A 72089-nucleotide genomic window follows, 5' to 3' on the forward strand; every position below is an offset into this window, starting at 1 on the left:
GCATTCCATATAATTGTTCCTTCATCACAGCCTTTGAAGGATATTATGAGGAACAGAGAAGCTACTGGGAGGATTGGAAAATGGGATGTGGAACTTAACGAATTCATCATTGATTATGTGCATAGATCCTCGATTCAGTCCCATGCGTTAGCAGACTTCATCGCTGACTGGTCGCCAGGGGCTCAGGAAGAAGAAGCAAATAAAGATGCCGAAGCTTGGACAGTGTTCTGCGACGGTTCCTGGGGAACCTTCGGAGCAGGTGCGGCTGCTGTTTTAGTTGCACCTTCTAAAGTCAGAACATGTTATGCAGTAAAGCTTTATTTCAGCTGCACAAATAATATTGTCGAATACGAAGCTTTACTTTTGGGGCTTTGGAAGTTAAAGGCAATGGAGATAAGAAGGGCGGTTCTTAAAACCGATTCCCAAGTTATTTCTGGTCATGTTGACAAGAGTTGTAGGGCAAGAGACCCGAAGCTTGAGAAATACCTCGATACAGTTCGAAGGCTTGAGGCTTCCTTCGAAGGGTTTTCTGTCAAGAATATTCCACGAGGAGAAAATGAGCACGCTGATCTGCTAGCCAAGTCAGCGGCACAGGGGCTGCCTCTACCTTCCGAAGTATTCTTTGAGACAATAAGAGCACCTTCGGTGGACCTTCTTGAAAGGGCAGTGCTTAATATATCCCCTGTTCATAGTGAAGATTGGAGGACTGAGATTATATCTTTTCTCCAAGGTAACTGCCTTTCAGATGACGAAGCTTATAATAAGAGAATGGAGGCAAGAACAAGACCATATATAATAATAGAAGGGGAGTTATATAAACATGGAGTTTGTTCCCCACTTCTCAAGTGCTTGTCCAGAACCGAAGGTATAGAACTGATGAAGGAGATACATGCAGGATTGTGTGGATCCCATATTGGGTCCAGACCTCTTCTGGGAAAGGTTTTTCGACAAGGATTCTATTGGCCGAAGGCAGCTTCGGATGCAGCAGATTTGGTTCAAAAGTGCGAAAATCGCCAAAAATGTGCAAGAGATCAGAAGCAACCTTCGTCATTGACCCAGCTGATACAACCAACCTGGCCATTGCAGAGATGGGGCCTGGATTTACTAGGTCCACTTCCACCAGCGCAGGGCAACATGAAATATGTCGTGGTGGCGGTAGAATATTTTTCTAAATGGATCGAAGCGAAGCCTTTGGCGACGATTATTGGAGCGAAGGCAGAAACACCACCCTTCGCTCGAAGTCTCCGCTGTTTAGCCGCTGCCCTGACAGAGACAAAGCAGGCAGGGACACCCTTCGCTTGATCGGCGCCGGACGAAGACCGGCGACGAAGGCATCCCACAGTGCGGCCTCACCCAGCTCAGAGGCCCACGTGCGATCCGGCCCATTGTAACGGGCCCTGCGTGGCCGCCGCGTGTTACGGGCCTAATTTGTAAAGGCATCCCTGTAATTACAGTCTATAGCCCTGCTTTATGGGAATATTCTGGGGATAACCTAGGTAGCTGAGGGCACATGCGTCCTTAACACAAGGCGCTGGGCGTTCAGGTACCTATAAATACCCCCGCACAGTGCCCGTGAGAGGCCTGGTTAACAAAGCTATTTGCCATCTCACGCGTAACCCTTTTGTCACCACTGTTCACCCTTGTTGGCCTCCTTGCGATTGATAGCAAGTTCCAACATTTGGCGCCCACCGTTCGTGCTACGACAAAACCACCCACGATGGCACCCAAGAGAGCTAACCCGAAGGCTGACGAGGCTGCGAAGGCAGCACTGCTCGCCGCAAGAAAGGGCAAGGCCCTCGCCCTCACCCAATCCACCCACCAAGAGCCCACTGAAGACAATGTTCCCCGCACCTGCGAAGACGACACCTTCCGCACCTGCGGACCCGAAGGACAATCGCAGCCGCCCCCAGGCTTCGCCCCACTGGAAGGCGCGGACCTCACCGAGGACGGTGAAGTCCTCGGCGTCTCCGCGGAAGAACAGCTACAGCTGCGCGCCCTGCGCCTCAGGAACCGCAATCTCCAGAGGCAGAAAGAGATACTGGAGGCCAAGCGCCAGCGTGTGTCCGCACTAGCCAAGGTGCGGCAAATGATACGCGACGAGGAGCAGAAGGCCGAAGACCTCGAGCGCGAGATCGCGCTGATGTAGCGCGAAGGCCACCTTGGCCTGCAGCAAGAGCCACCCCTCCAGCAGCGCGCACAACCGGAAGACACGCGCGAAGGCCACCTCGGCCTGCAGCATGGCCCACCCCTGCAACACCGGGCACAGCCGGAGAACCCGCGTTTCCCCCAGCGTGACTACACCTTCCAGCATGGCGCGCCATTCCAAGGGGTCAACTACCTCGACGAGCGAAGTCCCCTGGCGCCACACCTGCAAGTGACGCCTTGGCCAGCTAACTTCCGAGCAGGGACCTATCCCAAGTACAACGGCAGCACCGACCCGGCGCAATACATAATGAGTTATCAGGTCGCCGTTGCATCCGCCAGAGGGGACGACGCCATAATGGCGAAGTCTTTTATCATCGCCCTAGAGGGCCCAACACTCACCTGGTTCACCAGATTGCCTCCACTGTCCATTGATTCATGGAGAAGTCTCAGGGACAAGTTCCTGCTCAACTTCCAAGGGTACCGCCCAGACACCGACGCCTTGGCCGAGCTCTCGCTTTGCAAACAGCTGGAAAAGGAGACTCTGCGGGAGTATTACCGCAAATTCTTAACACTCAAGTCGCAGCTGCCCTCCGTCGATGATCAGATCGCTATCCACTACGCCATCAGTGGCCTTCGGGCCGGCGTCCTCTACAGCCACTGTATCAGAGATCCACCCAAGAACCTGCAGGAGCTATATCAGCTCTTTGAAAAATATGCCAAATCCTAAGAGCTCCACCAGCGCAAGGTTGAGTCACAGCGGAAGCCCAAAGATGCCCCGCAGTCCAGCCGCACGTGGACGAGGACTCCGCAGCCAGACTCCGGTCGAGACGGCCGCAGTCAGCAGCAAGTGCACAACATCGCCAACCAGCAGCCTGCTGCTGACCCCCCTCGTCGCCAGGAATATCCCCCCCAGGGCCGCGGAAATGGAACTCGTGGCAGGGGCCGAGGGCGCGCGCAGCCGCCGCGCCGGTTCTACTGCCTTTTCCACGGCGAAGACTGCGCCCACCAAACCAAAGACTGCCCCGAAACGAAGGCCACCAGAGACAGAATGGCGCGGGCGCAGCCAGCCGACAATCCCAGAATTGTCGCGCATAATTACCAGCCACCCCCTCCACCATATATCCACGCTCCCGCCCCGCACCCACCGCACCACGCTTACCAACACCATCAGGAAGTACAAATCGTACCTCCCCCACCCCCACCACCACACCAGCAACATCAAAACATCCCCCATGCCCCAAAGCAGGAAGACTTCGCCGATCAACCATATCGCGGAGTCATTCACATGATAACAGGGGGGTCCAGCACTGACTTCGACACCAAGCGGCAGAAGCGGGACCACTACCGCAGCATCAACCATGTCACTGTCACTGGCCCAGTCGTGCAGACAAAGTGGTCCCACATACCGCTAACCTTCGACGCACGAGACGTCGACCTGCGCAGCGCCCCCCACATCGACGCTATGGTCATCAATTGCAGCGTGGCAGGCTGGGACTTACACAAAGTCCTAGTCGACAACGGCAGTCAGGCGGACATCATCTTCCTCCACGCCTTTGACCGCATGGGTATCAGCCACAGCCTGCTCAAGCCTTCGGACAACCCGTTGTATGGCTTCGGTGGCAAGGGCACCTTTCCCGTTGGCAAAATAGAGTTGCCCCTCTCCTTCGGTGTAGCACCCAATGCCCGAAGTGAGCAAGTAACCTTCGATATTGTCGACATGGTATATCCATACAACGCCATCATGGGCCGGGGCTCCATCAATAAGTTCGAAGCTGCCATCCACGGACTGTACCTATGTATGAAGATACCAGGTCCGCTAGGCGCTATTACGATCTACGGCAACCAGCAGACGGCGCGCAACATAGAGCGGGACTTCGTGCCTGGTCAGAGGAACGTACACTGTCTCACGACCCAGCGCGAGGTCCCTGCGCCCGCCAGCCCAACCGATAAGCAGCACGACAAGGCACAGTTGCAGAGCCAAGACGGGACCAAGACTGTCCCCCTCGATCAGGCCACGCCCAAGCAGACAGTCACTATCAGCGAAGACCTTACCTCACATGAAGAAGAGAAGCTTCTCTGCTGCCTGGCCAAGAATAAAGATGTCTTCGCCTGGTCCGCCCTCGACCTGGTCGGAGTCAGCCGATCCATAATTGAGCACGGCTTGGGAATTGACCCTTCGGTGCGACCAAAAAAGCAAAGGCTTCGCAAAATGTCCGACGAAAAGACAGAGGCCGCCAAGGCGGAGGTGCACCGCCTCCTAGAGGCTAAATTCATCGAGCCAGTGGCTTACCCCACGTGGCTCTCCAATGTTGTAATGGTGCAGAAAAAAAGCGGGAAATGGCGAATGTGCATAGACTTCACCAGTCTCAATAAGGCCTGCCCAAAGGACAATTTCCCGTTGCCACGGATCGACAAAATAGTCGATAACGCGGCCGGATGCGAGGTCATGTCTCTCCTCGACTGCTTCTCCGACTATCACCAGATATACATGAAGGAGGAAGACAAGGCTAGCACCAGCTTTATAACACCCTTCGGCACTTATTGCTTCATCAGAATGCCGGAGGGTCTCAAGAATGCCGGGTCCACCTTCTCCAGACTCACCAAAACAGTACTCGAAGGGCAGGTTGGCAGAAATATATTTACATATGTGGACGACATCGTCGTCGCCAGCAAGAATAAGGAGGACCATCTCGCCGACCTCGCCGAGACATTCGCGAACATGCGAGATGCACGACTCCGCCTAAACCCGGAAAAGTGCGTCTTCGGTGTTCGCCAGGGCAAGATATTGGGCTACCTGGTGTCACACCGCGGCATCGAGGCCAACCAAACCAAGATCCAGGCCATCGTAGACATGTCGCCTCCGCAGTCCGCCAGGGACGTCCAGCGTCTGACAGGCAGATTGGCCGCTCTCAACAGATTCATCTCTAGGTCCGCCGAGCGAAGTCTCCCCTTCCTCAAAACACTCCGCGGTGCAAAAGACTTCGCCTGGGGACCGGAGCAAGCAGAGGCCTTCGCCTCACTAAAACAGTACCTGTCGGAGCTGGCCATCCTCACAAGCCCCGACTCCTCGCTCCCCCTACTGCTCTATGTCGCGGCTTCGCCGCACGCGGTCAGCGCGGCACTAGTGCAGGAGCAGACAGTTGAGGGTGCGGTCAGACAGTGCCCTGTTTACTATGTCTCCGAGGTACTGACACCGTCCAAGTGCAACATGACAGAGCTGGAGAAGATCGCCTACGCAGTCGTTATGTCCTCGCGCAAACTGCGCCATTACTTTGAAGCATTCAAGGTCCGAGTCACCTCAGACAGAGGACTCGGCGAACTCTTCAGAAACCCGGAGGCATCGGTGAGGATTGCCAAGTGGGCAGCCGAACTATCCGGCTACCACATCAGCTTCGAGCCCAGGACAGCCATCAAGTCACAAGTCCTGGCAGACTTCGTCGTCGACTGGACTGGGCCAATAACACAGCCAGACCCGTCCACAGAGAAGGTTTGGACTATCCATTGCGACGGCGCATGGTGCCATGCGGGGGCAGGCGTCGCTGCAGTCGTCACCTCACCAGCCGGAGTCAAACACAGATATGCAACACGCCTCAGCTTCGCTCTGGAATCCGACAAATGCACAAACAATATAGCAGAGTATGAAGCGGTTATCCTCGGCCTCCGCAAGCTAAGGGCCCTCGGAGTCACCACATGTATCATCAAAACAGACTCCAAGATAGTTGCCGGCCAGGTCGAGAAAGACTTTGCAGCAAAAGATCCCGCGCTCATGCAATACCTCGCGGCCATCCGAAGTCTCGAGAGACAGTTCAAGGGATTCACCTTGCAGCATGTGGATAGGGCCAAGAACGAGGAGGCCGATGCATTGGCCAAGGCTGCCGCCAGGGGCGAGCCCTTGCCCTCCGACGTGTTCTTTCACACCATCGGCACGCCAGCCGTCCGGAGCCCCGAAGGGCTCCAAATAACTAATGATAGCGAGGGCCATCGCATAGTCAACCTAATCATGACCGAAGACTGGCGGGCACCAATAACCCTGTTCCTACAGGGGTACTATCATCCAACCGACGTCAGTGAGGCCAAGCGCCTCAGACATCGAAGCCGGGACTTCGCACTGATTGAGGGCCAACTCTACAAGAAAGGGGTCAGTCAGCCGATGCTTAAGTGCGTCACCGAAACCGAAGGCATGCAGATCCTACGTGAAGTCCACAGTGGCACGTGCGGTTCGCACGCAGGGCCAAGGGCCCTAGCTGCCAAGGTGATCCGCCAAGGGTTTTACTGGCCCGCAATGATCTACGCCGCAAATCGGGTCACAAGGTCCTGCGAAGCCTGCCAGAAGTTTTCTCCTCGGTCAGGCAGCCCCTCGCAGTATACAAAGCTGATTGCCCATACATGGCCTCTCCAGCGCTGGGGCCTGGACATCGTCGGGCCCCTGCCCACCGCTCAGGGGAACCTCAAGTTCGCCTTCGTAGCCGTCGAATACTTCACCAAATGGATCGAAGCGAGGGCTGTTTCTACAATAACATCAAAGACTGCCCAAAAATGCTTCTGGCAAAACATTGTTTGCCGCTTCGGAGTACCGTCCGAGCTAACAGTTGACAACGGCAAGCAGTTTGACAGCCAAGATTTCAAGGATTTTTGTTTCTCCATCGGCACCAAGCTTGCCTTCGCTTCAGTCTATCATCCGCAGTCCAACGGGGTCGTGGAGCGCGCCAATGGGAAAATCTTCACAGCTGTCAAGAAGTTGCTCCTCGATGAAAAAAAGGCAGATGGACCGATTTGTTACCGGAGGCAGTCTGGGCGCTAAACACAACTGAGTGCAGGGCGACTGGGTTCACTCCTTTCCGCCTTCTATACGGATCGGAGGCCATGACCCCGCAAGAAATAAAGCATGGGTCCCCGCGTACAGTTCCGTCAGCCATCCCCGACGTGGACGAGCCAACTTCAAAAGATCTCATTGACGGAGACCGGGTCTTCGCCCTACAGGCCCTAAACAAATACCAAGCCCAGACCAAAGCATGGCGCGACCACGCAGTCATCCCGAGGGAGTTCAGCGAGGGGGACCTCGTACTCGTCCGAACAGCTCGGACGGAGTCCAAGGGCAAGCTGGAGCCCAAGTGGGAGGGCCCCTTTATAGTCAAGACAAAAGCTTCCCCCAGCGCTTACAGGCTCACAACGCCAAATGGCGAGGACCTGGAGCACTCCTGGAACATCGACAACCTTCGCAAATTTTTTGTTTGACTCATTAGGGCTGATTTCGCCCTTGTAATTCGCCAAAAACAATCTTGTACCGGCCCGCACTCTTTTCCTCCCGGGGGGTGAGGTTTTTAACGAGGCGGAGCCATGTAATATATGTGAGAAAAATCCCCCGCAAAAACATGTGTCGAAAAAAGACCGCGACAACGGTCTTCGGCATTCGACCAATTCGAGGTCACCGCGAGGCTAAGCGCTAGCCACCCTCGCGTGCGACAAATCCGCGCAGAAGTCGCCTAAGGGTGCAGCCGGACCAGCACAACAAGTGCGCAAAAACCGAAGTCTATCGCGAAGACTATCCGCGCAGAAGTCGCCTAAGGGTGCAGCCGGACTAGCACAACAAGTGCGCAAAAACCGAAGTCTATCGCGAGGACTATCCGCGCAGAAGTCGCCTAAGGGTGCAGCCGGACTAGCACAACAAGTGCGAAAAAACCGAAGTCTACCGCGAAGACTATCCGCGCAGAAGTCGCCTAAGGGTGCAGCCGGACTAGCACAACAAGTGCGAAAAAACCGAAGTCTACCGCGAAGACTATCCGCGCAGAAGTCGCCTAAGGGTGCGGCCGGACTAGCACAACAAGTGCGAAAAAACCGAAGTCTACCGCGAAGACTATCCGCGCAGAAGTCGCCTAAGGGTGCAGCCGGACTAGCACAACAAGTGCGAAAAAACCAAAGTCTACCGCGAAGACTATCTGCGCAGAAGTCGCCTAAGGGTGCAGCCGGACTAGCACAACAAGTGCGAAAAAAGTGCGAAAAAACCGAAGTTTACCGCGAAGACTATCCGCGCAGAAGCCGCCTAAGGGCGCAGCCGAACTAGTACAACAAAAGCAGAAACGACAGCATCAAACCATCCGCGCTAAGACCGACTATAATCACACCAGCACAGCATAACCAACCATACCAGACAAAGTACACAACGCCCTCGCAGGCACAGGCACGCGAGGGCACACAACTTCATCGTACAAGCCTTTACACATATACAAGCGAGGGCGCCACACTCTACATCGGCTCAACCTTAGGAATAATTCTCATCTCCCTATAATTAAATAACATTATCCTAAGCTCCTCACCCGCAAAAAGACTTCGTAGTTCCCCTTCCCCTGTACTCGCGGCGGCCGACAAAGACAACAGTTCCTGCCGACCAGCCCTACTCACACGAAGCCGAGCCCCTTCCTCCGCGCTAACCCTACGCTTTGCAACCGCCCTTCGTCGTCGGCGCCCGGCGCTAGGACCTGGCACGTCTGGCGCGTCCGCGGCATGTGGCGTAGCCTCCGCTGCAGCCACGTCCAAGGCCGCAAAATAATCCAAGTCCTCCTCCGACGACTCCTCAGTCCACTCAACCGAGCTCCCAGAGTCAGTAAAATCAAAAAACTCAGATGCAGATTCACCATATCCATTACCACCTTCCGCGGTCGAAGCCGCCAAAAATTCAGTAGTAGCGGTTGCGTGCGCAGGCCCAAAATCTTGAACCTGCGCAGCAACCAAAATTCAGCAAAACATCCAAAATTCCCCAACCCTATACACCCACTACGCCACCTGCGAAGGCCCTGACGCTGCGGGAGCCTCCGTCGCTGGCTCCGCCGCCGCTTCTGCCGTTGTTTCCGCCGCCTCCGCCGCGGGATCTTCAGCACTCGGCACAGCAGCTGCGGGGGCATCAGGGGCGCCTTCGGCCACCTTTGGGGGCAGGTCTTCGCCGGCCGCAGCGGATGTGGGGGCAGCCGTCGCGATCGCCGCGGTCTCCGGGGTTGGCTCCAGGGCGACCCCGGACACGGCCTCCGCAGGGGTCGGCTCCGGGTCAGGCAGTGCGCTGTTCAACGCCCCGAGGTCGTCCACCCGCTCGCCACGCAACGCCTAAGACAAAACACGCAAGATTCAGCAAACACACGCACACCCCACATCCAACAAACGCCAAACAAACGAAAATGTTACCTGAGCCATCGCCGTCTCCGCCCGCTCCCTGACCACCTCGCGACCGTGCGGACCCCACATCCGGTCGTAGAGGGCCCCGGCAGAATCCTTCACCACGAGGTCTTCAACCTTATAGACATCTCGATCAAAATATTCATCCGCCTGGTCGAAGACCTCGAAGTGCCGGCACCCTTCGCGGGAGAGCGCATTCATCGCCCCCTCGCAGGTAACCAGGGAGGCGTACGACATAAACCCCCCCACGACAGCGGGGAGTTCCTGCAGCTCCTCCTGCACCCATTGCAGACAACGAAGCCCGGGCTCTCGGTCCGGCACCTCGAAGTCACCGGTCCGCGCACCCAACTCACGATACGTATCCATAAGCTGCGTGCGCGTCCGTTCGGCCTCCGCACGCATCGCGGCCTCAACCCCCTTCGCGCGGCTCTCCAGGGCGGTGAGCCGCTCCTGCAGATGTTCGGCGAGCTCCTTGGCAAGATTGCCCTCCGCCCGCGCCAGTTTGGCCTCCGCCTGCGCAGCCTGCTCCTTGGCGATGGCCTCGTTGGCCTCCCTCCTCTCCGCCGCCAGTTGGCGCCGGAGGTCAGCTTTCTCCCTCTCTAGTACGGCCACCTTGTCCGTCAGTTTACGACACTTGCTGTCGGAGGCTGATTTCTCACGGACAGCGTCAGCATGTTGTGTCCGAAGTCTCTCGACTTCGGCAGACACAGCTGCCGTGAGGGCCCCCGACGCAGTACGGCTGGCGAAGTCAGCCACCCGCAGAGCACATGTAAGGCCGTTGCCCAAAAAAAAGAAAAGAAGGGGGGGAGACTATAGCTCAGCAGACCTGACTCAGCGCCTCCGTCACCTCCTTCAGCCGGCGGGTCGCTGCGCCCGCCTCGTCCCTGACAACTGCGAGGGCCGACACCTCGCCTCCGGAGCCAAGAGCCTCGCCCCTCGCCTTCGGCACTATGGCAGCCGTCGCGATCGCCGCGGCAGGCGCAACTGTAGCAAGCTGGCCCTCGTCCGACCCTGCAACGCATCAACGAATTAAAAAAAAAGCCAGCGACTTACCACCAAGATAGTCCTCCACACAAATGTCGGTGGCGAAGTCGGCGACACGCTTGCCTGCCGACGGCAACGCTCGGGCCGCCTTCGCGGCCTCCGCCACCCTGCTGAGCGGCGGCACAGCCTTCGCCGGTTCGGAGCCTCCGGCGCCCGCCGCTGCCTCTGGCGCCTTGCTAGATGCAGGGACGCCTGACTTCGCCGCCAGCGGCGGCTTGCCTCCGCCGGGGGCCGCAGCCTTCGCCGACCCCCGCTTTTGCCTCTTTGGCCTGGCTTCAACAATCCTGATAGCCGCCTGCCGCTTTTGTGCAGCCCCCTGGCGATCCTTGTCCATCACTACCGACACAACAACAGCAATATTCCGCCCGTAAGGAAAAACTCTCCATTTGCGAACCATGCGAGATGTAAAAACGTCCCCGCTGGCCGCGCGGGGGATAGGAACATTCCTAGGCCAGCAACCCCCGGTAACCTTCAGTATCCGAGCCGAAGACTCCCGGAGCTCGGGCGAAGACATCCTTTCCCCCGGGGCCGCGCACGTCCTCATCAACTCTCTAGCAAAGCCATCGGAAACCCCAAGTCCTCCCATGGCAGTACCTAGTTTCCTCTTCTTAGAGGATGGGGCGGCCGCCGGCGCAGGGTCGTCTTTAGTCTCCACCACCGGTTTCTTCCCTCGGCGGTCCGCATCGTCTTGACCAGGGTAGCCGTCATATGGCAGTTGGTTCAATTCGAAGACCCTATTCAGACGGTCATTCGACCCGCGGATCTCCCAGCTGCGCTGGCCCTCTGTCCTCGGCACATAACGCCCAACAAGCCGCACCGCCTCATCCTCCGCCTCACGCACAAAGGCGGCCGGATCACGGTTTCGCAGATTTAGCGCGAAGGCGGGACTCCGCACCACCTTCCCACCACGGAAAGGCATCTGGCGAGGGCATACTTCGCCCAACGCCCAACCTTGCGCCAAGGGCCATACCCCGTACGCCGCAAACTCTTCAACCAAGTCGCGCCCACTGCTCTGGCCGGCGGCACACCGAAGGGCCCCTTCGTCCACATCATCCTCCGCCACTTCAAAGGGCGGGTACGCCGAGTAAAAATGAGAGCACATCTCGGACACGGGAAGTCCCTCGTGGCCTTCGACGGTACCCTCAGCAACATAAAACCAAAATTCATTCCAGTTGCCCCACTTGTTGCGGGCGCAAGGAACCAACTCTACTACCTGCATCGTGGTCTTGCCGGTCTTCGGCGTGAACGTGCAGGACCCAAACTGAGCAACTTTGTCCCCGATCATCCTCTTCTGCCAGTGTAAACAATAATGCTTCGCAAAAACTTCGACCGATGGCTGTCCGCCGTACGAAGTCGTCGCCCAGACATACTTCGACAGGGCCACCACTGCATTCGGCGTCAGCTGATGAATTTGCACGTTGAACCTGCGCAGGACTTCGCCAACAAACCGGTGTGCAGGCAAGCGGAGACCGGCGGCGAAGAACGCCTCGAAAACAACCAACTCGCCCTCCGGCTCGGGGACTTTCTCCGTCCCCAGGGCACAAGCAACTCCGCCGCCGAAGTAGCCCAACCGCTGCATATCCTCCACGCGGGCCGACGACATTCGCGACACGCCGAAAGCAACAGAATCGCCGGCGCGCAACTCCTCCGCCATCAAACTACTCAGCGTCTCCTCCGACGAGGCGGCGGCCGACGGCGAGGAATCGGCCGGCGGCGTAGCGGCAGCGGAAGAAGAGGAGGACGGCATCGCTACGTACCGTCGGCGGCGGCGGGCAGTCTGCTTCACTCGCGCCAGATCTCCGGCGAACAAGAGCACGGCGGGCAGACGAGCAGCAAGATGGCGGGCGGCTAGGGTTTTCGCGGAGCGCGGAAAGTAAAGTTCAAAAAGCGCCGGGCCCCGCCCCCTTTTATAGGCAGGGCGCGGCTCTTCGGGAAACCCGTAATCCAACAGGGCGCGGCGCTTCGGGAAAACCGCAATCCAACAGTACGCCGTCAATCAACGGTCACATCAAAAACCCCCGCGGAACCACTTCGAGCGAGGGCAGCGTCTCCGCCATCTAGCGACGTCTTCGGCACCAGGTGACTTTGTCGAACTGGTCCCTCGGAGGGCAAATGTTGGAGCGAAGGCAGAAACGCCACCCTTCGCTCGAAGTCTCCGCTGTTTAGCCGCTGCCCTGACAGAGACAAAGCAGGCAGGGACACCCTTCGCTTGATCGGCGCCGGACGAAGACCGGCGACGAAGGCATCCCACAGTGCGGCCTCGCCCAGCTCAGAGGCCCACGTGCGATCCGGCCCATTGTAACGGGCCCTGCGTGGCCGCCGCGTGTTACGGGCCTAATTTGTAAAGGCATCCCTGTAATTACAGTCTGTAACCCTGCTTTATGGGAATATTCTGGGGATAACCTAGGTAGCTGAGGGCACATGCGTCCTTAACACAAGGCGCTGGGCGTTCAGGTACCTATAAATACCCCCGCACAGTGCCCGTGAGAGGCCTGGTTAACAAAGCTATTTGCCATCTCATGCGTAACCCTTTTGTCACCACTGTTCACCCTTGTTGGCCTCCTTGCGATTGATAGCAAGTTCCAACAACGATAACTTCGGCTACATTCCAGAAATTTTTCTGGCAAAATATTGTTTGTCGCTTCGGCGTGCCGAAGGCTATAACTATGGACAATGGAACACAATTTGATGCTAAAAAGTTCAAGGATTTCTGTGACCAAATTGGCACAAAGATTCATTTTGCATCAGTAAGGCACCCAGAGTCAAATGGGTTGGTCGAAAGAGCAAATGGCATTATAATGACAGGAATAATGAAGCTAATCTTTAATCAGCCCAGAGGAAAGTGGCCAGATGAGTTGATTAAAGTGGTGTGGAGCCACAATACAACTATATCAAGATCAACATGTTTTACGCCATTCAAGCTATTATTTGGTGACGAAGCTATAACCCCAGAAGAAGCTAAAATAGGGTCAATAAGAACAACAGCTTCGACTGAAGACGAAGCTAATTATCATGTGGCTAAAGACACTATAGAAGGGGTCAGACTTCAGGCTGTGGAAAATATTAATAAATATGAAGCCGAAACAATAAAATGGCGCGACAGAAAAGTTCGGCTGAAAAATATCAAGCCAGGTCATCTGGTGCTTCGGAGAGTGGCTAATCCGGACACAGTAGGTAAACTACAGCTAAAGTGGGAAGGACCATTTCTGGTTGTATCTTCGTCAAAGCCCGGTTCCTACAGACTGAAAGATATGGATGGCAATGACATTCCTAGGTCTTGGAATGCGGATGAGCTTCGGCGGTATTATGTATAGAGTCATGCAATCTTTTTCTATTTTTCTATGGCACCCTTTTCCTTTCCAAAGGGGGAGAAAGGTTTTTAATGGGGCCATAGTTTGTAATCTTTTCCTTTCTTATTTAGCTCCACGAGAGCAAAATCCCCCAAAATATGTAAATGTAAAATCTGAGCATTCACCATCGAGTGCAGAGAAAAAGAGGACACAAGGAGAAGCTCAAAAGTTGTTCCTAAGGGGATGCAGAGCATAACGACACTACAAAAAAGTCGTTCCTAAGGGAGCGCAGTGTAAGTTTTCTGCTCAAAAGTCGTTCCTTAGGGAATGCAGAGCCAAATACCGCCGAAATATAAGGCGAAGCGCGAAAAGTCAACGCGAATACCGCCAAAATAGAATGCGAAGAAGTTCAAAAGACATTCCTTAGGGGATGCAGAACTTACACCGAAAAATAAACGGTGCAGCCGAAAAATAAACGACAAAAGAGATTTTAGTCATTCCTTAGGGAATGAAGGTTGTAGATGAAGCTTTGAATGTGTGTGTTTGGGCATTCATTTTCACAATACATTACATCATAAAGTGCATACATAAATTTTCATTTAGACATACATAGGTTCATCATCATCATCATATCATACAGATAGACAGTTGCTTCGGCTCAAAGAATGTAGCTTCAGAAGCAGAATCATGCTTCATTGTGTACGAAAAGAAGGGAAGGTGTTTTTCGCCTTCGGCTCAAAAAGTACAAGTTTCGTTCACATAGAAGCATTTCACACATTGATGGAAAGGTAAAAATATATTACAAAGGTATGGACAAAATTTACAGAGTAGAATTTAATTCTTAAATTACAATATTCTTTATAAAGGTTGATACAAGTATTCTTAGAGTTTCTTCTACAGCTAGCTATTCAAGCTTCATCTATTGAGCTTCGGATCGTCCACTAAGCTTCGGCTTCGGGCCCTTCGGCTTCGTCATCCTGTACATATTAATGTTATAAGAAAAATTCAAGTTTAAAGGAAAAGGTAAGCACAAGGTATGATTTTGTTACCGGCTTAAGATGACTTCGAGCTTCATCACCAGCTAAGCTTCGTCCACCCTTCGTCCATACCAGCTTTATAAATCTGTTTCCTATGCTCCGGGCAAGACTGGGATTATCAATCAGATCTGCTGGTGACAAGCTAAAATTTGGCCTATTGACAATTTTTCCATGTGTGCAGCCAGACTTCAGGAAGGCAACAGCTGTGCCCCTAGAAGCTACTAGGGCACAAAAATCGCCATGCCCAGCTATAATTTCATCAAGGGCATCAATTTCACCCTCGATGTGTTCGAAGGTTCTTGGCAGGTCTTCAATCGAAGGACTAAATTTTTCATAGCCGGCTCCAACCGAATTGAAGACCTATTTCAGCCGTTGCACACATCGATTGCTGAACTCCAGACATTTATTTTGAAGCTCTTTCAATGATTTTTGTAAATTTGAACTTCTTTCGACCTCAGCTTCAAATTTTGCATCGAATTTTTGTCTTTTTTGTTCGAAGCTCTCTGATTTTGAGAGAAGCTCCGTATTCAACTTTACAATTTTAGCTTTGGCCTCTACTAGTAAACCATATGCTGTCTGAAGTTCAAAATTCTTCTTTTCAAGGGCAGTTGCTTGATCTTTTATTTTGTTTTCTAAACCCTCAATTATGACTTCATGCTTTTTATCTTCAAGATCTTGTTGCATCTTCAAAGCCTTACTCAGTAGCATACTCTGTGCTTAAGCAACCTTCGTTAGAAAACACCTTCGTTGATAAAAACAATAAAAAGTCGAAGAAAAGTTTTTACCTTGAAATTAGAATAGAATAAACTACCGACAATATGTTGTCGTCGGTAGCGGTTTATATCAGTTTCAAGCTTCGGGAAACCAATACTCTTCGACAGTGTACCGATAACCTTCGCCCCGGTTCGGTCTCAGAGACAGCCTAAACTTTCATCGCTAACACCACCGGAGAGTAATGCCCCTGGCTGATATTCGTAGGATATGGCATAATCTCTTAACTCTTCTTTTTCAGCCTTTGATAATTCTTGTCCAATTAAATTTTGAAAGTTGAAATTTTCTTCTTCCGAAGTATCTTCGGCTATCTCTTTCTCTTTCTCAGGCACTATGGTCGTAGCTTCTTCGGTGGCTGTAGCAGCTTCTTCTGTGGCCATATCAAGAAGTATCTTATCAATATTAGAAAGTGTGCTTTCTATATTTGCATCTTCGACCGGTTCAGCTTCGGCAGTTGCAGCTTCGGTAGCTGTTGCGCTCTGAATAGCTGGTGCCTTCGAGGCCAAAGCTGGTGGTGGTGTCCCTTCAATAACTTCTTTCACAGTGATAATTCTTCGTTTTTTCGGCCCAGCGCCTTCTTCGCTATCGAAGGCTCCTTCTTCTTCTGAAAAAGCTTCGTCAGATGTGGCCCCAGTGGACTTAGCTTGATAGGCAAAGATTCAGTCATTACCTTTAAAATCTCCTCCACGTCGGTAGCAGAAGGTGTTGCAGGAGTTTCTTCTTCTATATCAGTTGCCTTCTGCTTCGAAGCCACAACTTTTCTCTTCTTCGAAGCAACTGCCTTCGGCTCAGGGCTCAGCTTCTTCTTCTTCAGTTTTTCTTCATCTTCTTTTACCATTCTACCGGCCTGTCTGCCCACAACACTGACAACTCCTTTTCTTTTCTACCCTTCGGCGCCTTTGTTCAAGTGCTCATAATCAGGATATTCAAAATGTAAAGCATCCATTACCCGATTTAATCTTCGCTTCGGTCGGGAGCCGAAGGCTGCAGACATCAACTTATCTTCTTTTTTCATATAGTTCCCTAAAATCTCATTACACATAACTTCGATCGCCTCCAACTATTCTTCGTAGGGTTCCTTGAATTGTTTTTTGAACTTAAAGTGATAGGGCAGCTGAACAAGTTCACCCTCTTTCTTCTCTTTTTCAAGCTTCGGCATACCCCACTTCCTCAGTGTTGGGAATACTCTGTTGGCTAAGTATTCCTGGACCAGATCCCTAGTTCCAATGTGTTCAGACACAATTCTAAATTCATATACAACATCTTGGCATGGATCCCCGGTGTCATGTTGCATTGAGGCCTAGTCAGCCCGAAGATTAGCTTCAGTGGGCTCTAAACTAGCTTCTCCTTTTTCTCATCAATTTTAACATAAAACCATTCAGACTTCCAACCGATCGGCCACTTAGTACGATAGCAGACCACCGGTGTCTTCATATCCTTCCGATAAGCAAAATTGTAGTAGCCAAAGTTTTCATGTAATCCGTCTTCTCTAGCCTTCGTCTGATAGTGAAGTTCATGGACTCGGCAGAATGCTTCGGCGAGCGGCTCTACCGCTTGGCTTCGGAGAGCCCAGATGTACACGCTGAGCCTAACAATGGCGTTAGGCGTCAGCTGATGAAAGTAAATCCCTAATTTTTCCAAGACTTCCGCAATCATTCCATGTAGAGGAAACCTCAACCCTGCTTTGAAGAAGCTCTTAAAAACTACAACTTCATCACTTTCTGGTTTCGGGGTAGTTTCTTCCCCGCCAAAACGAATCAACCCCTTCTCGGCTTCCCTAAAATAGCCTAGCTTCATCATCATAGTCATATCAGCTTCAGACATAGTCGATTTCCCAAAATCCAAATGGCTGGGCTTCGATGGCATAATAATGCTATAATCAATCTCTCCTTCACCAGCATCACCCTCTTCAATATCTGTCTGCTCGGCTTCAGTAGCGGGTGCTTCTTTGTCAGAAGCACCTCCAGTCACAACCAATCCCGACCGCCTCATAATTTCAGAGATCGGAGCAGTTTCAGCAGCTTCGGCTTCCTCTCCGTCGCGAGTAACCCTAGCTGTTGAGCGTACCCTGGCCATCTGATGATTCAATTTCTTGTGTTTTGACAAAGTTGAAAATTTTTAGCTTTGCCGAAGCTCCCTCTTGTTATGAAGCTAGAGCAAAATGAATAGCTTCGAATGAGGACGCAGTGAGCAAGCTTCAAATGTGGTCAAATTTTTTGGCATCACAATGATGCAATAGCAGTAAATGCTGTGGTAACTTCACACCTACCCGCCTGTTTATATAGTGCTGCAGGTGGGAATGTGAATCGTCAAGCCGCTCCCACCCGCTGAACAGTCACCCGCACTCACTGAACGGTGGACCGTAGTGCTCAAGAAGCCGAATCGCGAGACCGCGCGTACCCATTGCAGGGTGGGACCATCCTTCACTCGGAATATTTTAATCGTTTCTCGGCAACGAGCTCAGGGAAGGTGTTTTTCGGACCTTCGGCATTCCGAAGCCTGAGAGTGTTTTTCACGGGTCGAGCTCGTCACGAAAAACGACCTGTCACCGTGAAGGGGCTACTGTTGGGGGTCTGCTTCGTCGCCGAAGGTCCCATAAGAAGAAACACCTTTGGAAGACTGGCACGAAGCCGAAGTATCAATTAGAAGGCTTCAGAGTACATCTCCATCTGCACCGACTTAAAGATGAGATGACCAACCGGCCCATGATAACTTGTATTATGATTGTAAACCTTTGTAAAGGGCATGAATGTAATTCCCCACGGGCTGCGTCCTGTGCTTATAAATAGATGAATAGTACCCCCATACTGTTCACGTTATCTTGTAATCGCTCGCACGCAACACTTGGATTTTTGCCTTCTGTTAAGCCGAAGGTATAAATGTAATTAAATATCGTATTTAAATATTCAAGTTTGAATGATGAAATATATGAATGATATTATGTGCTTGTTCGTATTATCTTTCATGTTTCATATACTTCATCTTTTGTTATCATATAACCGTGATCATGAAGGTATGTCCTTCATGACTTTCGTCCGAAGATCGTTATATCCTGAGTGGAATAATGCTTCGAAGGACGAAGGACATTAACATTTAATACTCCGTGTTGCCTTGTTCTTGACTCTTAGAATTTGAGAACAAGTCCCCAACAATTGGGTTACGCATGCATCATGTTTAAAAATTATACTAATAAATCTTCCCCTCTTATGGAGATATGTCGCGTACGAGGAAAACCACGCTCAAGTCCACTGAACCTATTAGTGTGCCTCGTCATCAGTTGGCTTCCAGACATGAAGGGAGCAGCAGCGGCAGCAACGATCCAATCGAAGACTTGGAAGCTAAAGTGGAACAGCTTCAGATGGAGCTACGTCACCGAAACAGGGTGTGGGAACAGGATGGTCAGCGTATTAATGAATTGGCAGCTGACGTCAGACGCTTGCAAGACGAGCTTTCTGAACGGGATCTGGCGATTGATTGGGCCGTCAACTCACGTTCGGTTGCTTGGGACCGTGAAGCCAAAGCTCGTGCTCGTGTGGCAGAGCTTAGTGCGGCCCTCAACAACTTGTAGGTGTACTGCAATACTTTACATGAGGAAGTACATGTACTTTATGCGCGACTGCACCTGGATGTGCCTGCCGACCCTGTTGCAATGGGAGCCGGACCATCAGGGACAACAAGTGAAGAACCTGATGGGGAGTTGGACCTTTTTAGGCCTCCTCTTCCATGAACCTGGCTGACGATCGGTCTCCCACTGCAGGAAATGAAGAAACCAAGGACAACAAAGACTAAACTAGTATAGTTTAGAAACTATACCTATGTAAAATAAGTAATAAAGTCATGTTGTACACTTGAGTCTGTATCATTACATTTTGGTAATGTAAAATGATGGTGTGTATCGGCATGTTATATTTTTTCCCAAATGTTTCTTTGCCTCAGATGCCATCACGGACTCGTGCGCATGACGGTGCGGGGACTTCCCGTGATCGGGAAGATACTCCTAATCCGCCACCTATACCACCAATGCTGGCTGAGGCTATCGCTACCTTGGTTAATGCTACTGCAGATAATACATGTTTCTTACGTGAGATGGCGGGTAATCAATTCTAGCGGCATGGCGGAAGAGCTCCTCCACAGGGACCGCGTGAAACCTCGTACCTGGAATTCTCTGAGACGCGTCCTCCACTCTTTGTTAAAGCCGAAGACCCTCTTGAAGCTGATGAGTGGATAAGGGTTATCGAGCAGAAGTTCGGATTAATCTATTGCACAGAAATACATAAGCCATTGTTCGTCGCCCTACAACTGAGAGGCCCTGCCAGTACCTGGTTGGGAAATTTTGTGGCAGTTCAACCAGCCGGACATCAGGTCACTTGGGATGAATTTAAGCTAGCCTTCCGTGAACACTATATTCCAGAGGGAGTGCTTCACATCACTACAGGAAACGCCTAAATTTTTGTGGGCCAAAAACCCACGAAAATAAGCCTAAACCGACGAAAATAGCCGCCGAAAATAAGATCGACGAAAATAGAGGCCGACGAACATACAGCCTTACCCACGAAACTAGGCCGAATTTTCGTCGGTCACGATGGCCGACGAAAATAACCTTCTATTTTCGTGGGCCGACCGACGAAAATATATCGGCCTACGAAAATTTAGGAGTTTCCTGTAGTGCATGAAACAAGAGGAGTTCATTCGACTAAAACAAGGGGGGGGATACTGTGATGCAGCATCTCAACAAGTTTAATCATTTATACCAATATGCTATTGACCAAGTAAACACTGACCTGAAGAAGAAGAATTGCTTCATGAGAGGACTCAACGACCGGCTCCAACAGAAAATGGCCACCTGCCTGGATCTTACTTATAGCAGGGCTGTCAGCACGTCACTGGCAGTAGAAGCCAAGAATACAGGCCAAGGAAAATCAAAGGGATTTGGAGGTGACAGGTCCAATCAGGAACCTGAGAAGCAAACCAGGTTGGTAATCCGACCTTTCAATCAGAATCGTTCTTCACCTCGTCCACCCTCCTATCCGTTCAAACAGCCTGTTTTCGTTCGTCCTACCACTGCCCCCACTTCTACAAATCAGCCGAGTGCCCCTGGTGCTCGTTTCCCCGCCCTCCCTAGTTCCTCCACTGGCTGCTTCAACTATGGAAAGTCTGGTCATTCACTACTACAGATCCTATTATATGAGATGGTTAATTTTCACTTATTAAGACGTTTCTCAAGTGTCCAAATTTGATGGAGTCACAAAAGATGTCCCACATTTAAGATGGTTACAAACCGTCTTAAAAAGATATTACATAAGACATTGTTAGTTTATAACCATCCAAAAAAGGTATTTGTTTAAGTCATTTTGTCCAATAACCTGTCTTAAATTATACTGTTGGGGACCTTCGGCATCCGAAGGTCCTCAAAAACAGGATTTAACAGTATTTCTGGAAGTATAATGTGTGAGCAGGTACCTTCGAACTCAAGTCGGTATCACGGCAGGAGAAGACCAAGATAATACGAAGGTCTTGATACAACGCCGAAGATATCAGCATGAGAGCTTCGGCGTGGTTGCGGAAAATGAAACCGACTTAAAGATGAAAAGGCTATTCAGACCTCGATAGATTACTATAGAATTATTATCAAATGTAAAGGGCATGAATGTAATTTTGTATGGGCTGTGTCCCGTGCCTATAAATAGGTGAACAATACCCCCGTACTGTTCACGCTGACTTGGCATTCGCTTTTTGCGTCACGCTTGTATTGTCATCTCCTTCCGATTGAAGGTACACTTGTAATTCAACGATGTTTTCGTTTATGCTTGATAATAATATATGATTGTTCATGTTGTCTTTTACATTCTTTACATTTCATCCTTCGTCATTGTTCGATGAATTTATGAAGGTATGTCCTTCATAACCTTCGTCCGCAAGCCATTACATCCTAAGGGAAATAATGCTTCGGAGGACGAAGGACTTTAACGATTAATATTTTCTATGTTGCCTTGTTCTTAACTCATAGCATTTGAGAACAAGTCCCCAACATTGGCGCCCACCTCCGGTGAACTCACTTCCATTTCTGAAGCTTTTCAACACCTTCGGCAAGCATCACCTTCGTCATGGCGCCGAAGAAGGCTTCAGCGACTGGGGCTGCAGCTCTGCAACCACTGGACCACAATCAGGAGACAGTCTCTCTGCGGGAGGCCCGAAGCCAGAAAAGGAAGGCTGTCAGCCCGACACCGCTAGAGGACGAGATAGATCAAGAAATCAGAGATATGGAGATGCTTCATCAGCAAGTACAGAGGAAGAAAGAAAAGATGGCCAGGCTAGCTGAACTGCAGAGGCAGATAGACGAAGCCTCTGAAGAAGTTCGTCATCTTGCTCAGGATGAGCAACACCGAAGGCCTCAGCATCAAGACCTTCATCACGAGGGTTTTCCCAACGAAGATGACTGGTATGACAATTTCCATCATGGGAATTTTGTTTTTGATGATGCTTCTCCTCTGTCCGCTGAGCTGCAGGCTACACCTTGGCCCCCGTCCTACAAGCCGCCTCAGCTCCCCGTATTCGATGGCCACTCAGACCCGAAACAGTTTTTGATGAGCTACGAAGCAACAGTGTCTTCGTATGGTGGCAATGCTTCAGTCATGGCCAAATCTTTCGTTATGGCTGTCAGAAGTGTTGCTCAAACCTGGTATTCCTCCCTTCGACCAGGAACGATCACTTCATGGCAGAAGCTGAAGGATTTGTTGTTAACCAGCTTTCAAGGATTTCAGACGAAGCCGGTCACTGCTCAGGCCCTGTTCCAGTGCACCCAGGATCACGAAGAATACCTTCAGGCGTATGTCCGAAGGTTCTTGCGTTTGAGGGCACAGGCACCAACGGTGCCCAATGAAATTGTCATCGAGGCCATGATCAAGGGGCTTCGGCCAGGTCCGTCAGCTCAGTACTTCGCCAGGAAGCCTCCTCAAACTTTGGAGAAGCTTCTCCAGAAAATGGATGAATACATTCGGGCCGATAATGATTTTCGCCAAAGAAGGGAGGAGGCTTTCAGGTTTTCTGAAATGACCAGGGGCTTCGGAGGGAGGTTTTACCCGAGGCACGTGAGATCAATTCACAATTCTACACAAAATGATGACAGAGGAAGCCAACAGCAAAGGCCACAATGCTCCTCACAGGCTTCTGGACAACAGCAAAGCTCCTTCCGACCACCAGCTCCAAGAGGCAGAGGCGCCAGGGGCTTCGGAGGAAGATTTGGCGATCAACCGAGAAGAATCTTTTGCTTATTCTGCGGTGAGAACAAAGGCCATACTACCAGGATGTGCCATGTTACTATTCAGAAGCAAAAGGAAATAGCTGAAGCAGCAGCACAACAAGCTCAGCCGAAGCAGGTCATGCATACAGCTTCGTATCATTCGCCCTACATTCCAGAATATGTGGGCAATCATCCTGCAGTTTCTGTTGCTTCGGCGAGTCAGCCCCAAGCTTCTTGGCAACAGCCTCCGCCTCCACCTCCGTTGCAACAAGGCCAGCAACCAGAAGGGAGCCAGTATGCTCCACACCAGAGGGACTTCAGAGAGCAGTCCGAAGCTCGTACAGTCAATAGCACTGTGCCAGAGTCTAAGCACATCTATTGACAGATATCCTACTTTAATAGCAATCTTTTTCATTCAGTTTTATTTTCTGTAATAAAGGACATTGTTTAGATTTCATGAAATTAGTTTCGTTGAATACTACAAGGAAAATATATTTTCTTCACAGGCTTATGGTAACAAAGAGGACCTTCGAACTATCGAAAATTCTTCGAAGCAACAAAAAGTCGTTCTAACGAACGCAGAGTAAGTTTGCCGAAGTCACAAAAAGTCGTTCCAAAGGGAATGCAGAGCATACAGCGAAAAGTCAACGCTGATACCGCCTAAGTAAAAGGCGAAGCGCGAAAAGTCAACGCGAATACTGCTGAAAGTAAAAGGCGAAGAAGCTCCTAAGGGAGGCTTACAGCGAAAAATAAACGCTGATTCCGCTGAAGTAAAAGGCGAAGAAGCTCCTAAGGGAGGCTTATAAAAGATTGTGTTTTATTGCAGGGATGCGTATGTATCTTCGGAATAAACATCATCTCACATGACATAACATCATCGCATCATTTCGCATAGCATAAGCATCATACATCATTTTGCACATGGCACAAGAGGTGGACACATTATCAATCCACAGAAGAACGCTTTGAAAAAAGGGAGAAACCATAGTCACAAAAAGATACATCATTGATCTTCGGAAGTGTAGCTTCGGAAAATGTTTTCACGAAGCCTGGATATTATTCATCAGAATATTGGATATTGTTGTGACAAAGAAAAATTCTTCTTCACGAAGCATGAAAAGAAGGGAAGGTGTTTTTTCGTCAAAGACTCAAAAGCGGTACGTGTAAAGTTTCATGCATCGTAAAGAATTGACTAACAAAAATAGGTATATTACATTTGGAGTTACAAAATGTTACAGTATATTACATTTCAGAAGTTTTCACAAAAATACTTAATCCTCTCTCAAAACGACTTCTGCAGCCTCGTTCAGGAGCCGATTGACGACTTCGTCCATAATATCTTCAGCCATCTTTTTAATTTCGTCGTCTCCTTTCGGCTGGGGGCCCGAAGACGCTTTAGCAGGATCTGAAGTAAGACAGGATACGGCTACATTGCTATTACAAATCGCAAACAAATCTTAAAGCCTAAAGATTACAGCACAATAAAAACTATTACTTAATACCTAATTGACCTTCGGCCTCTGCGCTCTTTTTAGCAGCCTCAGCTACTTCTCTAGCATCGTGAATGCCCTTTTCACTTCTTCGAATAATTTCTCCGGCCATTTCTCGGCCACCATTATCCCATATATCGGTAAAAAACTTTCCACCAATTATGCTAGCTTCGGCCGAAGGATCTCTTGTATCTTCAAAGGACAAAGCAGCTTCGGACTGTGCTAAAATTTTTACATGTTCGCAGCCCTTCTTCTCTAAGATGGTGGCAATCCCTCTGGCGCCAGAGAAGGCACATATATCTCCTCGGCTATTTAAAATTTCTTCGAAGGCTTCAGCTTCGTGGTCAATCCATTCGATGACACCTTCGGGATTGCCTCTCGAAAAGTTTTCCTCACTTGAGAATGCGCCTACCTTGGCGAAGCTAGCCTTTAATTTCTTAACACAATCTATAGATTTGTTGTAGCATCTCTTTTTGGACGAACGAAGCTCTTCAACAATCACTTCTAGGTGATCTGCCCATTGATCGCTGAGTTCACGCTTTGTTTCTTCAAGTATGCGTTCTTCCTTGGCTCTGGCCAGTTGTTTCCGAAGGTCTTCAATTTCGCGTTTCTGAACTTCAGCTTGACTTTTAAAAGCAGCTTCGTCTTCCTTTATTTTATTTATCAATGAGTATAATATTTTATCTTTTTCGAGACCTTCGTTCCTCAGTTCAATTACTTCGGAACGAAGGTTGCTCAGGGCTATAGTACACCCTTTGTCTTCAGCATCTTTCTGTGCCCTGAGGGCATTGCTAAGTATCAGGCCCTGCAAAAAGAAATATGTGTGCGTCAATAGGTTTTAACAAACGAAAAATTTTGGACTCAACAAAAAATACAAAAATTTCATTTGTCGCACCTTTAAGCTATTGTAAGCCAGGCTGTCGGCCAGATCGTTCTTCGACAGCACCGAGAGCCCGTCTTCTAAGGTTGGGAATCCGAAGCTCTTGCTCATCTCCCGGCAGACAGAAATCTCCTTGCTGTCGGGAAGACAATACAAGAAGTCTTCTTCTCCACTGCCATTGAATATTAACGCCCCCCTTGGATATTTCAGTTTTTGGGCGTAGTGCTGGGCCTCTTGCTCTTCTTTTTCTGATAGTTTTTTCCCCGAAGCATGACGAATAATATAATCACGAATTTTGGGGGATGCTTCGGGGGCAATAACACCGGTTTCTTCAACAAAGGTTGGCTTTGTTATTTTTTCTGCCTCACTTTCTAAGGGTTTTATCTTTGCGGGCTCTGAGGGCCCAGCTTCGGTTGCAGTCTCTTGACCTGGAGCTTTAGAATCAGAAATTTCAGTTGTTGTTTCAGGAGTGACAGCAGCCTTCTTCGGAGGTGTGCTTGAAGATTTGATCGTTTCCAGTACATCTAGCACATTAGCCATTCTCTTTCTTTTCGGAGTTACGGCTGGCACTTTTTCATTTTTCGCTGTCCCAATGTTTGCTGCAGGACTCAGAACTTCTGATGTTTTGGAGCCCTCAGTTGCTTCCTTTACCTCTTCCATTTTTTCTGTGGACGGCGCTTCGGCCTTCTCTTTCGTTTCTGATAACAAAATCTTTGATTGCTCCAATTTTGTCTTTGTTGGCACTTCGGCCGTTTCTGCGACTTCTGGCAGTAAAGTTGGCTCGGTTGGTTTTTCAGCTACGGATGCCGAAGAAGTTTCTCCGGTAAACTCAGGCACCGAAGCTGGTTCAATATAGCGCGGTCGATGTGTAAGGACTTTTATCTTCTTCCTTTTCGGTTCTGGCTCGCTAGGAGCAGCTGCAGCTTCTTCTTTTGCAGAGGTTGTGTTCTTTCTCTTCTGCCTTCGAATGTGATAGCAATAGTCAGGGTAGACAAACCCGATGGCATCAAATACCCGATTCAGCCTCTTCTTTTTTCGGCCTCCGAAGGCTGCTGACATTGCGGTGTCTTCGGCCTTCGAGTAGGTCCCAAGCAGCTCATCACTTAAATTTTCAATGCTTTTTAACCAGTCATCATCTGGCTCAACGAATTTATCTCCAAACTTGAAGGTATACTTCAACCTGATAAGTCCACCTTCGTCGGCCTCTTTTATGATTTCTTGTGGCATTTCCCATTTTTCCGCAAGCGGCCATACCCTGAAGGCGATATGCTCTTGTACTAAATCCCTCGTTCCAATAAAAGAACAGATAACGCCGAAGGCTCTCTGGCATTCTTCGGCAGCTTCACTCATTTCAACCTTCGGCCTCCGAAGGCCGAAGCTTTGCCAAATAGGGCGCATGATTATACCTTTGATGTCTTCTCGCGCTGTCAGATCATTCTTCACATAAAACCATTCTGTCATCCAGTCGCCGGGCCATCTCTTCCGAAAAGTCGGCACGGGACAGCTTGACCCGGACCGAGAAACGAAATTGTAGCAGCCAAAATTATTATGATACTGTTCCTTACCCCAAGGTTTTGTTTCGTATGATAATTCGTGTATATTGCAGAAACTTTTTGCATCAGGCTTCAGACCTTGGCTTCTCACGGCCCACACGAAGATATTTAGCCTTATAATTGCCTCGGGGGTAAGTTGATGGAGATAAACTTCGAATATTTTCAGTACCTCCACAACGAAGCTGCTCAGGGGAAATCGCAGTCCAGCTTTCAAAAAGCTTCGGTACACTACAACTTCGTTCCCTTCAGGGTGTGGGCAAGTTTTTTCACCTTCATCGGCCCTCACAATGGACAAATCCCGGAAATACCTTCCTCTCATGTTGACAAGATGATTCTCTTTGATAGTTGATTTACCATAAACTGAATGGCTCGGTTGCCAGGGGCGATCTTCGGAGTCCTCGCCACCACTGTCCACATCATAGCTGTCACTGTCACCAGTATCTTCGGACAAACCTTCCAAAATTTCTTTGGTAATCTTTTCTGTATTAGTCTTTGACATCGCTATAAGAAACCCCAAGTTTTTCTCTTCGTCAAGGCTCAGCTTCATCTCAGCAACAGTCTTCTTATCTTCAGACATCTTCGGAGACGCTAAAAACTATTTTCAAAGCCGAAGCTTCAAAACCAAAAGCCTAGCAAATCGCAATGCACAAGAGCTAAAAATTGAGTAAGCAGGAGTAGTTGGCCAGAAAGCGTGTCAAATGAGTTTGCGGTATGCCCGTATTTATACGCCAAGAGCGTTGAAAATTCAAAGACCCCGCTTGTCAGTGGTTGTTGCTATTCTAGCAAAGGGAAGGTGTTTTTTCGGACCTTCGGCGTAAAGCCTTCGATCATGTCGCAATCTAAATTCGTTATTTCAAACAAATTAATATTGCGAGGGGCTACTGTTGGGGACCTTCGGCATCCGAAGGTCCTCAAAAACAGGATTTAACAGTATTTCTGGAAGTATAATGTGTGAGCAGGTACCTTCGAACTCAAGTCGGTATCACGGCAGGAGAAGACCAGGATAATACGAAGGTCTTGATACAACGCCGAAGATATCAGCATGAGAGCTTCGGCGTGGTTGCGGAAAATGAAACCGACTTAAAGATGAAAAGGCTATTCAGACCTCGATAGATTACTATAGAATTATTATCAAATGTAAAGGGCATGAATGTAATTTTGTATAGGCTGTGTCCCGTGCCTATAAATAGGTGAACAGTACCCCCGTACTGTTCACGCTGACTTGGCATTCGCTTTTTGCGTCACGCTTGTATTGTCATCTCCTTCCGATTGAAGGTACACTTGTAATTCAACGATGTTTTCGTTTATGCTTGATAATAATATATGATTGTTCATGTTGTCTTTTACATTCTTTACATTTCATCCTTCGTCATTGTTCGATGAATTTATGAAGGTATGTCCTTCATAACCTTCGTCCGCAAGCCATTACATCCTAAGGAAAATAATGCTTCGGAGGATGAAGGACTTTAACGATTAATATTTTCTATGTTGCCTTGTTCTTAACTCATAGCATTTGAGAACAAGTCCCCAACAGTTTATTTAAGACACTTTTTTCAAAATAACCGTCGAGTATATGAACATTTTAAGTCACAAGTTATTTAGTAAACTGTCTAAAATGTTCTATATTAATAAACGCTTGCAATATAAAAACCGTCTTATTTTGGTGACTGATATTGGACGTTTTGGAAATCGTCTTATTTAGAAGACCGATATTGGACATTTTTAGAACCGTCTGAATAAGATTTAAACAAATTGACTTAAATAACAATATATTCTTCAATTTATGTTCATTTGAGATACCGCATTATAATAATTTGAAAGAGAAATACACACACATATATTTAATAATAATATAATTAATATAATATAGATGAGTACCAATAAATATTTCATACATAAGTGTACTCTAAATCCAAACCAAAACATTGAGATAATCATGTAATTAGCCAAACAATCTGTGCAAGTGCAGAATACAATGTACAGCAGATTGATTTGCATCATGTCAAAACCAGATTGTCCAAGGGATCGATACATCGGTTGCCGCTGTCGCACCCCTCCTGTCGATGTTCCATGACTCCATTCTTGCTGGCCACTTTGTGCTCACACATCATCTTGTGCTCCTTCGACACTACTGTTGGCTGTTAATATACAATAACCATGAAATAAATCCACAAGACATAATACTCAGTTTTAAAGAAGTAGAAAAAATTACTGACCATAGTACATATTTGGAAATAACAGTGTCAGATCTTCATGGTTAATTGCAAAATGTGGCCTATCAAGTTTATTTGTAAAGATCTCAGTGGATGTTGAACCCACAAAAACAAGGCACAAGATTATAACTGGTGAACAACAATGTTCCTATCATCGCATCAGTGTTTACTGTATACATTCACGAAAATTATTGACTGCGCAGTCCCAGTGATCAAATGCTCATGTCAGTACAAGCACAACAGACTGAGATCAACATTTAAGGATCTGACCTTGCACATTGGGGCAAGCAGCACGGCACAGTCCCAGTAGAGAGGATCCTTCCTGTGGAGCTGAAGCTCCCATGGAGAAGCCGTAGAGGAACCTCTTCTTCAGCCTGTTCTCCTATTTCTCTGTGGAAATGCAGTGGTCATGGTTAACAGCTAAAAAATGGAGAGATCCCATGCTGCGGGAATGATTGGAGCTCTGCACGTGGGGCAAGTGTGTTGGTGTTCTAGCCACGACCTTAGACAATGCACATGGAACAGATGCCCATCGAGCAGTTTCTTTGCTGTAGCCATTTCCTCACGACAAATAATACATGTAGCATTACTCCTGAATACAATAAAATTTAATGACAATTTTTATAGTTGAGTCAACGGAATCACCAAAAGATAAAATATAAAACTTACACATCGAGCTCTTCTGATGTAGCATCTGGAAAGCGTTCATTCATGTTGGAAGTGATCTTTCTGTAGCGCACATAATCTGTAATGCGAATTCTGAAGTTGCGGAAAGTCACATATAGCTCATGAACCAAGTAAAATGTATACACTGCCTTTTTCTCCCATTGACCTTCCATTAGCATGTCACTAACATAGAATATATACTTCACGAATGTTGATACTGTGGATGTTGCTAGTATCATATACCTGAAACATGGTTTATACTTGTTAGCTATTATTGAGCAACTTGATTCTTATGGTACATCAATAAATAATTGCCGGGTATTTAGAAATAAGAACTATAGGGTTATTACCTAGCCTGTAATGCATACCCCTTGCCTTGGAAGCAAGAAGCAAACAAATTATAGTATAGCTGGAGTTTCATGCTAAATGGAACAAATACTTTGCAATCACTTAACGTATTGCTCAAACCTAAACAGACATAGCTGCACAAGCTTGTAGACTAACATCTCATGCATAATATAGCAACAAGAGCACATAGATGAACTGATTAGCAAGCTTAAGACCATTGAGGTAGTGAAAATAAGATATATACATGGCTTAGCAAAACATATATATGTCGAGCAAATAAAAAAATAACTGCAAAGCTGGCATTATTCATGTAGTATATGGAAGTGCAAAGGACGACACACAAAATGGAAAGAGATTACATTACTGAAGAATTAAGACATCCGTGAAAGGCATGGTCCTGTACAACTAAAAAAAGACACTTGCTTGATATATAGACCTAATATGTAGTACTTCGTTTTGCAAATATTTGCCCATTATCTTGGGAGATGCCATATCAAAGAGACTACAATTTAATTAATTTCTAGTTCTCTATCCATACTCTAATAACATTGTGAAAGAGAACAAAATATTACAGCGTGCCACATTGATACAGTGATAAAATGAAAACAGAGAGTGCAGATTTTCCATGCACCGAAAAAGGCATTTAAGCAAAATTAAGAAAATAAAATTGAGCTTACTCAAAGGAGAAGAAGATGGCAACGGACGCCTCCTGCTGCGTACGTCGGTAGTCGGATCATCTTCGCCACTGGGGGCCGCCGCCCGCCCGCGGAAACGTTCCCGAACACACCACTAGGTTACCTAGAAACGAACGATCGAAATTATCATGCGCAATATATACGGAAAATAAGATCTCAGAAATCAGCTAGCTAATCCAAAGTTCCAAACGAGGGTGCGGAGCCAGTAAAGTACATGGGCCATAATGTTTACAAAAAAATCAAAATTAGTAGGCATTAAACACGCATACACTAGTAACTACTAGATTTCAAATCCGGATGCAGGTAACCAAATAGCATAAGTTAGGGTTTGGTAGCTCCGTTTAGATCCGAACAGCACGAAGGTAAGATAAGGGGTGGGAATACGACATACCTGGTAGTTGCTCGTCGCCAGCGAAGGACCCGACGGACCCTGGCACCTAGCGCGTAGGGGAAGGCGACGGTCGCCGTCGTCGCCACGAGAGAAAGAGGGGGTGAATGCCAAGAAACAGAAACAGCAGGGGCGGAAGCGAAACGCACGCGGTCCGGGGTTGTTTTTCCTGGGCCTGGAGATTGGATTAGGCCTGGGAACTACTTGTGTATGTCTAGGCCCATTGGTCCGAAACAGATATATTTGTGCTTTGCTTAAACAGATTGAACTTGCCGTACCGAGATGGAGAATTTGGGATCAAATTCTGACCTTTGTCTTCTGTTCATATTGAAAGTATATTTTTCATTAGACATAAATTTCTTTTGCGAAACGACTCGAGATGATCGTACATTGAATCTAAATAAATTAGGAAACAGAATGAAACATTTTCTATTGGTCATCGAATTATAATTGTTTTATACATGCTGGGGCGAGCTAATCCAGACCTCAATCTCTCAAATTCAGCTACAACTAACTACACGCTATGGGGTTGTTTGGCACTGCTCTAGGTTTAGCTTTAATGTGAAGTTGTGGTATATAATATAAATTTAGATGGTTTAAAAATATTTTTAATCTAAATAAGAAACAAAATGACTTATCTAAAACCTAACTTCCTAGAGGAGGCCGTAGGAAGTTAGCTGGGCAGCTAACTTCCTAGAGCCAGCCATAGGAAGTTAGCTTTTCGTTTGACTGATCAATAGCTGAAATCTAACTTACTAGAGGAGGTCGTAGGAAGTTAGCTGGGCAGCTAACTTCCTAGAGCCAGCCGTAAGAAGTTAGTTTTTCGTTTGACTCGGTCAACAGCTGAAACCTAACTTCCTAGAGCCAGCCGTAGGAAGTTAGCTTTTCGTTTGACTGATCAACAGCTGAAACCTAACTTCCTAGAGGAGGCCGTAGAGCTAACTTCCTAGAGCCAGCCATAGGAAGTTAGCTTTTCGTTTGACTGGTCAACAGCTGAAACCTAACTTCCTAGAGGAGGCCTTAGGAAGTTATCTAACTTCCTACGGTTTTTTAACTTCCGACAGCTTTTATAAAATACCGTAGGAAGTTATGTTTATTTCCTAGAGCTACGAGTTGCCTCTCGGAAGTTATTTATTTCCTACGGTTTGTTATAAAAGTTGTAGGAAGTTAAAAAACCGTAGGAAGTGTATGATTTTGGTGTAGTGAAGGTGATTTCACTATTTGCTACATTTTTCATATACGTCTTGTCAGACTATCATGTGAAGACGGTTCCATATTTATAAGTGTCTAGTATACTCACTAATATCTATGACGGTTCTTATAGTCTAGACGACTCTAATAGTATTCTTATTTGAGATGGTTTCATACATAGAAGTGTCTCAAATACTCATTGCCATCTAAGACAATTGTTAAAGTAGGGATGACTCAAATACTATCCTTATTTGAGACAGTTAATAATAAAAACATGTCTTAAATCAATATAAGACATTTTTTACGACGTAATTGTCTCAAAAAACTTTTCCAATTAAGACGGATTTCCAAAAAATTGTCTTATCTTACTCAACATCGTATGATATAAGACACTTCTATAAAATGTACTTATATGAGTCTTTAATGGTGTGTCTTAAATAGTCATATATGTAGTAGTGATTTTATCAAAGACTGTCCATATCCGAAGCAGAATAAGTTCAACAATCAACAGAACTCTGGGAGCTCTAATCAAGGCAAAGGGAACATGGCTAATAATTCAGCGGGCAAAAATGTCAAGATGACTGGACGAATTTATTATACTCAAGTGGCCACTACACCGGAAGGAGAGATGGTAATGATGGGTACGTTCCTTGTGGACAATCACCCAGCAGTTATTCTCTTTGATTCTGGTGCTTCACATACATTCTTAAGCAAGAAATTCGTGGAAAAGCATTGCATTCCTAGCACTGAATCAAGGGAAGGGTTTATTATCCATTCGCCGAGGACAAATATTTACTAAGGAAGTAGCCTTCTATGTGCCAGTAACATTGGCTGAACGGGAATTTCCCACCAACATGATTGTTTTAAAAGGCCAAAACATAGATGTAATGCTGGGCATGAATTGGTTAGCCCAACATAAAGCTATCCTCAGCACTGACTTAAGGACTATCAAGTTGAGCCATGGCCATGAAGAGGTTCTCTTGTCCATCCCTGTAGCTATTCCAGTCAAACCATTTGGACGGGTCTATGAAGCTGTCATCCCAGAAATCCAGGATATTCTGGTAGTATGTGAATTTCTAGATGTCTTTCCTCAAGATTTGCCTGGATTGCCTCCAGAAAGGGATGTAGAGTTTGTGATCAAAATGAAGCCCGGTACAGTTCCTATTTCTAGAAGGTCGTACCGAATGCCACCAAATGAATTAGCAGTGCTCAAGACTCAATTGCAAGACTTGCTTGAGAAGGGATTCATTCGGCCCAGTTCATCACCTTGGGGATGTCCCACAATTTTTGTCAAGAATAAGGATCAAACACTTCGAATGTGCGTTGACTACAGACCCCTTAATGAGGTCTCTATCAAGAACAAGTACCCTCTTCCCCATATCGATATCTTATTCGATCAACTTACTGGAGCGCGGGTATTCTCCAAGATTGACCTCAGATCGGGTTATCATCAGATCCGTATTCAACCCTAAGATATACCTAAGACCACATTTATTATGTGGTATGGATTATTCGAATATTTGGTTATGTCCTTCGGATTGACAAATGCTCCTGCCCACTTCACATATCTAATGAACTCGGTGTTTATGCCCGAGTTGGATAAATTTTGGTGGTCTTCATTGATGATATCTTGATCTATTCCAAGAATGAAGAGGAGCATGCTAAACATTTACGGATCGTGTTAACGCGCTTAAGGGAACACCAATTATATGCTAAATTCAGCAAATGCACGTTTTGGTTGAAGGAAATCCAATTTTTGGGACATGTATTGTCTACAAATGGGATTGCGGTTGATCCCAGCAAGGTCAAGGATATTCTAGAGTGGAAACCACCAACCACTGTACATTAAGTTCGAAGTTTCCTTGGGCTGGCTGGCTATTACCGCAGATTTATTCCGGATTTCTCCAAGATTGTGAAACCAATCACAAGTCTATTGAAGAATGATACAAAATTTAACTGGTCCTCAAGATGCAACGAAGCCTTCGAGCAGCTAAAGGTACTGTTGACTACTGCTCCGGTATTGGCTCAACCGGACATTGAAAAGCCTTTTGATGTGTACTGTGACGCGTCGAGCAGTGGTCTCGGATGTGTCTTAATGCAGGAGGGCCGGGTTATAGCATATGCTTCAAGACAGTTGCGCCGGCATGAAGAGCATTATCCAACTCATGACTTGGAACTAGCTATTGTGGTTCATGCCCTTAAAATATGGCGTCATTATCTGCTGGGAAATAGCTGCCATATATATACAGATCATAAAAGTTTGAAGTATATTTTTACCCAGTCAGAACTAAACATGAGGCAGAGAAGATGGCTTGAGCTGATTAAGGATTATGAATTAGAAATCCACTATCACCCAGGAAAGGCCAACGTGGTGGCAGATGCACTAAGTCGCAAGGCTTTTTGCCATTGTCTTACAGTAAGGACTCCAGGCACCACATTGTGTCAAGAAATGGAGAAATTAAACCTAGGAATGATACAACATGGAACTTTGACCCAATTGAAGCTTGAGTCAGTTCTTCTGCAAAAGATTATTGATGCCCAAAGAGGTGACAAGGGTATGAAACATATTCATGAGAAAATAGAAGCCGGCAAAGCAAATTGTTTCAGAAGGGATGACCAAGGCATAGTATGGTTTAATAATCGCATAGTTGTGCCTAAGGATGCGGGAGTCCGCTAGCAAATTTTGGATGAAGCTCATCTTAGTCGATACTCCATTCATCTCGGAAGCACTAAGATGTATCAAGATTTAAAGCAACACTATTGGTGGACAAAAATGAAGATTGAAATTGCACGCTATGTGGTGAGATGTGACACCTGTGGACGTGTCAAAGCCATACATATGAAGACTGCTAGTCCACTGCAATCTTTTCCCATCCTGACTTGGAAGTGGGAGGACATTAGCATGGACTTCGTCTTGGGATTACCCAGGACTGCTAAAGGTTTTGACTCTATCTGGGTTATAATTGATCGACTTACCAAGATCGACCACTTTCTTCCCGTTAAAGTAAAGTATCCAGTGATCGCATATGCGGAACTTTACATTGCTCGTATTCTCAGTCTGCATGGGGTCCCAAAAACAATTGTGTCGGACCGCGGACCACAATTTGTATCCAAATTCTGGGAAGAACTCCACAAATCTCTGGGTACTAAGTTGCTCCACAGTTTGGCATATCATCCTCAAACAAGTGGACAAACTAAGAGAATAAATCAAATACTTGAAGACATGTTGCGGGCATGTGTTCTGGAATTCCCACAAAAATGGGATGAATGTTTACCATTGGCAGAGTTTTCATATAACAATAGTTATCAAGAAAGTATTAAGATGGCACCATTTGAAGCATTGTATGGACGACGGTGTAGTAACCCCTTGAATTGGTCTGAACCAGGAGAAAGGTGGTTTTTCAGGCTTGACATGGTGAAAGAGATGGAAGAAAAGGTTCAACGAATCATACATAACTTGAAAAAGGCACAAGCTCGACAAAAGAGTTATGCAGACAAACGACGTCAACCCTTGTACTTTCAAGTCAAAGATTATGTGTACCTAAAAGTATCACCAATGAAGGGTATAACCCATTTTGGTGTAAAAGGAAAGCTTGCACCCCCGATACATTGGTCCGTTTCCTATTCTTGAAAGATGTGGACCAGTGGCGTACCGACTCCAACTACCCAAAACATTGTCTGTAGTGCACAATGTGTTCCATGTATCCAAATTGAAGAAGTGTCTTCGGGTTCCTGATCGAACCATTGATGTGGTGGATATTACTTTGGAACCAGACTTAACATATTCAAAACATCCTATTCGAGTCCTGGATCAAAAGGACAGGGTCACCCAAAGAACTCTTAAATTCTATAAGATACAACGGAACCAACATACTAAAGATGAAGCTACCTGGGAGACTCAAGACTTCTTGGAAAAAGAATTTTCCTAGTTTTTTAGCTTCATGTAATTTGTGAGATATGTACATTTGTTGTAAAGATGAAATAGACCCCATACCACCCCCTACTTTGTACGAGAAACAAGGAAATAAAGATGTGACGTGTTTCCTTTTCCATTACTTGTCCTAGGACCTTAAATCTCGGGACGAGATTCTTTTATGGGGGGAAGGATGTAACACCTCTGTTGTTACTACCACTAAAACTTGAGCATAACATCATGAGCATTGGCATATCATGTGTTTGTTACACCTAGAGTGCATTCACTAAGTAAAAATTTCAAACAAGTTGTAATGATATGACTTGATGTGTGATTAACCCTAGGGTAGAGTGCTTAACCCTAAATAAGGGCTTATGTATATAAGTGAAGCCTAAATAAGTTAAAACCTCAAAATACATGAGAAATGATCATAAGGTATCACATTTGATGGACTTTGGTGGCACCAAAACCCTAATGTGCCCAAAACCCTAAAAACAAACCCGAGAAACGCTAATTAAAACCCTAGGGGGGTAGTTGTAAATTTTGTGCACTTTTGGACCAAAGTGCAAATGTCAAAGTACTAGAACATTACAAATCAAGTACTTTTCACTTTTGAGGATTTACAAGTCAAATGATGAAGTTTGGACTTATTTGGAAAAAGGTACCCCATGAACTCGATGAGCCTAAGTCTGAATTCAGTTGAATGGGGTCAACTTTGGAGCTCTATATCTCAAAATTCTTAAGGATTTTGCTCTAGATAATATAGCAAACTTGTAAAGCTATGTTAGGGGTAAAAGTTTTGTTCAACAACTAAGCACTAGTGTTGTACAGAAATGGGATATAAATAGGTTTAAAGTCGGGCTGTCAGTCACCACTGAAACCTGAAATGGATCTGACAGTCAGTTTTGATGAACTTTAGACCTGATTCAAGCTTGATTGAGAAAGTGAATGATCAAGGTTGCTATAGCAAAACTGAATATGGATTATAGATCAATAACTTTCTTACAGGGAGATTACTAAGTTGTTACATAGAAAATGGAGAACAGGGCTCCACAGATCATGATGTCAGAACCACTGAAGATGTTGGCCATGGTACAGTGCGCAAAAGATCTTTAGATTCATCCCCCTCGTCACCGGTGACCCTGCGCTCGGATTCGCTCTAGTCGTCGTGATTCGTGCTAGGCACGCAGTGGATATCAACGGGGAAGTAAAAAGATCTCGCGGAAGATCTCGCGGGGGAGTGGATTTGGTCGCGGGGTGAAGCTTATCAACTTCGCCTGTCGCCGTGCAACATGGCCGGACCACCGTTATCGCCGTGGTACTCCAACGACCTTACTTATGCCACGTCGTAGCCCTTTACCACATGGTAGTAACTGTGGCACGCCTAGACTCACCACTTTAGAACCGTTGCACCGGCGAGCGCCACGACTGAGCCACCAGTGACCTTCTTTCTATCCGGCCGCCAGCACGCCATTCCAAAATTGGGAGCCACCGCTCTTGAACACTATAAATCAAGCACACCGCTAGCTCCGTTAGGTAATCACGAAGCCAGAGCACCCACCATAGCTCTCTAATTCCTCTTTCTCCCCAAATCGGTTTTCCGCACCCGTGAACACCTCGCCGTGGCCAGACGTCTACAGGTTAGCTCGTGCTCTTCTGTGGGATGTTCTAGCCTCCCTCATGTCCCCTGTTGCTCACATAACCATCCAATTGAATTAGACCGCCTTGAATCAACTAGAACACGTTAAGTTATCTCCGGTTTCCATCGCCACCGTGGACAGAACGATTGTGAGATGGAATCTTGCAATTGATTGAGGGGTTATGGTCGTTATAAGTAAAATTGGGTGTTAGCCGCACCGAAGCCACGGTCATTGCGTTCTCCGGCCAGTACAGGCTCGCCGGAGAGACACTCGTCGCCGTCCACCATCGTGGACTTAGCATTGCGAAGAAACAGAAAGGGAGGGGTCTCGGTGTAAATGTCAATGACACGAGTAAATAGCGCAAGACTCTTAACCAGTTATTCAAACCATCAGGGGCCTCTGTGCAATTCGCCACGCGGGCGCGCGTGGGCGCGTTTTGCCTGGGCATGGGCCGTATCGGGCTGAATTGAGCCCATTACTATTCATACTTTCTCTTTTTCTTTTTCTACCAGACTTAGGAAATCCATAGAAAATTATAGAAAATGATAAAAATATCAAACCAATTTTGTTGGACTCCTAAATTTCTCTAGTATTTAATAAAAATAGTTCCAAGATTTTTAGTCCAAACTAGGAATTATGTAGTATTTAAGAAGGTCAAAACCTAGTCTCTTGGAATTTTAGAAATTATTTAATAACTCCAAAAATCACCAAACTTTTTGGATAAGCCTAATATGATATTTAGATCCCATGAGTGAAGTTTGATTTGCTTTGGACATTGTTTGATTCCTAAACCCCAAAACCCTAGCTCTGTAGGGTAAAAGTGTCTAACCCTACTAGGGTATCGACCTAGAAGACCATAGTTTCCCTCGTGCACCGTGAAGGAAAGTTGTATTCAAGATACAATTTGGTGTATCTTTTCTATTATTGCATTTTCATAAGCTTTACATGGGCATTCATGGTTATATATATGGTTATGTATAGAGAACGAGGAAGAAGTGTCTGTTGAAGAAGAGGAGACTACTCCATCAACAGAAAATCCACCTGCCAGGAACTGTTTTTATTTTGACATCTGTGGAACAGAACCCGACTCTCCTACAACACAAGGCATGCCCCGGTGCATTTGCCACCTCCTTGCTGTTTTAAATCTTTATCACCTTTATGATGCATTAGGTGATAGGAGTTGTGTGCTAAACCAATTGCTGCATTTCCTTCCTTGAAAGCTGATTACCAATCCTTGATTACCTGTTTTATTAAAAAGGTTTTTCTGATGCTTAGTCCTGCTTAGAAAAACAAATGTTTTGTTTTAAACAAAAGATGATGCTTCAAGTGGATTGGGATGTTTTCAAAAATAAAACTTGATGGTGGATCCATCATGGTCGTGATAGGTTCAACATCGGACAAGATGTACCTCTGCCAGGTACCAAACTTTGGGTTTTTAAATGATAAAGCTGAGAACAGGCGGGTGACTTGCACGAGAAGAGAGTCTCGGTGTAGTGTCTCAGTCTGAGTCGATTAAGGACCGTCTCGATGTCGGCTTGATGATTGAGGACCTTTTAACTGGTCACATGCCTCATCATGGGTAAGCTTTGCCTCGGGCAGACTAATACCAGAAAGGCCAACACGCAATGGGAGTGGAGAGATGGTGAGAGTAGCGTGTACCCTCCGTGGCAAGAGGCTGGACGGTGGTGTATCTGTGCTCTCGGTTGGCGTGAACCCGGTCTGGTCTTAAGAAACCCGGTGGCGAGTTGACATATGCAAGGGTTAAGTGCTACGTATGTCGTGTGATTGGAGATCCCCAGCTGGGTATTAATCGATTCGGATCGCCGTTACTTCTCGAACATGAAGACTTGGTCACTGCCCTACACGAAGCATTCCAGTGAACAAAAAGGGTTAATAAAAGACAGCTAGTGCAGGTCAAGTGCTTGAACTAGGGTAGAAAGGACTCTAGTTACAGGTAATGACTTAAGCTGATAATAAAATTGGATTTTTAAGGATCCACTTTTAGTAAGCATTTCTGCAAACAGAGTCTTGATTCTTGAATAGCCTTACCTTACTCCCTCAAGCCAGCATATCCTTGAGAGTCTTTTCTTTTGATGGGTAAGACTAGCGAAAGTACACTCCGTAGTTAGGGTTTTCGAACTCATGTTGTTGTAGGTGAGGAAACAACAGACTTTTGCTGTTTTTGCTCTAAGGTGGTGCCCAAAGAAGAACCTCAACAGTGAAGCCGCGGGAGGATGATGGCCTCCCATTTGGAAAACAATATACTTTTGTGCGGGAGGGGTTTTTGCCTCCCAAGTTTGTAATAATACTAATACTCTATGCACTCTTATAACCTGGTGATATAATAATAACACTCTTTCTATATTTTAATGAATGTAAACTAAGTTATTGTAATTCACTTTCGCTTATTCGTTCTACCGATATGTTGTAATATCTGTGTGACGGGTGAAACGCTCTTGGGCGAGGAAATAAGGATTCAGATACCGAACTTGTCGAGTAATTACGTACATCTACAGGGTTGTCTAAGGTCCGTTGGACAAGGACAACTGCAGGTGGGCCTAATAACTTGGGAGGTTCCGTCACACAAAGTATTTGTGGCATCAGGCAAACACAATTCGACAATCAAGGAAGCAATAACTCATCATGGATGGGTGAGAAGTATCAACCTGTAGGCCATCTCGTCAATCGACCACTTGAGCTAGTTCGTCGAGCTTTAGGCAATCGTTCAATCTCTATGCATCGTTCAAAATAAAGAGGATGAGATAACATGGGTCCTCACTCATGCAGGTTCCTACTCAACGTCAACAGCATACAAAGCACAATTCATAGGACATACTAACATTAACTTCAAGACACTTATCTGGGAACCCTAGGCACCTTTGAAGTGCAAGCTCTTTGCCTGGCTAATCATTCGAAATCGGGTCTGGACATCGGATAGATTGCAAATTCATGGGTGGCCGCACAACCCTTGTTGTCCCCTGTGTAGGTGCATGCCTGAGACCGCGCACTACCTCATTGCTGAATGTCGAGTTTCGAGAAGCATCTAGGGGCCATTGCAAGTTGGCTATCTCTTGAGCAGCTGCAGCTGACATCCTGGTCTACCTCAGAGATAGTCAAAGATTGGTGGTTCACAATTGGCAACCTACCAGGGACACCTAGAAAGGGAGTACGCTCCATGCTCCTTCTCACGGTTTGGGAAATTTGGAAAGAAAGAAACTCTCATATTTTCCAGCGAAGGGAGAGAAGCGTGTCAGCGCTTCTATCGACAATAAAAGAGGAGGCGGCGCTTTGGGGAACCGCTGGCGTCGCTAAACTGAGGGAGATTATACCGACCTCGTAAACCAGTATGCTTGGGATCCAAAGTTGTAAATCTATATTCTAGTTTTGTTTCCCCTTTTTGGGAAGCACCCTTGGAACCTTTGTTCATGATCTTCTATTTTAATAGTAATGTGCACTATCTTGTACCGTTCGTTCAAAAATAGATCTATTGACAAATAATATCCATGATGTTAGAATAAAACACATCTAAACTGACTCAACAACATTAACGTATAGAAGAAGAATCGACAACAGATCTAACCACAACACCGTCATTGCAATAAAATGAAAATGTAGATTTACTTACAGTGATTTCCATTAGTGTTGGTGAGGAATCCGAGCGGTAGTGAGCGAAACACTTCCCAGAAACCTGATTCGCTGGCACCCATGCATGTCGTCAAACTGTAGGTGTTGGTTCGGAGACACCGCTCTCCCTTGATCTCATGCACGACAGAAAAAGGGATGGTAGGGCAGAGAAGTGGCCGTGCAAAGAGTTGAAAAGGCAAGGATGAGATGTGTGCACATAACTCCCTCGTGGATGTGTGTCACATATATATAGAGGGGTCACCCCAACCTCTCGGATTAGATCTGCTAAATTCCAGTAACCACCCCCTAGAATCTCTATACGTGCAACCGTATGGAGTTCATGCAGGCACATCCATTACTCTCGGTTGACGTGGTAGTCTAATTGTGGTACTTGATAACCAAATAAACAAAAGGCAAAAAATGAACTGCCCTTTAGAGCACGTCATGACGCGATCGCGCATTGTCGCAAGTCGCAAGTCCCGCGATAAATAACGCGAAAAAACTCAAAACATGAGCGAGCGAGCACACGTGGTAGCCTCCATAGCCCTTTTATTTGTCTCTTGTGAATAGTAGTGAACACTCTCACTTATAAATTGGTTATCTCATACCTAGATAAGCAATATGGGACTAAAGCCCTCATGCCATCCCTCACACCACCTTGGCTTCCTTATTTGAATTGGGCCACCCTCAGGTGGACCAAATTCCAACAATCCTCACCAAAGCCAAGGTCTCCAATAGACTCAATTTCTGCGCTTTCATATATCAGATTTATAGTACAGACCCGTTATGGGTTGTGCTACACCTTCCATTACAGGATTCACTTCCTTACGACTTTGTAATGGACAAAGCCTTGAATTGCTAGTCTAGTGTAAGTAGGTTTCACTTATAGGCATCACTGATACTAGATCACCTAAAGCCATGCCTCTGATTGGAGCGTTACAGTCATGCTCTCGTGTCTTTTAGTGTTCTTTTGAGATTACCCACATCTCATAGACCACGACCTCACAGTCAAACTCACATAGGTGTAAAGTGTACCCTGTAGGATAGTACTTTGCCTTTTATAGGCCTCATAATACATTAAGAAAAAAGTTAACCTCCCTTGAAGTACCAAGAGTATGCATCTTCTATCGAGAAACAAGTAAAATGATGTACTCCCTTGTTATACAAAATATTTTGTTCTTCCCAATTACTAATCCATGGGATCTACGATCAAATAGATATGGTTGCCACAATATGATAACATCACATGGTATTTAATCCCATTTCCCTTGATGCCTCATCAATCACAGCACGTGTTAATCCCTTTGTAGAAGGCTCCACCAAGTTTCGACCAGTATTAATGTACTCTACGACAATCTCTCCAGTATTTCTCAAACGTCTTACTGATTTGATTCGTCATTTCACATGTCTTGAGAACTTTGTATTTTTCTTTGCATTGCCTACAATGGTGATCACACTTTGATTATCACAATGCAAAAGAATGGCTGGTACCGGTTTATCAACCATTGGCAAGTCCATCAAGAGCTCTTTTAGCCACTCTGCCTCAATAGTGGCTGACTCAAGTGCTACAAGTTTCACCTCCATATTAAACTTTGTTAAGATAGTCTGCTTACGAGACCTCCAAGAAATTGCAGCCCCACTAATTGTGAAATATATATCCACTTGTGGTCTTGATCTCAGCTGCATCCGAGATCCAGTTGGAATTACTGAAAGGGAAATGTGCCCTTGGGCCATTTCTATAAGTATTTTGGTGATTAGATGACCAACACATATTGAGTGAGTTCTTATGTGCCAAATGAGTGAGAAGTGTGAAATCAAGAACAAGGTATGTTTCTAGACTTAGTGAATTGTTTTTTAATACTAACATGGTTATCTAAGTGCTAGAGACAGTGCCAAGAAAAGAAGATTTGAATTGGAGAAGAGTTGGCAAAGTACAGCCAACACCAGCTCGGGCCTGGCACACCGGACAGTGTCCGGTGCCCTAGGCTGGTCACCGATGAACTCGTTGCTCTCAGGAAAAGAGGAAGGCGATGTGGCTATAATTCACTGGACTGTCCGGTGAGTCAACTGCGCCAGCAGCCAACGGTCATCCACGCGATCAACGCGCGACACGTGGTCCGTGCCAACGGTTAGTTCGGCACACCGGACTGTCCGGTGTGCCAACCTATCCCGAGGACCAACAGTAGGCTGCGCCCGGTATGGAAGGAGATCGCACACCAGACGGCTACAGTGGATGTCCGGTGCACCACTCGACAGAAAGCAAGAATTACCTACCAAATTGATGTTCAACGGCTCCTAGCTGCCTTGGGGCTATAAAAGGGACCCCTAGGCACATGGAGCAGAACACCAAGCTTATAAGAAACTTCCTAAGACACCTAGACTCTGCATTCACGCAATCAGATCATCGTTCTTGAGATTTGAGCACTATTCGAGTTGTAAACTCCTTGTGGTGTGTCAGTGTGCTCACTTCCTCACTTGTGTGCGTGGGTGTGCTCTGGATTTGAGTCTTGCGTGTGTTGCTCTCCCATCCTTACTCATGTGCTTTCTTTGTGATCAGTATTGTAAGGGCGAGAGGCTCCAACTTGTGGAGATTCTTCGCAAACGGGAAGGATACTTAAAATATAAAACACCGTGGTATTCAAGTCGATCATTGGATCCCTTGAAAGGGGTTGAGTGCAACCCTCGTCCATTGGGACGCAACAACGTGGAAGTAGGCAAGTGTTACTTGGCCAAACCACGGGATAAAAATCGTGTGTCTATTGTGTTGCTTTTATGTGATTGTTTTGTTCACAAGAACTCGCTTCATAGGTACTTGGTCACACTAACGCTTTAATAATCAAGTTTGTGGCTATTTAGTGTTTGATATTACATGATCACCTATTCACCCCTTCTAGGTGCTCTCAATTGGTATTGGAGCCATACTCTTCATTTAAGGGACTAACCGCCCGAAGAGATGGATCCTAAGGGTAAGGGGATGGTGGTCAATGACAAGGAGAAGGAGTCCCTCTTCAATGAGCCAAGAGACGACAAGCCCACTGACTCAGGCTCGAATCACAAGAAGAGGGACGGGAAGAAGAAGAGGCGTATCAAGAAGATCATCTACTACGAGAGTGATGCCTCATCTTCTTCACCAAGGGACGACGACTCCTCGTCCAAGAAAAAGATGGTTAATCGAAACTACTCCTTTGATTATTCTCGTATGCCATACAATTCAAATGCGCATTTACTATCAATTCCCCTTGGAAAACCTCCACACTTTGATGGAGAGGACTATTCATTTTGAAGCCACAAAATGTGTAGTCATCTATTTTCTCTCCATCCTAGTATTTGGGAAATTGTAGAGAGTGGGATGCACTTTGATAGTACTGATAACCTTGTGGTCATAAATGAACAAATTCATAAAAATGCCTAAGCCACTACTGTTTTGCTAGCATCTCTTTGCAGGGATGAATACAATAAGGTGAGCGGCTTGGACAATGCCAAACAAATATGGGACACCCTCAAGATATCTCATGAGGGAAATGATGCCACCATGATTACCAAAATGGAACTGGTTGAAGGAGAACTGGTGTTGGGGACTTGTTCTCAAATGCTAAGAATTAAGAACAAGGCAACATAAAAAGTGTTAAGTGTTAAAGTCCTTCGTCCTTCGAAGCATTATGTCCCTTCGGGAAATAATGAGTTTCGGACGAAGGTCATAAGAGACATACCTTCGTAAACATAACAAGTAATGACGAAGGATTCATATAAAGCATGAAATATAATATAAGCATCATCATAGAATCATTTCTATTTTATTAACATGGAAAAATAGAAATGATTTCAAATTACAAATGTACCTTCGGTCCTGAGAGAAGATAAAAAGTACAAGCGTGACGCAAAAGCAAATGCCAAGTCAGCGTGAACAGTACGGGAGTACTGTTCATCTATTTATAGACGCGGGACGCAGCCCACGTAAAATTACATTTATGTCCATTACATTTGTCAATGACTTATGGAAACCTGACAAGGTCCACGTAGTCTTTTCATCTTTAAGTCGGTTCCCCTCTCTGCTATCGCGACGAAGCTTCCCTGCGCACAGCTTCGGCTGTGCACCATCCTTCGTGGAGCTTGGTAATCAGCCCGTCCTTCGTCTGGTTCAGGCTTCGTCCTGACCGCACTTCATGTTCGTAATTCTGAGTCCGAAGGTACCTGTTCACATAATCCACTTGGAAAACATTGTCAAATCATGTTTTTGAGGACCTTCGGAGGACGAAGGCCCCCAACAGTAGCCCCTCGCAATATTAATTTGTTTGAAATAATAAATTCAGATTGCGATATGAACGAAGGCTTTATGCCGAAGGTCCGAAAAAACACCTTCCCTTTGCTAGAATAGCAACATTCAATGACAAGTGGGGTCTTTCAACTTTCAACGCATCAAGCGTATAAATACGGCCATACCGCAAACTTATTTTGCACGCTTTCTGGCCAACCACTCTTGCTCACTCATTTTTTAGCTCTTGTGCACTGTGATCTGCTAAGCTTTTAGCTTTGAAGCTTCGGCTTTGAAAACAGTTTTTTAGTGTTTCCGAAGATGTCTGAAGCTGCTAAGAAGGCTGCTGCTGAAATGAAGCTGAGTCTTGATGAAGAGAAGAACTTAGGGTTTCTTATAGCAATGTCGAAGACCAACACAGAAAAGATCACCAGGGAAATTCTGGAAGGGCTGTCTGAAGATACTGGTGACAGTGAAAGTTATGATGTGGACAGCGGTGGCGAAGACTCCGAAGATCGCCCCTGGCGACCAAGCCATTCAGTTTATGGTAAATCAACTATCAAAGAGAATCATCTTGTTAATATGAGAGGAAGGTATTTCCGGGATCTGTCCATTGTGAGGGCGGACGAAGGGGAAAAGACTTGTCCACACCCTGCAGAAAATGAAGTTGTGGTGTACCGAAGCTTTTTGAAAGCCGGATTGCGATTCCCCTTGAGCAGCTTCGTCGTGGAGGTGTTGAAAATCTTCGAAGTCTATCTTCATCAACTTACTCCAGAGGCTATTATAAGGCTAAATATCTTCGTGTGGGCCACGAGAAGCCAAGGTCTGAAGCCTGACGCAAGAAGCTTCTGTAATGTTCATGAATTATTATATGAAACAAAACCTTGGGGCAAAGAACAGTACCATAACAACTTTGGCTGCTACAGCTTCGTCTCTCGGTCCGGGGCAAGCTGTCCCGTACCAACCTTTCGGAAGAGATGGCCCGGGGATTGGATGACAGAATGGTTTTATGTGAAGAATGACTTATCAGCACGAGAAGACATCAAAGGTATAATTATGCGTCCTATTTGGCAAAGCTTCGGCCTTCGGAGGCCGAAGGTTGAAATGAACGAAGCCGCCGAAGAGTGCCAAAGAGCCTTCGGCGTTGTCTGCTCTTTTATAGGAACAAGGGACTTAGTACAAGAGCATATTGCCTTCAGGGTGTGGCCGCTTGCGGAGAAATGGGAAATGCCACAAGAAATCGTTAAAAAGGCCGACGAAGGTGGACTCGTCAGGTTTAAGTACACTTTTAAATTTGAAGATAAATTTATTGAGCCAGACGATGAGTGGTTGAAAAGCATTGACAATTTAAGTGATGAGCTGCTTGGGACATACTCGAAGGCCGAAGATACTGCAATGTCAGCAGCCTTCGGAGGCCGAAAAAAGAAAAGGCTGAATCGGGTATTTGATGCCATCGGGTTTGTCTACCCTGACTATTGCTACCCCATTCGAAGGCAGAAGAGAAAAAATACAACCTCTGCAAAAGAAGAAACTGCAGCTGCTCCTAGCGAGCCAGAACCGAAAAGGAAGAAGATAAAGGTTCTTACTTATCGACCGCGTTATATTGAACCAGCTTCGGTGCCTGAGTTTACCGGAGAGACTTCTTCGGCCACCGAAGCTGAAAAACCAGCCGAGCCAACTTTGCTGCCAGAAGTCACAGAAACAGCCGAAATACCAACGAAGACAAAATTGGAGCAATCAAAAATTTTGTTATCAGAAACGAAAGAGAAGGCCGAAGCGCCATTCACAGAAAAAATGGAAGAGGTAAAGGAAGCAACCGAGGACTCCAAAACATCAGAAGTTTTGAGTCCTGTGGCAAACATTGAAACAGTAAGTAATCAAAAAGTGCCAGCAGTGACTCCGAAAAGAAGGAGAATGGCTAATGTGCTAGATGTGCTGGAAACGATCAAATCTTCAAGCACCCCTTCGAAGAAGGCTGCCGTCACTCCTGAAACAACAGTCGAAGCTTCGGGTTCTAAAGCTCCAGAGCAAGATACTGAAGCCGAAGCTGGGCCCTCAGAGCCCTCAAAGGCAAAGACCTTGGAAAGTGAGGCAGAAAAAATAACAAAGCCAACTTTTGCTGAAGGAACTGGTGTTGTTACCCCCGAAGCATCCAAAATTCGTGATTATATTTTTCGTCATGCTTCGGGGAAAAAATTAACAGAAAAAGAAGAACAAGAGGCCCAACACTATGCCCAAAAGTTGAAATATCCAAAGGGGGCGTTGATATTTAATGGCAGTGGAGAAGAAGATTTCTTGTATTGCCTCCCCGACAGCAAGGAAATTTCTGTCTGTCGGGAGATGAGCAGAAGCTTCGGATTTCCAACTTTAGAAGACGGACTTTCGGTGCTGTCAAAGAACGATCTGGCTGACAGCCTAGCTTACAACAGTTTAAAGGTGCGACAAATGGAATTCTTATATTTTTGTTGAATTCAAAATTTTTCGTTTGTTTAAAACTATTAACACAGACATATTCCTGTCTGCAGGGCCTGATACTCAGCAATGCCCTCAGAGCACAGAAAGATGCTGAGGACGAAGGATGTACTATAGCCCTGAGCAACCTTCGTTCCGAAGTAATTGAACTGAGGAACGAAGGTCTCGAAAAAGACAAAATATTGCATTCCTTAATAAGTAAAATAAAAGAAGACGAAGCTATTTTCAAAGGTCAGGCCGAAGCTCAGAAGTGTGAAATTGAAAACCTTCGTAAACAATTAGCCAGAGCTAAAGAGGAATGCATACTTGAAGAAACAAGGCGAGAACTCAGCGACCAATGGGCAAATCATTTAGAAGAAACTGTTAAAGAGCTTCGGTCAGCCAAGAAGAAATGCTTCGACAAATCTATAGAGTGTGTCAAGAAAATAAAAACTAGCTTCGCCAGCGTTGGCGCATTTTCGCAAGAAGAAAACTTTATAAGAGGTAACCCCGAAGGTCCCCTGGAATGGATCAATCATGAGGCGGAGGCCTTCGAGGAAATCCTGAGTAGCCGCGGTGACATCTGCGCTTTTTCTGGTGCCAGAGGGATTGCCACTATTTTGGAGGGGAAAGGATGTGAACATGTAAAGATTTTATCGCAGTCCGAAGCCACCTTGTCCACTGAAGATATAAAAGATCCTTCAGCCGAAGCTAGCGCGGTTGGGGGAAAATTTTTCACCGACATCTGGGACAACGGTGGTAGAGAAATGGCCCAAGAAATCATTCAGAAAAGCGAGAAAGGGATTCATGAGGCTAGAAAAGTAGCCGAGGCTGCTGAGAAAAACGCAGAGCCCGAAGGGCAAATAGGTACTAGCGAATAGTTTTCATTGCATTATAACTTTTAATTTTATAGTCCGTTCGCGATCTGTAATAATGATGTAATAGTATCCCGTCCTCACTCAGATCCTACTAAAGCATCTTCGGGCCCTCAGCCTAAAGATGACGACGAAATTAAAAAGATGGCCGAAGCTATCATGGATCAGGTTGTCGATCGACTGCTGAACGAAGCTGCAGAGATAGTACTTAGGGAAGACTAAGTGCTATTGCAAAAAACATTTGATATATGATTTGTGTAATATTCTGTAATCCTGTATGTAATATACTTGTTTTATGATTCAATTCTTTACGATGCATGAAACTTTAAACACGTACCATTTTTGAGTCTTCGACGAAAAAACACCTTCCCTTCTTTTCATGCTTCGTGAAGAAGAATTTATCATTTATCACGACAATATCCATAGTGTTCTGATAAGAAATATCCAAGCTTCGTAAAAATAATCTCCGAAGTTATACCTCGAAAATCAATATTGTTTCTCCCTGTAACTTGGCATGATTTGCCCTTTTTCAAAGCATTTTCCGAAGATCGATAACATGCCCCCTTCTTGTGCCACATGCAGCATGATGTATGATGATTATGCTATGCAAAATGATGTGATGATGTTATGTTATGCAAAATGATATTTTGTGCCGAAGATACGCACATTCCTGCAATGGGGCACAATCTTTTGTATCAATACTGACTTTTTCATTATAAGCCTCCCTTAGGAGCTTCTTCGCCTTTTACTTCAGCGGAATCAGCGTTTATTTTTCGCTGTAAGTTCTGCATCCCCTTAGGAACGTCTTTGGAACTTCTTCGCCTTTTACTTAGGCGGTATAAGCTCTGCATTCCCTTAGGAACGTCTTTGGAGCTTCTTCGCCTTTTACTTAGGCGGTATCAGCGTTGACTTTTCGCTGTATGCTCTGCATTCCTTTTGGAACGACTTTGGAGCAGAAAACTTACATTGCGCTCCCTTCGGAACGACTTTTTGTGACTTCGTCAGACTTACTCTGCGTTCCTTAGAACGACTTTTTGTTGCTTCGAAGGATTTTCGATAGTCCGAAGGTCCTTTTTATTATCACAAACCTGTGAAGAAAACATATTTTTCTTGTAGGAATCAACGAAACTAATTACATGAAACCTAAACAATGTCCTTTATTACAAAAAATAAAACTGAATGAAAAAGATTGCTATTAAGGTAGGATATTTGTCAATAGATGTGTTTTGACTCTGGCACGGTGCTGTTGACCGTGCGAGCTTCGGACTGTTCTCTGAAGTCCCTTTGATGTGGAGCATATTGGCTCCCTTCTGGCTGCTGGCCTTGTTGCAACGGAGGTGGAGGCGGGGGCTGTTGCCAGGAAGCTGAAGGCTGACTTGCCGAAGCAGCAGAGAGTGCAGGATGGTTGCCCACATATTCTGGGATGTAGGGCGAATGATACGAAGCAGTGTGCATGACCTGCTTCGGCTGAGCCTGTTGCGCGGCAGCTTCGGCTATCTCTTTTTGCTTCTGAATGGTAACATGACACATCCTGGTAGTATGACCTTTGTTTTCACCACAGAATAAGCAAAATATTCTTCTGGGTTGATCCCCGAATCTTCCGCTGAAGCCCCTGGCGCCTCTGCCTCTTGGAGCTGGTGGTCGGAAGGAGCTTTGCTGTTGCCCCGAAGCCTGTGAGGAGCACTGCGGTCTGTTCTGCTGACTCCCCTTATCATCATTCTGAGTGGAGTTGTGGATGGACCTGACATGCCTCGGATAGGATCTTCCTCCGAAGCCCCTGGTCATTTCGGAAAATCTGAAGGCCTCCTCCCTTCTTTGGCGAAAGTCATTGTCAGCACGAATGTACTCGTCCATCTTTTGGAGCAGCTTCTCCAGGGTCTGAGGAGGCTTCCTAGCAAAGTATTGAGCAGCAGGTCCAGGACGAAGCCCCTTGATCATGGCTTCGGTGACAATTTCATTGGGCACCGTTGGTGCCTGCGCCCTCAAACGCAAGAACCTTCTGACATACGCCTGAAGGTATTCTTCATGATCCTGAGTGCACTGGAACAAGGCTTGAGCAGTGACCGGCTTCGTCTGAAATCCTTGAAAGCTGGTCAATAACATATCCTTCAGCTTCTGCCATGAAGTGATCGTTCCTGGCCGAAGGGAGGAATACCAGGTCTGAGCAACACTCCTGACGGCCATAACGAAAGACTTTGCCATTACTGCAGCATTGCCACCATACGAAGACACTGTTGCTTCGTAACTCATCAAGAACTGCTTCGGGTCCGAATGGCCATCGAACATGGGAAGCTGGGGTGGCTTATAGGACGAAGGCCAAGGTGTAGCCTGCAGCTCAGCGGACAGAGGAGAAGCATCGTCGAAAACAAAATTTCCATGATGAAAATTATCATACCAGTCATCTTCATTGAAGAAGCCCTCCTGATGAAGGTCTTTTTGTTGAGGCCTTCGGTTCTGCTCATCGTGGGTAAGATGACGGACTTCTTCGGAAGCTTCGTCTATCTGCCTCTGCAGCTCAACTAGCCTGGCCATCTTCTCCTTCTTCCTCTGCACCTGTTGATGTAGCATCTCCATGTCCCTGATCTCTTGGTCTAGTTCATCCTCCTGAATCGTCGGGCTGACAGCCTTCCTCTTCTGGTTTCGGGCCTCCCGGAGAGAGACGGTCTCCTGGTTGGGGTCCAGCGGTTGCAGTGCTGCAGCCCCAGTCGCTGAAGCTTTCTTCGGTGCCATAGCGAGGGTCTATAGCTTCCGAAGGTGTTCAAAAAACTCGAAGTGGAAGTGAGTTCACCGGAGGTGGGCGCCAATGTTGGGGACTTGTTCTCAAATGCTAAGAATTAAGAACAAGGCAACATAAAAAGTGTTAAGTGTTAAAGTCCTTCGTCCTTCGAAGCATTATGTCCCTTCGGGAAATAATGAGTTTCGGACGAAGGTCATAAGAGACATACCTTCGTAAACATAACAAGTAATGACGAAGGATTCATATAAAGCATGAAATATAATATAAGCATCATCATAGAATCATTTCTATTTTATTAACATGGAAAAATAGAAATGATTTCAAATTACAAATGTACCTTCGGTCCTGAGAGAAGATAAAAAGTACAAGCGTGACGCAAAAGCAAATGCCAAGTCAGCGTGAACAGTACGGGAGTACTGTTCATCTATTTATAGACGCGGGACGCAGCCCACGTAAAATTACATTTATGTCCATTACATTTGTCAATGACTTATGGAAACCTGACAAGGTCCACGTAGTCTTTTCATCTTTAAGTCGGTTCCCCTCTCTGCTATCGCGACGAAGCTTCCCTGCGCACAGCTTCGGCTGTGCACCATCCTTCGTGGAGCTTGGTAATCAGCCCGTCCTTCGTCTGGTTCAGGCTTCGTCCTGACCGCACTTCATGTTCGTAATTCTGAGTCCGAAGGTACCTGTTCACATAATCCACTTGGAAAACATTGTCAAATCATGTTTTTGAGGACCTTCGGAGGACGAAGGCCCCCAACAACTGGGAAGGTTCGCGATGACCAGGGGAGAGGAGCCAACACAAACCTACAACAGGCTCAAGACCCTGGTCAACAAAATCCGAAGCTATGGAAGCACAAGATGGACGGATCATGACGTCGTCCGACTCATGCTCAAGTCATTTACCGTTATTGACCCCCATCTTGTCAACCTTATTCGTGAAAACCCCAGGTACACCAAGATGACGCCCGAGGAGATCCTTGGAAAATTTGTGAGCGGGCGCATGATGGTGAAGGAGGCACGATACGTGGACGATGCGCTAAATGGTCCACTTCCTGTCTATGAGCCGCAGCTCGTTGCTCTCAAAGCAACGAGCAGCAGGGAGGCACTACCGAGCAAGGTAGCACAAGTGGAGCCTGCCGGGCTCAACGAGGACGAAATGGCGCTCATCATCAAGCGCTTCAAAACCGCCTTGAAAGGACGCAAGGAATACCCCAACAAGAATAAAACAAATGGAAAGCGCTCCTGCTTCAAATGTGGTAAGACTGGTCATTTCATAGCACAATGCCCCGATAATGATAATGGCCAGGGACAAGAAAAGCACGGGAAGAGGGAAAAGAAGAAGAACAACAGGAAGGCGAAGGGCGAGGCGCACCTTGGAAAGGAATGGGATTCTGACTGCTCTTCATCCGACTCTGACGATGAAGGATTGGTTGCCTCGGCCTTCAACAAGTCTTCGCTCTTCCCCAACGAACGCCATACTTGCCTTATGGCCAAGGAGAAGAAGGTATGTATTTGAGAAACCCCCAAGTACTCTTCTTCTAGCAATGAGGAATCTTTCGATTATGAAGTAGATTACTCTGATTTGTTTAAGGGGTTAGATAGAGCCAAAGTAGAGAAAAATAATGAATTAATCGATGCTCTTAATGAGAAGGATAGACTTCTAGAAAAGCAAGAGGACATTTTGTATGAGGAACATGATAAATTTGTTAGTGTTCAAAAATCTATTGCTTTAGAAATTAAAAAGAAATGAAATGCTATCCTCTGAGCTATCTGCTTGTCATGAATCTGTCTCTAGTCTCAAGGATTTAAATGATGAATTAAATGCTAAACTAGAGGAAGCAAATGCAACTAGATCATATGTAGAACATGTAGTTATTTGCAATAGATGTAAGGACCTTGATGTTAATACCTGTGATGAACATCTTGCTTCTATTGCTAAATTAAACAATGAGGTGGCAAGTCTTAATGCTCAACTTAAGACTTGCAAAGTTGATTATGATAAACTAAAATTTGCTAGGGATGCCTGCACTGTTGGTAGACACCCCTCAATTAAGGATGGGCTTGGTTTTCGAAAGGAAACAAAAAACTTAACAAATCAAAGGACTCCCGTTCTCAACAAGGAGAAAGGGAAGGCCCTATGACTAGTAGTCCCCAAAAGAATCATGCTTATATTTATGATAGGAAATTTACTAGGGATGCTCATGTTAAGAAAGTTTCTCATTATAATAGGAGTTATGATCATGCAGCTTATAATGATTCACATGCTATGTTTGCATCTAGTTCTGCTTTTGGTCACGGTAGAAGTAGGCCTAGGAGAAATTATGCTACTTCTCATGCTTCTAGAAAAGTTTGCAATGGACCTACTACTGTTTATCATGCTTGCGATACTTCCTTTGTACTTTCATGTAAAAATGCAAAAGTAGTAGCTAGAAAATTGGGATCCAAATGCAAGGGAGACAAGACTTGTATTTGGGTTCCAAAAGTTATTGTGACTAACCTTGTAGGACCCAACAAGAGTTGGGTACCTAAAACCCAAGCTTAAAATGCCTTGCAGGTTTATGCATCGAGGGGCTCAAGCTGGATTATCGACAGTGGATGCATGAACCACATGACGATGGAGAAAAAAAATGTTCACCTCCTACGTCAAAAACAAGGATTCCTAGGATTCGATCATCTTTAGAGATGGGAACCAAGGCAAGGTCAAAGGATTGGGAAAGATAGCCATCACATCCGAGCATTCTATCTTCAATGTGTTTTTGGTTGAATCGCTCGGGTATAATTTGTTATCTGTGAGCTAACTATGTAACATGGGTTATAATTGTTTATTCACAAATGCAGATGTATCTGTTTTTAGAAGAAGTGATGGTTCACTAGCTTTTAAGGGTGTACTAGATGGCAAGCTCTATTTAGTTGATTTTTCGAAAGATAATACCGATCTAGATGCATGCTTAATAGCTAAGACTAATATGGGTTGGCTTTGGCATCGCCGTCCAACACATGTTGGGATGAAGAACCTTCATAAGCTTCTAAAGGGAGATCATGTGTTAGGACTAACCGATGTCTGTTTTGAGAAAGACAGACCTTGTGTAGCATGTCAGGCAGGGAAACAGGTGGGAAGCACTCATCACAGCAAGAATGTGATGATGACATCAAGACCTCTGGAGCTTCTTCACATAGATCTTTTCGGACCTGTTGCCTACCTCAACATCGGGGGAAGTAAGTATGGTCTTGTAATTGTTGATGATTTTTCCCGCTTCACTTGGGCGTTCTTTTTACAGGATAAGTCAGAAACCCAAGGGACCCTAAAGCGTTTCTTAAGGAGAGCTCAAAATGAGTTTGAGCTTAAGGTGAAGAAGATAAGAAGCGACAATGGGTCCGAATTCAAGAACCTACAAATTGTAGAGTTTCTTGAGGAGGAAGGCATCAAGCATGAGTTCTCCGCTCTCTACACACCACAACAAAACGGTGTGGTAGAGAGGAAGAACAGGACACTAATCGACATGGCGAGAACGATGCTTGGAGAGTTTAAGACGCCTGAGCGGTTTTGGTTGGAAGCTGTGAACACAGCTTGCCACGCCATAAATCGGCTCCATCTGCATCGCCTCCTCAAGAAGACCTCCTACGAACTTCTTACCGGTAACAAACCCAATGTCTCTTACTTTCGTGTATTTGGGAGCAAATGCTACATTCTGGTGAAGAAAGGTAGACATTCTAAATTTGCTCTCAAGGCTGTAGAAGGGTTTTTGCTAGGATATGACTCAAATACAAAGGCATATAGAGTCTTCAACAAATCATTGGGATTAGTTGAAGTCTCTAGCGACGTTGTATTTGATGAGACTAATGGCTCTCCAAGAGAGCAAGTTGATCTTGATGACATAGATGAAGTTCCGACGGCCGCAATGCGCACGATGGCGATAGGAGATGTGCGACCACTGGAAGTGCAGGAACAAGATCAACCCTCCTCCTCGACACTGGTGCATTCCCCAACTCAAGACGATGTACATGTACCTCAAGAAGAGGTGCATGATCAAGGGGGAGCACAGGAAGAACAAGTTATGGAGGAAGAAGCATCACGAATCCCTCCAACTCAAGTCCGAGCGTCGATCCAAAGACATCACCCAGTTGATCAAATTCTGGGTGACATCAGTAAGGGAGTAACCACTCGCTCACGATTAGCTACTTTTTGTGAGCGTTACTCGTTTGTCTCTTCTATTGATCCTTTCAGGGTAGAAGAAGCCTTGCAGGATTCGGACTGGGTGTTGGCCATGCAGGAAGAGCTCAACAACTTCAAAAGGAATGAAGTCTGGAGCCTGGTGCCACGTCCAAAGCAAAACATTGTGGGAACCAAGTGGGTGTTCCACAACAAGCAAGACGAGCACGGGGTGGTGACAAGAAACAAGGCTCGACTTGTGGCAAAAGGTTATGCCCAAGTCACAGTTTGGACTTCGAGGAGACTTTTGCTCCTTTGGCTAGGCTAGAATCAATTCAAATTTTATTAGCCCATGCCGCTCACCATTCCTTTAGTCTGTTTCAAATGGACGTGAAGAGCGCTTTTCCTCAATGGGCCAATCAAGGAGGAGGTATACGTGGAACAACCCCTTGGCTTTGAGGATGATAGGTATCCCGACCATGTATATAAGCTCTCTAAGGCGCTCTATGGACTTAAGCAAGCCCCAAGAGCATGGTATGAATGCCTTAGAGATTTCCTTATTTCTAATGCTTTCAAGGTTGGGAAAGCCGATCCCACTCTTTTCACAAAGACATGCAATGGTGATCTTTTTGTTTGCCAAATTTATGTCGATGACATAATATTTGGTTCTACTAATCAAAAGTCTTGTGAGGAGTTTAGAAGGGTGATGATGCAAAAGTTCGAGATGTCGATGATGGGCGAGTTGACCTACTTCCTTGGATTCCAAGTGAAGCAACTCAAGGACGACACTTTCATCTCCCAAATGAAGTACACTCAAGATCTTCTAAAGAGGTTTGGGATGAAGGACGCCAAGCCCGCAAAGACACCGATGGGAACTGACGGGCATCTTGACCTCAACAAAGGAGGTAAGTCCGTTGATCAAAAGGCATACCTGTCAATGATAGGTTCATTACTTTATCTTTGTGCTAGTAGACCGGACATTATGCTTAGTGTATGCATGTGTGCTAGATTTCAATCCGACCCCAAGGAATGTCACCTTGTGGTCGTTAAGCGAATTCTTAGTTAGGTATTTAGTTTCTATGCCTTGCTTTGGGATCTGGTATCCAAAGGTGTCTACCTTTGACTTAATTGGATACTCAGACTCCGATTATGCTAGGTGCAAGTTTGATAGGATGAGCACATCACGGATGTGCCAATTTCTAGGAAGGTCCCTGGTGTCCTAGAGTTCCAAGAAACAAACATCTATTGCCCTAGCCACTGCTGAGGCCGAGTATGTTACCGCAGGACAGTGTTGCGCGCAACTACTTTGGATGAGGCAAACCCTCCAGGACTTTGGCTACAATCTGAGCAAAGTCCCACTCCTATGTGACAATGAGAGTGCAATCCACTTGGCGGATAATCCTGTTGAACACAGCCGCACTAAGCACATAGACATCCGACATCACTTCCTGAGAGATCACCAGCAAAAGGGAGATATCGATGTGTATCACATTAGCACCGAGAACCAGCTAGCCAATATCTTCACCAAGCCTTTAGATGAGAAAAGGTTTTGCAGGTTGCGTAGTGAGCTAAATGTCTTAGATTCATGTAACTTGGATTGATCTACAACATACATGTAGTATATGCCTTTGATCATATTACTTTGAGCATTTACATTATTTGTTGTCTATTTATAATGCTCAAGTTGTACAAATCATCCCCGGACCTCATAAGTCCATATGCAAATGATGCACCTATTTAGGGGGAGATGTGCTACAACTTGACCCCTTTTGAGACTAACTTGTTTGGTTGAGTACACTTGATGTAGTCTCGAAGGTACATTGAAAGGGAAAGTGAACTTGGACGAGTAAAGGACTTCCACTTTGGACAACGAAAAGACTTCCACTGCACTCCGGTATTAGTGTATTTAATTCCAAGTTCATACTTGAGCTCTCATTGCCTTTTTGCTCTTTTTTGACATTTTGGTGAGGCAATGGGGTTAAAGGGCCAAGAATGATCCTGTTTTGGTGCTTAATGCCAAAGGGGAAGAAATTAGGGCCAAAGCAAAATGGATCAACCAACCACATGTGAATTTTGAAAATAGAGGAGTTAGAATTTGGTTTTTGTCAAAATACTCTTATTGCAAAATTTGGTCTCTTATGGGGGAGAATTTTGATTATGAAAAAGGGGGAGTTTTTGTCACTTGATCAATTTTACTCTGGGAATATCTCTCGATTTGCCCAAACAAGGGTGTTTGACTTAGAGATAGGAAAAAGAATTTGATTTGCAAAAACAAACCAAGTGGTGGCAAAGAGTGATCCAAATATGCCAAATCTTAAGTAAAAAGGGAATTGGTCTTCATTTGCATTGATGTTGCACTTCTTTTGTTACTTTTTGATGTGTTGGCATAAATCACCAAAAAGGGGGAGATTGAAAGGGAAATGTACCCTTGGGCCATTTCTATAAGTATTTTGGTGATTAGATGTCCAACACATATTGAGTGAGTTCTTATGTGCCAAATGAGTGAGAAGTGTGAAATCAAGAACAAGGTATGTTTCTAGACTTAGTGAATTGTTTTTGAATACTAACATGGTTATCTAAGTGCTAGAAACAGTGCCAAGAAAAGAAGATTTGAATTGGAGAAGAGTTGGCAAAGTACACCCAACACCAGCTCGGGCGTGGCACACCGAACTGTCCGGTGCCCTAGGCTGGTCACCGATGAACTCGTCGCTCTCAGGAAAAGAGGAAGGCGGCGTGGCTATAATTCACCGGACCGTCCAGTGATACACCAGACTATCCGGTGAGTCAACTGCGCCAGCAGCCAACGGTCGTCCGTGCGATCAATGCGCGACACGTGGTCCGCGCCAACGGTCGGTTGGGCACACCGGACTGTCCGGTGCGCCAACCGGTCCCGAGGACCAACGGTCGGCTGTACCCGGTATGGAAGGAGATCGCGCACCGGACTGCTACAGTGGCTGTCCGTTGCACCACTCGACAGAAGGCAAGAATTGCCTACCAAATTGATGTTCAACGGCTCCTAGCTGCCTTGGGGCTATAAAAGGGACCCCTAGGCACATGGAGCAGAACACCAAGCTTGCAAGAAACATCATAAGACACCTAGACTCTACATTCACGCAATTGGGTCATCGTTCTTGAGATTTGAGCACTATTCGAGTTGTAAACTCCTTGCGCTGTGTCATTGTGCTCACTTCCTCACTTGTGTGCGTGGGTGTGCTCTGGATTTGAGTCTTGCGTGTGTTGCTCTCCCATCCTTACTCCTGTGCTTTCTTTGTGATCAGTATTGTAAGGGCGAGAGGCTCCAACTTGTGGAGATTCCTCGCAAACGGGAATGATACTTAAAAGATAAAAGACCATGGTATTCAAGTCGATCATTGGATCACTTGAAAGGGGTTGAGTGCAACCCTGGTCCATTGGGACGCCACAACGTGGAAGTAGGCAAGTGTTACTTGGCCGAACCACGGGATAAAAATCGCGTGTCTCTTGTGTTGCTTTTCTGTGATTGTTTTGTTCACAAGAACTCGCTTCATAGCTACTTGGTCACACTAACGCTTTAATAATCAAGTTTGTGTTTATTTAGTGTTTGATATTACAGGATCACCTATTCACCCCCCTCTAGGTGCTCTCAATTACTATACCCTTCAAGTACAATAGGGTACCCAGTATAGTGAAGTCCATGAGTAGAAGTACATCTCAAATATCTCATTACATGTTCTAGTGTGCACTAGTGATCGCTTCTTGAATTAGAAATGAATATGCTCAATTTGCTCACAGCAAACGAGATATCAGGTTTGATTGCACCAACAAGGTACATGAGTGAACCAATAATTTGTGAGTATCTCAACTGATAAATTCCTTGTCCTCTGTTCTTGCGAAGCTTTAGACTAGGATCAAAAGGTGTTGGAGAAGCTTTGGAATCAGAAAACCCAAAGCGATTTAGAATGTTCTCCACATAATGAGATTTTTCATTATAATCCTATTCTCACCCTTAACCATTTTTATGTTTAATATAACATCTGCCTCTCCCAAATCCTTCATATCAAAATTTTGAGATAAAAATGATTTCACATCAATACTAGTCCCAAAAATCAGACTATCATCCACATACAAGCACAATATTACTCCGTTACCACCAACAAACTGTTAGTACACACAAGTGCCAGCTTTGTTTACCACAAAGCTTGCTGATGTCAAAGTTTTATCAAACTTCCCATGCCATTGCTTTTGCACCCTTTGGCCCCCTACTTAAGGCCATTCAAGGATTTTCTTAACCTACACACCATGTTCTCCTGTCCAGGTGTCACAAATCCCCCTGTCTGCTTCATATAGATATCCTCATCAAGCTCACCATTAAGGAAAACTGTCTTTACATCCATTTGATGGATAAATAAATCATGACTAACAACAAGTGCAATTAGCACATGACTTGTGTGGCAGAACGACCCGAATTATTCCAGCTTAAGTGCCTAAGTCACGCCTCAGGGGCCGTAACACACTTAAATCGGAATAACCCGTCAGTCCCTCAGATCTAGTCTGATAGAGCCACTTAACCAGGATCAAATTCCACAATCCCACTCGAAGGTGAGTCACAGAAGAAATACAATAAAACAGGAAACCTCAAATTAAGTACTGAGTTATTACATAAATCGGAGTTTTTGAGTAGCAAATAAAGTTCACAAAATAAAGTGCAGCGGATAATCGATGTCGTCGGTAATGAGGAAATGGGCAAGGCCTAGCCACTACTCCTCATGCTCCTCTCCTGCCGGAGCAACATCCCACTCGACCGTCCAACCCGGTGGCAGGGTGGTAGGCCAAGTCACACCATCAACCATTTCCTGAATGGTACCTGCAAAATGGTGCCACAAGCAAGGCTGAGTATACTAATACTCAACTAGAGTTAACCGGTTTGAGGAGTCTACTCCTCTACCTCTAGACTATGCAGCTGTTTGGCTGAGGGGTTTGGTTTGCCAAAAGCACTAGCTGTTTCTAAAAGCAAATTTTAGCTTTTCAAAGTCTATCATCATTAACTTAGCTAGATTTGCTCCTTCTAAGCATACATGGTAACAATCAATTAGTTCAATCAACAAGTTATCTCATGTAACCACATTTCACTTCTTACTCGATGCAGTACAAGGAATCAAGCAGTCTCATTAGCTGCGAGAAGCAGACGATTCAAATCGAGTTTTATCCTTGCAAGGTAAACCTAAACACACGACATGTCCGGGCACTCCGTCCCCACACACGTCAACCGTCCCCATCGATCCCCCGTTCGCGTCCAGGCCTCACCGCCTTGGCATACAATGCTCCACTGACCCCGGCTGCCGCCGTGCAGTGACCGCACTTGTATCCACCATAGCTAGCATGGGAGACCCAGTCTCAGGTCGCATGAGGGATAAAGTCCGCGCCCGGCTTCACTCAGGTACTAGGTTTACCGGTTACCATTTTTCCCGGCATGTGCTTAGTAGGTTCAAAAGCTTGACTCAGGTATCCACACATTAATCCTTAATTCATTTTTCCCGTCTCATGGACAAGGCATCCTCCCTGGATCCAAGTCCATAGACCAACATAAATCCCGTTATCAAGATGAATACAATCAATTCCTGACCTCGCGCGAGTGCTAGAAAGTCACTCGACTTCTACCGAGATCCTGATTAGCAAGCAGCTACTCGACCTAGCATACTAGTATTTATCTCAAAAAGGAATCCTAAGTTCATGCAACTAGAGGTTTCAGGCAACTCCTACACTTAAGTGCACATTGAAATCCTACAAGCATTAAGTGTAGTAAAGTAGCATATAATAACATGGTTATGCATAAAACTGGGGCTTGCCTTCAATTGCTGGGGCTGCGGGGAGATCCTCGATAGCAGCCTCTGAAGCCTGCTCCTGGTCCTCCTCTCGGACAGGTCCTTGCTCGGGGATGAGCACGTACTCTCCGTCGGCAAGATTACAATCTAATGAATGCAATGCGTAAGATATATGCATGATATGATATGTGCTTTTAGAAATTACAACTTTAAAGGTGTATGATCTTTTGAGTTTAAACAAGTTAACTTTACTTATGTAAAACCCTTTAGTGGTATACTTGGTAAATTGGGTTAAACTTAGCTAAGGTAAGTGGTAGGTTTATTTTTTGGGGTTCCACTGAATTCCTTTTAAGTCTTAGGGATAAATGATAAGTACTCAAGTTAGACTTATTGAGGTGGGGTTTATTTCTTCTTTCCTTTTTCTTTTATTCTTTTAATGTTTTGGAGTAGGTTTGAACTACAAGTTGCTTTTATAAAATTCCAAACATTCTGCAAAAATTACAGTGGCTTGTTACTGGTGTGTGTTGCTCTGTCTCAAAATTTGGGGATCAGAAGGTGAATAGTTTTCGCTGGACAAAATTATCAAACTCTAGGGCAGAAGGGGTGCTTTGAACTACAACTACTATTTAACAGTGGGTAATTCTCTAAACCTTATTTTTGCTGGCTTTTAGGTGTTACAACATGACTTGATACAAATTTCTAGCCATTACTACCTTTTAATTATTTTTCTGTGGTTTTCTCAAGTTTCTAGCCAAATGGGTGCTTTCTACTACCACTATATTTGAAAAATATCAAACAACAGAGTTCTTATTTTTCATAGTTAGTATTTTGTGCAAGAGCAATCATTTTGAAGTTTGGCTTCTTTTTGCTTAAGGGAAGGGGTGGTTTGCATTATTTGAATTAAGTGGCCTTCCTCCTAAATCATTTGTAATAGGTATGGGTTTGCTTCTTTTTCATGAGTTTGCATTTTTCTTTGGTAGTTTATCTCATCATGGACTTAGCTAATTTTTGGTTGCCCATTATCACATTAATAGGGGTTGTTCATGATTTATTTGGAAAATGCCTTATTATCACTTTGTATTTATTTTCCTTACTTAACAAGTTGGGCTGAGGTGCTCTGTATTTTTGTAGTGGGGCTCTGGTGGTTATAAGTCCACTAGATTTTTATTAATCATTTTGGTTATAGTTTTGTAACTCTAATAATTGATTTTCAGTCCATATAAGGCTAAACAAATCATTTTAATTTAAAACTGGTCCAAATTAATGGTCTCTGTATTTTTCCTAGGTTCTCTGTTACATAAGTAAACTAGGAAAAATAATCTTAATCACTGTCCAATAATTTCTAATGCCTTTCTGATTTTCTCTAAGTTTTGGGTAAAATAGCTTTAAATGGAAAACTACACCATATTTTCCAATGCTGGGGTTCCTACTATTTTTAAACAGTGTCTAAATGAGGTTTAAACATCTACAAATTTTCTTAAGCTCAGCACAAAAGAAAAACTAATTTTCCTTAATTAAACAAGGTTTAGTGGGTTTCTGTTTTTAATTTTAAACTTTAAAATTTAGAACAGAAAGCATAGGGTTTACTCTTTTTAAATGATAGATCATAAAATTCAGGAGCTAGCAAAATTGGTTTGACAACTTTTTATTAAGATTTCATCAAGTTATGGATTTTCTAAGTTCTCTGGTCATTTTAAAAAAAGAATAACAGAATTGATTAAATGGAAATCCACTTTGCACTGGGGTCCCTGGCGGTTTTCTAAGTTTTCTTCGCTAATCAGTCCTTAGGTTACTATTCACATGAGTCACTGACATTACAGAAAACCCCTCGGGTTCTACAAATCCTAACCCGAGGTCCTTCTTCTACCTTAAACAGTAGCCGCAGCGGAGAAAAGGGCGGAGGGGCTTACCGGCGGCGAGATTGCTCCGGTGAAGTGGTCGAGGACGAAGGGGAGGTCTCGGGGATCACAACGGTGTGCGGAACGCCGTCGGAGATGGCCAGAGTCGGTTGGTCCACGCGCGCAGGCGGGGATGCTCGTCGGCGGCGAGGAGACCGGCCTGGTCACGACGAGATAGTTCAATCAAATGGGTCAGGGAGGTCCACGGGATGCCAGAGAAGCTATGAGCGCAAGGAATTGGTCGGAGACTCACTGGATAGCTTGGTCCACGCGCGGCGGCGGAAGACCGAAGTCCGGTGAGGTCGATCTCGGGCCTCCGGTGAAGTCCGGCCGGGTCCGAGGGCTTGGCAAGCTTCACGGGCTACTGGCGGAGCTAGCCGAAGCACTAGCTTGCCCAGAGGATGGCTGGAATGGGCTGGCCACGGTGGCCGAAGCTCTGGCGGCAATGGCGGGCGGAATTGAGCTCGCCGGAGCTAAGGGAAAGTGGCTGGCCGGTGAGGGTGAGTGCGGGGCGAAGTGGGGCGCGCCTGGGAAGGCTTTATAGGCACGGCGCGGTGCACGGGCGGTCGTGGACCGGCGAGTGCGCGCGGGCGTGCACTGGGAGGCACGGTGCGCGAACGGGCGTGAACCAGGGGTGTCAGCCACGGTCGAACACGTGTTCCCGTTGCCTCTGCCCCTGTTCAAGCGCCGATTGGGAGCAAATCTTCGCGAATTTGGGCAAGATCGCTGCAAGGGATTTGTTCACCAGACCAAGCTTTGTCTTTTGTGTATGGACGACGTGCGGTTTTAGGCTAGGGACAGGGAGTTGTAACGTCACCAAGGTGCCAGTGTCAGAATGCCTGGTCCCGAGGTTAAGCTGCGCCAAAACCGTGACAAATGAATTTGGTTTGAGTTCAAACTTTCCCAGAATGTGTTCAAAGGAATTTGGCACAACTTTGATATTTGGACCTTCTGGCTTTGAGTTTTGAAAAACAGAGAACACAGATGATCTTTGAGAAGAGGTCTGAAATTCAGAAATTCAGAAATCTGAATTTCTCCAAGGGTTCATAGATCAAGGGCTGATTTGGGGATTTAGTTGAGTTATTTTGGCTAAGCCTTCTCAATCTTTCTTGTTGCTCAATAAACATACTTTAAATTTTATAATTGGCTCAACTCAAGATTTTAAACTTTTCATCCCCTTTTTCTTATTTTCTTAAATTTTATTCATGGGGCTTACTTAGGGTTTTTAATTAGGGTTGCACAATCTTATCTTTTAAAGGACTCAATTGTTTTGATCATGACACTTTTAAGTATATACTTGGTGAATTCTTTCTTACTTAAGTTATTTTGATGCTCATGCTTACTTTGGTTCACATAAAATAATGGTTCTTGGTTTGGCATTTGAGAGAAACCCTAGGTGACACTGGGGTGTCACAGCCTTCCCCCCTTAAAGGAATCTCGTCCCGAGATTCGGGCCAGAGTCCTCCCAGGGTGAAGCGAAGGGTGAGACTTAATGGGTGATTATTGTTATTATTAGGATAAACTGCTCTTCGAATGTCATTCTCTTTGCAACTTCAGAAGGAAGTCCTTTTAAGTTTTACTTTATAGTTTCTTCATTCTGAATTGAGATCATATTTTTGAAAATTAGATTCGAAAGGCAGGAGGAGGGGTTGGGGGTGATTATGTACCAGCTTCCTTAGGTAGGCAATCAGGGAAGTTGGATCTTAAGAATTCCTCGGTTTCCCAAGTAGCTTCCTCCTCTGAGTGATTACTCCACTGGACCTTAAACATCTTAATTGATTTAGCCCGAGTTGATCTTTCCTTGCAATCCAGAATCTTGGAGGGGTACTCTTGGTACGATAGATCTGGCTCTATCTCCAATTCTGGCTCTGCTATGATCTCAGTCGGCAATCGAACACACTTTTTCAGCTGAGATACATGGAATACACTGTGAATGGCAGACATCTTTGAAGGTAACTTCAGCTTGTATGCCACGGGTCCACATGCTTCGATGATCTCATAAGGTCCAATGTAACGAGGGGCTAGCTTGCCTTTGATCCCAAACCTCTGCACTCCCTTGGTGGGTGATACCTTGAGGTATACAAAACTTCCCACCTCGAACTGGAGAGGTTTCCTTCTTCTATCATGATAGCTCTTTTGCCTGGCCTGAGCAGCTTCTAGATTCTTCCTGATTAGCTTGACCTTCCTTTCGGCTTCAGTCACCAAATCAGGTCCAAAAACTTCTCTTTCACCAGGTTGAGACCAATTGAGTGGTGTCCTGCACCTTCTTCCATAGAGAGCTTCAAAAGGTGCCATCTTTAGGCTGGATTGATAACTATTGTTATAAGCAAACTCTGCCAAGGAGAGGTGCTTATCCCAGTTCTTGCCACAATCGATCGCACAAGCTCTCAGCATATCTTCCAGAATCTGGTTTACCCTTTCCGTCTGACCATCAGTCTGTGGGTGGTAAGCTGAACTCCTGATTAGCTTGGTTCCCAAAGACTCTTGCAATTGTTCCCAAAATCTGGCAACAAATTGGGCCCCTCGTTCAGAAACAATGGTCCGCGGTAATCCGTGCAAACACACGATCCGGTCAATATACAATTCTGCATATTTCTGAGCCTTATCAGTGGTGTGCACAGGAAGAAAATGTGCCACTTTCGTCAATCAGTCTACAATAACCCAAATTGAATCATGATGACGAGAGGTGTTGGGCAGACCCACAATGAAATCCATGCTGATGTCGTCCCACTTCCACGAAGGTACGGATAGTGGTTGCAACGCTCCAGCTGACTTCAAGTGGCTTGCCTTTATCCTCTGACAGGTGTCACACTCTGATACATACTGGGCTATCTCCCTCTTCATTCTGGTCCACCAGTACAAAAGCTTCAGATCATGGTACATCTTGGTGCTTCCCGGATGCATAGAGAATTTGGAGAGATGAGCCTCATCCAAAATTTTCCTCTTGAGATCCTAGTCCTTAGGAATCACCAATCTGCTTTTGAACCATAGCACACCTTTTTCATCCTGGCGGAAACAATTATACTTCTCAACCTTCTGATGGAGATTCTTCTTGATAATCTGCACTCCTTTGTCACTGAGCTGGGCCATGATAATCTGGTCTTGCAAAGCTGGCTGCACAGAAATGTGAGACAAAGAACCAGAAGGAATCACTTCAATTTGCATCTTTCTCAACTCATCACACAAGGTGGTAATGCGAGAATCCATCAGAATACAGTTGCATTGCAACTTCCGACTCAAGGCATCTGCTACCACATTAGCTTTCCCTGGGTGATAATGTACCTCCAGGTCATAATCCTTGATCAGCTCTAGCCATCTTCTCTGCCTCATGTTGAGATCAGCCTGAGTAAAAATGTACTTAAGGCTCTTATGATCAGTGAAGATGTTGCAGTGGGTTCCCATTAGATAGTGCCTCCACATCTTCAATGCATGAACCACTGCTGCTAACTCAAGGTCATGAGTGGGATAATTTTGCTCATGAGGCCTGAGTGCTCTTGAGGCATAAGCAATGACTCGGTTGTCTTGCATCAAGACACAACCTAGCCCGGTGCCAGAGGCATCACAATATACATCAAAAGGCTTGCTGCTGTCGGGTTGTGCCAATACTGGTGCTGTGGTCAGATGCTGCCTTAATGCATGGAAGGCATCTTCGCACTACTGACTCCACACAAATTTGACCTCTTTCTTCAGCAACTCAGTAATAGGCTTCGCAATTCGAGAGAAGTCCGGAATAAATCTTCGGTAATAACCAGCTAATCCCAGAAAACTCCGAATCTGGCGAACAGTTGTTGGTGGCCTCCAATTCATCACCTCTTGCACTTTATCAGGATCAACAGCTATTCCAGCCTGAGAGATAGTGTGACCCAAGAATTTGATTTCCTTTAGCCAAAAATCACACTTGGATAACTTGGCATAAAGGTGGTGCTCTCGCAGACGTTGAAGCACTGAATGCAAATGCCCGGCATGTTCTTCTTCGTTCTTTGAGTACACCAGAATGTCATCGATGAAAACCACCATGAACTTGTCCAATTCCGGCATGAAAACAGAATTCATCAGGTACATGAAATATGCTGGTGCATTTGTCAGCCCGAATGACATCACCAAGAATTCATATAGCCCATATCTGGTTGAGAATGCCGTCTTCGGAATATCACTTGCTCGTATTTTGATCTGATGGTAGCCAGAGCGAAGGTCTATCTTGGAAAACACCTTGGCCCCGACCAACTGGTCAAAGAGAACATCAATACGAGGCAAAGGATACTTGTTCTTGATAGTTACCGCATTAAGAGGGCGGTAATCTATGCACAGCCTCAAGCTTTCATCCTTCTTCTTCACAAACAGTGCTGGACATCCCCAAGGCGAAGTGCTTGGGCGAATAAAACCCTTATCCAGCAACTCTTGCAATTGCTTCTTTAATTCTGCCAACTCAGCGGGTGGCATTCGGTAGGGCCTCTTGGAAATTGGGGCCGTTCCCGGTTGCAACTCGATGGCGAATTCAATATCCCGGTCCGGTGGCATTCCTGGCAATTCATCAGGGAAGACATCTGCATACTCACAGACCACTGGGATCTTCTTCAGGGGTAACTCCGTCATAGAGAAAGCACATGACTGAGAAGAACCCTGACTAGGCAGAATCAAAGTGAAATTCCCACAGAAAGGAGAATTAACTTCCACGGTACGACTGGCTACATCAAGCACAACTTGGTGCAAGGTCATCCAATTTGCCCCTAGAATAATGTCCACATTTTCCAATCCCAACACAAGAAGAGTGGTTTTGATAATGTGGCTTCCCAGTTGAATAGGCACACTTTGGTTTAATTGATTAGTTGCAATTTTACCCCCAGGTGTGACTATCATGAATGACCCTTTTGAGTGAGAGAATGGCAGTTTGCATTTAGCACTGAACTTTTGGCTAATGAAACTATGAGATGCACCAGAATCAAACAGAATTAAAGCAGGTTGATTATGAACTGAAAAGGTACCGGTCATGATAGGAGCTCCTTCTGGTACTTCCTCTAGAGTAGTGAAGTTGAGCTTCCCTTGCCTGACTTGCACCTTCTGCTTTCTTCCCTTGTCTTGATTTGGTGCTGGCATCTGCCTCTGCTGGTTCCTGGGACAATTCTTGGCATAGTGGCCCACATTGCCACAAGTGAAACACTTGTTCCAATTGCCCTGGCGGAACTGCTGCTGCTGCGGAGGCTGATTGTTCCTTGGGGCGGGAGCTGGGTAGCGGTTGGGTGCCGGCTGCTGCTGCTGCTGAGGTGGCCTGATCACCCATCTGCCTGCCTGCTGCTGAAAACACCTGCTCTGATTGTGAGAAACAATCCGGAACCTCTGAGCCTGAGCGGATGGTGCTGCCATTGGTGCCTTTCTCTTCTTCTCTGCCCGGTGAGCAACAATGCAATCCTCCTGGGAGATGGCCATGTTGACCAACTCATTGAAGCTATCAGCCCGGACAGTGTTGATTCGTTCCCGTAGCTTGGTATTGAGACCCCTGCGGAAGCGATCCCTCTTCTTTTCATTAGAATCAGCATGATACCCTGCATACTGGCATAAGTCGTTGAAGGCTTGTGCATACTGCAGTACCGTGCGGGTTCCTTGATTAAGGGCCAGAAATTCATTCAACTTCCGATCAAGAATGCCAGCTGGAATGTGGTGTCCTCTGAAGGCAGTCTTGAATTCCTCCCAAGATACCTCATGATCAGCGGGGAGCATAGCACGGAAGTGGTCCCACCAAGTTCGAGCAGGGCCGCGAAGCTGCTGTGCGGCGAAGCGAGCCTTGGCCTCATCAGGGCAGTCTCCTGTGAGGAGGGGAAACTTGGACTCACGACGCGGAGCCACACGTCGGCGTCCAACGGATCCTCTGCCTTGGTGAACAAGGGCGGCTGCGTGCTCAGAAACTCCTGGTATGTTACCATAGCCGGAGGTCGCTGATGCTGGCCTCCACCATGATGTTGTTGGTGGGGCTGGCGTTGCAAGAGCTGTCGCAGAATCACATTCTGCTGGGCCATCAGCTCCTGCACTGTGGGAGCTGGGGGAGGTGGCGGGGGAGCTTGCTCGTTCTGCCCGCGACGCTGCCTAGTTGCCATCTGAAAACAGAGATTGTTGCCATTGTTATCCCAACTCATAGCTTCGAACGACAAGATATCACCTCATATGGAAGGAAAATGCCATAATCATAATATTGGGTTCGAAAAGAAGGTAACATGGTGACAAATATCCCACAGATTTCAAAAGTTTACAGGGTTACATCAATCAGGGGAAAGTACCCATACGCCTAGTCCAAAATGTGATACTACTAAGCTTGCATAGGTTTCTATCCGCCTAAAAATGTCAAAGCGACTGCTTAACCCTGAGCGGTGGAAGCGACACTGGATACGGGTGAAGGAGGCATCGCGGAGGTAGTCCCATTGGCACCAGGGGCTGGTCCTAGCTCCTCGGGAGCCTCTTCTCCCTCGCTTCCTGCTTCATTGGCCTCCATCTCCAGGTGGTGCATGTCCAAGTGGTCATTTGCTTCCTCGAGTTCCCTCTGCACATCGTGAAGCTGGTTCTCCAAGACATCGATAGTGTTGTCTCGGATCTCCACTTGCTGCTCCAGGGTGGCAATGCGCTGGTTCAGCCTCTCCACCTGCAGATCCTTCTCCACCAACTCTGTGGATAGGTCGACCACAAAATCTTCCCGACTGTAGAGAGTGAGCTTGGCAGTCTGAGCGGTGTTAGCAAGAAGTGTCATAGCATCGCTCTGAAGGGCCTGAAGGCGGTACAGCACACTCATGCACTGAACAGTGACCCTCCCAACCAAGTCAGGATACATTGCCCACACATCCTTCACATGGCTCACGCGGTTACACCACATGGGATCATCCTTCTTCTCAGCAGGGAAGAGTCCCAAGGGGTGCATCACCATTTCCAGGGGATGGTAGCCACAGAAAGTCGTCAGAGTCTTCATGGCCGCTGCCTCAACGGTGTCGTCCGTCCTGAGTCCAATCGTCTCAGAGTCAAGAGAACGCCAACCCGGCTGAAGGGGATGAGCCTCCAAAGTTAGCCAGACCCGACAACGAGGTACTCGATGCTCCTCATACAACTGCACCGTGTACAAAGGGGGCGTAGGGTAACCGGCGGAGTTAAGCACTTCCCACAAGATGGAGGGAAAGCCATCGCGAGAAAGGAAGTCAGAACTGAAACGAGAGTCTCCTCCACTGGCGGGGGTGGGTGAATTCATCTGCGGAAGGGAATCAAAGATAAAGATTATGGTGGAAGGAAAAAGAAAAAGAGAGCCCGGATGGTTTTAAAGAAAGGGGGTTAGCTCAAATTTTAATTCCTCTTTGGGTTTTATAATGCATGCATGCTGGAAGAAACGTTGCCTCTCAAAAGAAAGATAGGGTGCCTTTTTAGGGCATCCTTAAAATATAAGTATTGGCCCATGGGGCCTAATTAATTAGCCACCTATTCCTCCCTCTATTCCTAAAGCCTTTCGTCCTAGGTCTAGCGGTCTAGTCCTGTCGATCCGTAACAGTTTCTAGGCAAGTTTTAGGTTTTGGAAATTGGTATTCATGGTTTATTGTCCTTCTCTATGGTGGAATTTGCTCCGATACCAGCTGTGGCAGAACCACCCGAATTATTCCAGCTTAAGTGCCTAAGTCACGCCTCAGGGGCCGTAACACACTTAAATCGGAATAACCCGTCAGTCCCTCAGATCTAGTCTGATAGAGCCACTTAACCAGGATCAAATTCCACAATCCCACTCGAAGGTGAGTCACAGAAGAAATACAATAAAACAGGAAACCTCAAATTAAGTACTGAGTTATTACATAAATCGGAGTTTTTGAGTAGCAAATAAAGTTCACAAAATAAAGTGCAGCGGATAATCGATGTCGTCGGTAATGAGGAAATGGGCAAGGCCTAGCCCACTACTCCTCATGCTCCTCTCCTGCCGGAGCAACATCCCACTCGACCGTCCAACCCGGTGGCAGGGTGGTAGGCCAAGTCACACCATCAACCATTTCCTGAATGGTACCTGCAAAATGGTGCCACAAGCAAGGCTGAGTATACTAATACTCAGCTAGACTTAACCGGTGTGAGGAGTCTACTCCTCTACCTCTAGACTATGCAGCTGTTTGGCTGAGGGGTTTGGTTTGCCAAAAGCACTAGCTGTTTCTAAAAGCAAATTTTAGCTTTTCAAATTCTATCATCATTAACTTAGCTAGATTTGCTCCTTCTAAGCATACATGGTAACAATCAATTAGTTCAATCAACAAGTTATCTCATGTAACCACATTTCACTTCTTACTCGATGCAGTACAAGGAATCAAGCAGTCTCATTAGCTGCGAGAAGCAGACGATTCGAATCGAGTTTTATCCTTGCAAGGTAAACCTAAACACACGACATGTCAGGGCACTCCGTCCCCACACACGTCAACCGTCCCCATCGATCCCCCGTTCGCGTCCAGGCCTCACCGCCTTGGCATACAATGCTCCACTGACCCCGGCTGCCGCCGTGCAGTGACCGCACTTGTATCCACCATAGCTAGCATGGGAGACCCAGTCTCAGGTCGCATGAGGGATAAAGTCCGCGCCCGGCTTCACTCAGGTACTAGGTTTACCGGTTACCATTTTTCCCGACATGT

At 46.1% G+C, this 72089-nt stretch overlaps 1 protein-coding gene across 8 annotated transcripts; it reads right to left on the minus strand.

The window, feature by feature from the left end:
- Positions 1–28452: 28452 nt before the first annotated feature.
- On the minus strand, positions 28453–31189 carry LOC103640951 (ERAD-associated E3 ubiquitin-protein ligase HRD1A). Of its 8 annotated transcripts, XM_020545917.3 has the most exons (8): positions 30928–31129; positions 30519–30639; positions 29660–29736; positions 29497–29572; positions 29330–29419; positions 29098–29217; positions 28831–28889; positions 28460–28752 (listed from the first exon to the last, which is right to left on the minus strand). In XM_020545917.3, the coding sequence occupies exons 3-8, from the start codon at positions 29730–29732 to the stop codon at positions 28715–28717; spliced, it is 456 nt and encodes a 151-aa protein (XP_020401506.1). In that variant the 5' UTR covers positions 29733–29736; positions 30519–30639; positions 30928–31129; the 3' UTR covers positions 28460–28714. The 8 variants fall into 8 exon arrangements, 7 of the variants coding, with proteins under 7 accessions (XP_035819245.1, XP_020401505.1, XP_020401506.1 ...); XM_035963352.1 differs by lacking the exon at positions 28831–28889 and having other exon boundaries at positions 28453–28752; XM_020545919.3 differs by lacking the exon at positions 29330–29419.
- Between the last annotated feature and the right edge of the window lie 40900 nt (positions 31190–72089).

Source organism: Zea mays, chromosome 10 (genome assembly GCF_902167145.1).
Source record: "Zea mays cultivar B73 chromosome 10, Zm-B73-REFERENCE-NAM-5.0, whole genome shotgun sequence".
NCBI lineage: Eukaryota > Viridiplantae > Streptophyta > Magnoliopsida > Poales > Poaceae > Zea > Zea mays.

Coding starts and splice junctions, on each gene's coding strand:
- LOC103640951 (XM_008664390.4), bottom strand. CDS start 29,732: ATGATACTAGCAACATCCACAGTATCAACATTCGTGAAGTATATATTC. Junction 28,890..29,097: donor TGCTTGCCCCAATGTGCAAG/GTCAGATCCTTA, acceptor TAAACTTGATAG/GCCACATTTTGCAATTAACC. Junction 28,753..28,830: donor ATTTCCAAATATGTACTATG/GTCAGTAATTTT, acceptor GTATATTAACAG/CCAACAGTAGTGTCGAAGGA.